The sequence below is a fragment of the Mya arenaria genome, chromosome 2 (genome assembly GCF_026914265.1).
Source record: "Mya arenaria isolate MELC-2E11 chromosome 2, ASM2691426v1".
Taxonomy (NCBI): domain Eukaryota; kingdom Metazoa; phylum Mollusca; class Bivalvia; order Myida; family Myidae; genus Mya; species Mya arenaria.
The window spans coordinates 65,597,223-65,669,311 of record NC_069123.1 but is presented as its reverse complement, the minus strand read 5'-3'; the positions used below and the strand labels follow the sequence as shown (position 1 = coordinate 65,669,311).

At 36.0% G+C, this 72,089-nt stretch overlaps 2 protein-coding genes across 2 annotated transcripts; one reads left to right on the top strand and one right to left on the bottom strand.

The window, feature by feature from the left end:
- Nucleotides 1-20,455: 20,455 nt before the first annotated feature.
- Nucleotides 20,456-24,192, top strand: LOC128219629 (uncharacterized). Its single transcript, XM_052927521.1, has 2 exons — nucleotides 20,456-20,624; nucleotides 21,080-24,192. The coding sequence occupies exons 1-2, from the start codon at nucleotides 20,546-20,548 to the stop codon at nucleotides 22,123-22,125; spliced, it is 1,125 nt and encodes a 374-aa protein (XP_052783481.1). The 5' UTR covers nucleotides 20,456-20,545; the 3' UTR covers nucleotides 22,126-24,192.
- Nucleotides 24,193-42,462: 18,270 nt separating this feature from the next.
- Nucleotides 42,463-55,791, bottom strand: LOC128223493 (uncharacterized). Its single transcript, XM_052932776.1, has 12 exons — nucleotides 55,670-55,791; nucleotides 55,105-55,187; nucleotides 54,745-54,816; nucleotides 54,268-54,412; nucleotides 53,441-53,538; nucleotides 53,048-53,125; nucleotides 51,692-51,977; nucleotides 51,253-51,432; nucleotides 50,762-51,028; nucleotides 45,418-45,512; nucleotides 44,777-44,897; nucleotides 42,463-42,786 (listed from the first exon to the last, which is right to left on the bottom strand). The coding sequence occupies exons 1-12, from the start codon at nucleotides 55,743-55,745 to the stop codon at nucleotides 42,554-42,556; spliced, it is 1,734 nt and encodes a 577-aa protein (XP_052788736.1). The 5' UTR covers nucleotides 55,746-55,791; the 3' UTR covers nucleotides 42,463-42,553.
- Nucleotides 55,792-72,089: the final 16,298 nt, after the last annotated feature.

Genomic DNA, 72,089 nt, shown 5'->3' with positions numbered 1-72,089 from the left:
GCTCAAGTCTAATGGCAACACTTGTGATCCTAAACTGCTCTAGAATAATGGCAACACTTGTGATCCTAAACTGCTCTAGTCTAATGGCAACACTTGTGATCCTAAACTGCTCTAGTCTAATGGCAAACTTTATGAACCTAACCTAAACTGCTCTAGTCTAATGGCAACCTTTATGAACCTAACCTAAACTGCTCTAGTCTAATGGCAACACTTGTGAACCTAACCTAAACTGCTCTAGTCTAATGGCAACACTTGTGATCCTAAACTGCTCTAGTCTAATGGCAACACTTGTGATCCTAAACTGCTCTAGAATAATGGCAACACTTGTGATCCTAAACTGCTCTAGTCTAATGGCAACACTTGTGATCCTAAACTGCTCTAGTCTAATGGCAAACTTTATGAACCTAACCTAAACTGCTCTAATCTAATGGCAACCTTTATGAACCTAACCTAAACTGCTCTAGTCTAATGGCAACACTTGTGAACCTAACCGAAACTGCTCTAGTCTAATGGCAACACTTGTGATCCTAAACTGCTCAAGTCTAATGGCAACACTTGTGATCCTAAACTGCTCTAGAATAATGGCAACACTTGTGATCCTAAACTGCTCTAGTCTAATGGCAACACTTGTGAACCTAACCTAAACTGCTCTAGTCTAATGGCAACACTTGTGATCCTAAACTGCTCTAGTCTAATGGCAACACTTGTGAACCTAACCTAAACAGCTCTAGTCTAATGGCAACACTTGTGATCCTAACCTAAACTGCTCTAGTCTAATGGCAACACTTGTGAACCTAATCTAAACTGCTCTAGTCTAATGGCAACACTTGTGATCCTAAACTACTCTAGTCTAATGGCAACACTTGTGATCCTAACCTAAACTGCTCTAGTCTAATGGCACCACTTGTGATCCTCACAAGAGTTGAGACAACTGGTTTAGCTGTACTAGTTTAATTTGAATATATTTGCACACCATGAACTATTTTACGATTGAAATTTTAAAGATGTCGTTATTCACGTTGCTAACTTTAACAAAGTTCTGAACAATCGCCCAATATTTAATATCAGCGCATATATTTCTTCATTCGATGTTCACAAAGGAAAGGTAGACATTAGTCGCTTAGAGGTCGCTATTACACTCGTGGTCACCATTCTGCTTGACGACGTAGTCCTGAAGCGCGTTGCTCACTTGTAGCGGTCGCGCATGCAACAGGTATCAGCTTCTATGGATGAGCCAACTCTTGAGTAACGATCGCGCATGCAACAGGTATGAGTTTCTACGAATGAGCCAACGCTTAAGTAACGGTCGCGCGTGCAACAAGTATTCGGTTCTATGGATGAGCCAACCCTGAGTAACAGTTGCGCATGCATCAGGTGTCAGCGTCTATTGATGATCCAACTCTGAGTAACAGTTGCGCATGCAACAGGTATCAGCTTCTATGGATGATCCAACTCTAGAGTAACGGTCACGCATGCAACAGGTATTCGCTTCAATGGATGATCCAACTCTAGGGTCATGGTTGTGCATGCAACAGGTATCAGCTTCTATGGTTGATCCAACTCTAGAGTAACGGTCACGCATGCGACATGTATCAGCTTCTATGGTTGATCCAACTCTAGAGTAACGGTCACGCATGCGACAGGTATCAGCTTCTATGGTTGATCCAACTCTAGAGTAACGGTCGCGCATGCGACAGGTATCAGCTTCTATGGATGATCCAACTCTAGAGTAACGGTCACGCATGCAACAGGTATCAGCTTCGATGGATGATCAAACTTTAGAGTAACGGTCGCGCATGCAACATGTATCAGCTTCGATGGATGATCAAACTTTAGAGTAACGGTCGCGCATGCAACAGGTATCAGCTTCTATGGTTGGTCCAACTCTAGAGTAACGGTTGCGCATGCGACATGTATCAGCTTCTATGGATGATCCTACTCTGAGTAACGGTTGCGCATGCAACATGTATCAGCTTCGATGGATGATCCTACTCTCAGTAACGGTTTCGCATGCAACATGTATCAGCTTCTATGGATGATCAGACTCTGAGTAACAGTTGCGCATGCAACAGGTGTCAGCGTCTATTGAAGATCCAACTCTGAGTAACAGTTGCGCATGCAACAGGTGTCAGCGTCTATTGAAGATCCAACTCTGAGTAATGGCCGCGCATGCAACAGGTGTCAGCGTCTATTGAAGATCCAACTCTGAGTAATGGCCGCGCATGCAACAGGTGTCAGCGTCTATTGAAGATCCAACTCCGAGTAATGGTCGCGCATGCAACAGGTATCAATTTATATGTATGATCAGACTCTGAGTAATGGTCATGCAATGATAGGAAAAAATAAAATTTACATGATTGCATACTCAACAATTCGCGTAAAAAACAAAATGTACTGTATTGAGAGGAATGTTTGAAGTACAACTGGGCCAGTTTTACAAAAGCATCTGAAGTAAATTTTAAATATTTTCAATTGATTATAAAAAAAGAGATATATTTCCAAAATCAAATTAGAACTTTAAGATGTTATAACTTATTTAGCATAAAAGTAGTAGTAATTTTTATTTGTTTATCTAAATTTAACCACAAATATCCTTTATGTGTAAAGTCCCAGTGTCTTTTAGTAATGCAAACTTATCGAATTGATTGTATTTCCAAATGACTTCTCTTAACCATTTTTACCATTTACCAGCTTGATAAAAATAACAAACATGCCATAAAACCGAAAACATAGACTTAATTTAGCGCACACACTGTCACTTCGACAATTTGCATAGCATGTGTTTTCTTTATGCATATACTACCATACTGCTTTGTATTCTAATTATTTTCACATTTAAACTAAAATTTATTTCGTTTGAATATTTTTTTAACATAATAATCATACTTACAGTTATATTCATAAACTATTTTAATTGATAGCTAAATTATACTAAAAGAAAGGGAGGTAATAAGAGAACTATACGACCATCCATATTGCATAGTTGGGTTACGTACAGTTCCTACATGCTATCATAAATACTAATACATGTAATGAATTGTCATTGCATTTTCAAGTTAACCTAATTATTAGAAATCAGATTATTTTAAATAAGAAAAACATACTCATAGTGTATGTAAGGCCTTGAACCTTTCTCTTGTGTAATGTGTGTTAGTCCTCGAGCCCTGTCCCTTGTATAATATATGCAAGGACTTGAACCTTTTCTCTTGTGTAGTGTATTTAAGGCCTTGAACCCTGTCCCCGGTTAAATGTATGTAAGATAGGCCTCGAACCCTGTACCTTGTGTAATGTATGTAAGGCCTTTAACCCTTTCACTTGTGTTATGTACGTAAGGCCTCGAGCCTTGTCCCATGTGTAATGTATGTAAGGCCTCGAGCCCTGTCCCTTGTGTAATGTATGTAAGGCCTCGAGCCCTGTCCCTTGTCTAATGTATGTAAGGCCTCGAGCCCTGTCCCTTGTGTAATGTATGTAAGGCCTCGAGCCCTGTCCCTTGTGTAATGTATGTAAGGCCTCGAGCCCTGTCCCTCGTGTAATGTATGATAGGCCTCGAGCCCTTTCTCTTGTGTAATGTATGATAGCCCCCGAGCCCCGTCTCTTGTGTAATGTATGTAAGGCCTCGAGCCCTGTCCCTCGTGCAATGTATGATAGGCCTCGAGCCCCGTCCCTTGTGTAATGTATGATAGGCCTCGAGCCCTGTCCCTTGTGTAATGTATGATAGGCCTCGAGCCCTGTCCCTCGTGTATTGTATGATAGGCCTCGAGCCCTGTCCCTTGTGTATTGTATGATAGGCCTCGAGCCCTGTCCATTGTGTATTGTATGATAGGCCTTGAGCCCCGTCCCTCGTGTAATGTATGATAGGCCTCGAGCCCCGTCCCTCGTGTATTGTATGATAGGCCTCGAGCCCCGTCCCTTGTGTATTGTATGATAGGCCTTGAGCCCTGTCCCTTGTGTATTGTATGATAGGCCCCGAGCCCCGTCCCTCGTGTAATGTATGATAGGCCTCGAGCCCTGTCCCTTGTGTATTGTATGATAGGCCTCGAGCCCCGTCCCTTGTGTATTGTATGATAGGCCTAGAGCCCCGTCCCTTGTGTAATGTATGTAAGGCCTCGAGTCCTGTCCCTTGTGTAATTGTGTAAGGCCTCGAGCCCTGTCCCTTGTGTAATGTATGTAAGGCCTCGAGCCCTGTCCCTTGTGTAATGTATATAAGACCTCGAGCCCTGTCCGTCGTGTAATGTATGATAGGCCTCGAGCCCCGTCCCTCGTGTAATGTATGATAGGCCTCGAGCCCCGTCCCTTGTGTAATGTATGTAAGGCCTCGATCCCTGTCCCTCGTGTAATGTATGATAGGCCTCGAGCCCTGTCCCTTGTGTAATGTATGATAGGCCTCGAGCCCCGTCCCACGTGTATTGTATGATAGGCCTCGAGCCCCGTCCCTTGTGTAATGTATGATAGGCCTCGAGCCCCGTCCCTCGTGTAATGTATGATAGGCCTCGAGCCCTGTCCCTTGTGTATTGTATGATAGGCCTCGAGCCCCGTCCCTTGTGTATTGTATGATAGGCCTTGAGCCCTGTCCCTTGTGTAATGTATGTAAGGCCTCGAGCCCTGTCCCTTGTGTATTGTATTATAGGCCTCGAGCCCTGTCCCTCGTGTAATGTATGATAGGCCTCGAGCCCTGTCCCTTGTGTATTGTATGATAGGCCTCGAGCCCTGTCCCTTGTGTATTGTATGATAGGCCTCGAGCCCCGTCCCTTATGTATTGTATGATAGGCCTCGAGCCATGTCCCTTGTGTATTATATGATAGGTCTCGAGCCCCGTCCCTTGTGTATTGTATGCCCTGTCCCTTGTGTATTGTATGATAGGCCTCGAGCCCTGTCCCTTGTGTATTGTATGATAGGCCTCGAGCCCCGTCCCTTGTGTAATGTATGTATGGCCTCGAGCCCCGTCCCTCGTGTAATGTATGATAGGCCTCGAGCCCCGTCCCTTGTGTATTGTATGATAGGCCTCGAGCCCTGTCCCTTGTGTATTGTATGATAGGCCTCGAGCCCTGTCCCTTGTGTTATGTATGATAGGCCTCGAGCCCTGTCCCTTGTGTATTGTATGATAGGCCTCGAGCCCCGTCCCTTGTGTAATGTATGTAAGGCCTCGAGCCCCGTCCCTTGTGTATTGTATGATAGGCCTCGAGCCCTGTCCCTTGTGTATTATATGATAGGCATCGAGCCCCGTTCCTTGTGTATTGTATGATAGGCCTCGAGCCCTGTCCCTTTTTTATGTATGTAAGGCTTTTAACCTTTCTCTTGTGTAATGTACGGAAGGCCTGGAACCCTGTCCCTTGTGTAATGTGTGTAAGGCCTTGAGCCCTATTTCAATGTATGCTACTTCTTGAATCATGTCCCTTGTTTATTGTATGTAAGGCATTGGACCATGTCCCTTGTTTAATTTATTAGGCTTTGTCCAATGTTTACTGTATATAAGGCATTGTCCCTTGTTTAGTGTATATTAGATCTTGACTCCTGCCCCATGGTTAACGTATGTATGGAATTGAACATTGTACCTTGTTTAGTGTATGTTGGACCTTGAACTCTGTCCCCTGTTTAATGTATGTAAGGCTATGTATCCTGTTTAATGTATGTAAGGCCTTGCCTCCTGTCCCTTGTTCAATGTATGTAAGGCATTAAACCCGGTTTCATGTTTAATGTTTATAAGGCCCTCTCCTTTGTTAAGTGACTGTCGGGTCTCGAACCCTTGCTTAATGTATGTAAGGTCTTGAAACCTTGCTTAATGTATGTAAGGTCTTGAACCCTTTCTCCTGTTTAATGAATGTTAGGCCTTGAACCCAGTCCATTGTTTAATGATGTAAGGTTTGAACCCTTGCTTAATGTATACATGGCCATGAACCCTGTCCCTTGTTTAATGAGTGTAAGGCCTTGGACCTTTGCTTAATGTATGTATGGCCTTGAACCCTTGCTTAATGTATGTAAGGTCTTGAAACCTTGCTTGATGTATGTAAGGTCTTGAACCCTTGCTCCTGTTTAATGAATGTTAGGCCTTGAACCTAGTGCATTGTTTAATGATGTAAGGTTTGAACCCTTGCTTAATGTATACATGGCCATGAACCATGTCCCTTGTTTAATGATGTAAGGTCTTGGACCTTTGCTTAATGTATGTATGGCCTTGAACCCTTGTTTAATGTATGTAAGGTCTTGAACCCTTGCTTAATGTATGTAAGGTCTTGAACCCTTTCTCCTGTTTAATGAATGTTAGGCCTTGAACCCAGTCCATTGTTTAATGATGTAAGGTTTGAACCCTTGCTTAATGTATACATGGCCATGAACCATGTCCCTTGTTTAATGATGTAAGGTCTTGGACCTTTGCTTAATGTATGTATGGCCTTGAACCCTTGCTTAATGTATGTAAGGTCTTGAACCCTTGCTTAATGTATGTAAGGTCTTGAACCCTTGCTCCTGTTTAATGAATGTTAGGCCTTGAACCCAGTCCATTGTTTAATGATGTAAGGTCTTGAACCCTTGCTTAATGTATACATGGCCATGAACCCTGTCCCTTGTTTAATGAGTGTAAGGCCTTGGACCTTTGCTTAATGTATGTATGGCCTTGAACCCTTGCTTAATGTATGTAAGGTCTTGAACCCTTTCTCCTGTTTAATGAATGTTAGGCCTTGAACCCAGTCCATTGTTTAATGATGTAAGGTTTGAACCCTTGCTTAATGTATACATGGCCATGAACCCTGTCCCTTGTTTAATGATGTAAGGTCTTGGACCTTTGCTTAATGTATGTATGACCTTGAACCCTTGCTTAATGTATGTAAGGTCTTGAACCCTTGCTTAATGTATGTAAGGTCTTGAACCCTTGCTCCTGTGTAATGAATGTTAGGCCTTGAACCCAGTCCATTGTTTAATGATGTAAGGTTTGAACCCTTGCTTAATGTATACATGGCCATGAACCCTGTCCCTTGTTTAATGATGTAAGGTCTTGAACCCTTGCTTAATGTATGTAAGGTCTTGAACCCTTGCTTAATGTATGTAAGGTCTTGAACCCTTTCTCCTGTTTAATGAATGTTAGGCCTTGAACCCAGTCCATTGTTTAATGATGTAAGGTTTGAACCCTTGCTTAATGTATGTAAGGTCTTGAACCCTTGCTCCTGTGTAATGAATGTTAGGCCTTGAACCCAGTCCATTGTTTAATGATGTAAGGTTTGAACCCTTGCTTAATGTATACATGGCCATGAACCCTGTCCCTTGTTTAATGATGTAAGGTCTTGAACCCTTGCTTAATGTATGTATGGCCTTGAACCCTTGTTTAATGAGTGTAAGGTCTTGGACCCTTGCTTAATGTATGTAAGGTCTTGAACCCTTTCTCCTGTTTAATGAATGTTAGGCCTTGAAACCAGTCCATTGTTTAATGATGTAAGGTTTGAACCCTTGCTTAATGTATACATGGCCATGAATCCTGTCCCTTGTTTAATGAGTGTAAGGTCTTGGACCCTTGCTTAATGTATGTAAGGTTTTGAACCCTTTCTCCTGTTTAATGAATGTTAGGCCTTGAAACCAGTCCATTGTTTAATGATGTAAGGTTTGACCCTTGCTTAATGTATACATGACCATGAACCCTGTCCCTTGTTTAATGAGTGTAAGGCCTTGGACCTTTGCTTAATGTATGTATGGCCTTGAACCCTGTCCATTGTGTAATGTATGAAAGGCCTGAACACTGTCCACTGTTTATTGAGTGAACGGCATTGAACCCTTTCCATTGTTTAATGTTTGCTATGCCTTGAACCCGACCCTTGTTTAATGTATGCAGGGTCTTGATTATTTTACATGTACCTTCTTTAAGGTATGTACAACCTCGAACTTTGTCCATTGATAAATGTATGTTTGGCCTATAACCATGTTCCTTGTTTAATGTATATATGGTCTTGAACTCCGTCCCTTGATTAATGTATATAACGTCTTTAACCATGCCCCTTGTTAAATGTATGTAGGGTTGTGAACCCTGTCCCTTTTTAATGTATGTTAGACCTTGAATCCTGTCACTTTCAAAAGTGAAAAGGCCTTAAACCATGTCCCTTGATTAATGTGAGTTTGTTTCTGTTGTCCATTGCAGTGTTATTACCACTATAGCCAGTTATTTGTTAAACACAATAACACAAGAGATGCAAACCATTTAAAGTACTTGAAGTAACAATATTATCGTGTTATTATATCCTAAACGATGTACGACAGTCTCATCAACAGTTTCGATCAGTAATGACTTCCGTCAATATCTTCCGGTGTCAAAGGATGGTATTGCGGATTGGATTTGTATGCGATTATTTTTAATATTAACAAATGGTATACTCAGGAAATAATTACTTATGGAAATACTAAGTACTTCTGCTGGCACTTTTCAATATTATTGAATTGAAATTAATTAAATTAATTAAATTATTAATCAAATCAATATTAATGGACAGCTGTCAAGCTAACAAGCTGTTTATATATTGTTATCAACAGAGATGTTGCAAAACACTACTTGTATAGGTACGAGTACGTGTGTACTTATTGTGCACCACGCCACACAGGTATGTGTACATTGCACAAGTCTAAATATCATGTACGATGGCACCAGGAAAATGATTAATGCCATAACAGCGAGCCTACAAGTACACTTTATAGAGAAATACCGCCAATAACCTTTAAACTCAGCAGCAACATTAAACTGTACGTGTAGGTACATGAATTACACGTTCACATGCACATTGGTTTTCACAACCTCTCAAATGTGTCATGTCATTCCGTTTTCACATTTATTATGAGGCGGTGAAGTGAAAATAATATTGATGGGCTGTTTATTATTGGCTCAAACCGGTGGCATTATTCGGCCATTAGGACATGAAGTTCGCACGAAGAAAGTTTCCTTCAGCAGCCAATTGTATAAACAATGGTAAATAATTACCTCGGTAAGTAAAACCACCGGTAAATTCAGTGGTAATATTACCATGGCGGTAAATACGTTGTATAAAAGAAATTACCAAGGCGGTAAATTTACCAGGGTAAATTTTACCAAAATGTCCCATAATGCAATAGAGTGACGTCATTTTCCCCCATACCTGTCAGATTGGAGGTATCTTTTTTATAAAAAAAATGAAAGTCCACACTCCATTTTTATAAAAAAAAACACATCTAAAAGGCAGGTTTAATGACAAGATTAATTAAATCGGTCCAAAAAGTTACATGGTAAATATTCAACAAAACAGTACAAAGTATTTATAAACTACTCCAACACATTAACAACTTGCTATAGAAATGATGCACTGAGTTTCATAGAATTGATTCTCATTAAAGTGATCAATAATTCATATCTTTAATCTTAAATGTACCATTGTTTCAGTTTTCCATGTATTTGTTAATTAAAGATAGGGGTCCATTGCTATATTTTAAACTGAAATATTGCTGAAATTAAGAAAATATGTAAGCAAACACCACTGATTCTTTTAGTGTCAATACAGACACATATTATAAGTGTACTTGATCTTTTCTATATCTCCTATGTGAAATGTCAATTCTTGAAGAATTTCATTAATTAAATGCTGCATCCAAGCACTTTGCAAATTCATAAGATTATTAAACTACAAGCGACATTTGTACAATATATCAGTTATGATTATTATTAATGACCAAATGATCTTAAATCCCTTTCTTTGATCTTGTTTGTAACACACACACACACATATATATATATATATATATATATATATATATATATATATATATATATATATATATATATATATATATATAATTATGTTCCTACCCTTAGGCTTGCAGTAACCTCAACTTGGCACTAAAAGTGCAATCATGTATAATTGACATAATGAAATTATTTTTAGTGTCTTCTTATTTATGTCATCATTGTTTCTGTTTAAAATAGAATAAAACATGATCTCTTCATTTTGTTGTCACCACTATTTAATTATAATTTTTAACAAATTAAAAAACTAAGCTGTCTCATTGTGGATGTCAAATCTAAGTGTTAGAAGTACTTACTCATATTGTCACCAAATTTCCATTTTACAGGAGCATAAAGTAAATATACAAGGAGTGTAACATTTATTTTCTATTTTCATTAAACTATAAATGGTTTTAAATTCAAAATCAAAGTCAATTCTTATGTCAATAACCAATAATGGTTGAATGATCGTTGAAATTGAAAACGTCACTTGTATGAAGGTTATTTATAAATGTATGGATGGAATCATTGTCAACTATATTATGTTATCAACTTTTTAACATTTATTTTCAAAACAATTTCGCCTAATATTCGTTACGCTCTACCCTTCTTTATACGTATCAAAACTACGATCACTCTGGTAAGGGTCGGATCCAGGACACGGCGTTAGAGGGTGCAACGTTCAACATATGAATTGTATAAATGGAGGCAGAAATATTGTGGTCCATTTCAACGAACAGTTTGTATATATTAAGTCTTAAAGCGGCGAAGTGAAGCTGTTGTCAAAAGTCGATTACCCTTTGACCTTCATATTTCACGAGCGAATGCCGGGGGTGGGGCGGACGCAACGCCCCCACCCCACCCCCCTAAAATCGTCTAGGTTAACTCTTCAGTTCAGTATAGGAGAAAAAAATGTTAAAATTTCTGGGAGGGGATACTCCCCCTATGTCAACACTGTATTTAAATTTTAAAAACTGATATTGCTTGCTTGAATGATCGTTGAAATTGTATATTTTCATGAAATTAATATGTTTAAACCAAATAAATATAAAATTCGGTTCAAAATGTCCCGCTCCTAAGAAACGCCCCCTCTAACGTCAAATTCTAGAACCGGCCCTTTGCTCACTGCAAGTATGTGTTTAATACTCACTAATCTATGTTAGGTTACATCAGTATCACATTGAACGTTTGATCTGGAACAAGATTTCCGAAAAACGCATAAACACTACCGAATGTATATGTCTTAAAGTAATAAAGACAGCAGTTTCGTAGTCAAGCACTGTATATAATAGAAAATCATATAAAACAGGTGCTGGGTAATATGATTTTAATTTTGATATCATTTATAAATGCCCAAATTGGATTCTTGGGAGTACTTTTCACATAAAATGTCAATGTTAAGCCAGGCAAATATAAAGACTTTGTTAGTTATTCATACATCGAATAAAAAAGCAATGGAATATTACAATCCTTGTTGTAGGATGAAAGGTTCAGACAGCTTGAATGTCGTGCATGATAAAATTGATTTTATCATGTGAAACATCCGACTTGAAGCAATGAATACACCAAGGACTAAAAATGACATAAATATGTACAAGCAACAAATGTAGCAACAATCCGGTAGATATTTTTTTGAAAAAAACAATCATAACAATTAACAGAATGTACTAAACCTGCATGATAATTATTATTTTTGCAATGGAATTTAACTTTTAAAACTAAGATTGTCATTTCTATCAGAGGTAGAGTAAATCATAATACGTTTTCTTTATGTAATGTTATATTGTTACCGAATATACAACTTTATGTGTTATTTATTCTAAAAGTGTTTTGTTTTGTAAATCAAATACTATTGCAATATTGCAAAACAGGCAATGTTTAGTCTTCTAAAAAGACAAAATACTTATGTTTATCTATTGATTTACGAATAGATTTGTACAACAAAATTACTAAACCTATTTTACTATACGGTTGTGAATGTTAAGGATTTGGTAACAATTATATGCTCGGACAATGAGAACAGTTTAATATCTTCGACATTTAGAACATATAAGGAAAACACTCAGTGACTTAGACATAAAGATCTTACCAAATATGCTGTAAACATATTGAAAACATAACCATTATGGCATATTGAGTAAATAGTGTACACAGATTTCTATATTGGTTACAGTTAACCAAGTGTTTCTTATGATGACCTCCACTTTTTAAATGTACGCCATGTGATAGTGTCGTTGGCTGAATATTGACACCACATTACAGCTAGTTTAGCAGTGTGACAACAAGTTAAACCCCATTTAAAATACAAGCCTTATTTTCAGCCTATTTGCAATAATTTGAAGTACTACGCTTAATCAGGCCTCGAGCCCCGTCTCTTGTGTATTGTATGATAGCCCTCGAGCCCCGTCCCTCGTGTAATGTATGATAGGCCTCGAGCCCCGTCCCTTGTGTATTGTATGATAGGCCTCGAGCCTGTCCCTTGTGTATTGTATGATAGGCCTCGAGCCCCGTCCCTTGTGTAATGTATGTAAGGCCTCGAGCCCTGTCCCTTGTGTATTGTATGATAGGCCTCGAGCCCTGTCCCTTGTTTATTATATGATAGGCATCGAGCCCCGTCCCTTGTGTATTGTATGATAGGCCTCGAGCCCTGTCCCTTTTTTATGTATGTAAGGCCTTTAACCCTTTCTCTTGTGTAATGTACGGAAGGCCTGGAACCCTGTCCCTTGTGTAATGTGTGTAAGGCCTTGAGCCCTAGTTCAATGTATGCTACTTCTTGAATCATGTCCCTTGTTTATTGTATGTAAGGCATTGGACCATGTCCCTTGTTTAATGTATTAGGCTTTGTCCAATGTTTACTGTATATAAGGCATTGTCCCTTGTTTAGTGTATATTAGATCTTGACTCCTGCCCCATGTTTAATGTATGTATGGTATTGAACATTGTACCTTGTTTAGTGTATGTTGGACCTTGAACTCTGTCCCCTGTTAATGTATGTAAGGCTATGTATCCTGTTTAATGTATGTAAGGCCTTGACTCCTGTCCCTTGTTCAATGTATGTAAGGCATTAAACCCGGTTTCATGTTTAATGTTTATAAGGCCCTCTCCTTTGTTAAGTGACTGTCGGGTCTCGAACCCTTGCTTAATGTATGTAAGGTCTCGAACCCTTGCTTAATGTATGTAAGGCCTTGAACCCTTGCTTAATGTATGTAAGGTCTCGAACCCTTGCTTAATGTATGTAAGGTCTTGAACCCTTGCTTAATGCATGTAAGGTCTTGAACCCTTTCCCCTGTTTAATAAATGTTAGGCCTTGAACCCAGTCCATTGTTTAATGATGTAAGGTTTGAACCCTTGCCTAATGTATACATGGCCATGAACCCTGCCCCTTGTTTAACGAGTGTAAGGCCTTGGACCCTTGCTTAATGTATGTAAGGTCTTGAACCCTTTCCCCTGTTTAATAAATGTTAAGCCTTGAACCCAGTCCATTGTTTAATGATGTAAGGTTTGAACCCTTGCTTAATGTATACATGGCCATGAACCCTGTCCCTTGTTTAATGAGTGTAAGGCCTTGGACCTTTGCTTAATGTATGTATGGCCTTGAATCCTGTCCATTGTGTAATGTATGAAAGGCCTGAACACTGTCCACTGTTTATTGAGTGAACGGCATTGAACCCTTTCCATTGTTTAATGTTTGCTATGCCTTGAACCCGACCCTTGTTTAATGTATGCAGGGTCTTGATTATTGTACATGTACCTTATTTAAGGTATGTACAACCTCGAACTCTGTCCATTGATAAATGTATGTTGGGCCTATAACCATGTTCCTTGTTTAATGTATGTAAGGTCTTGAACTCCGTCCCTTGATTAATGTATATAACGTCTTGAACCATGCCCCTCGTTAAATGTATGTAGGGTTGTGAACCCTGTCCCTTTTTAATGTATGTTAGACCTTGAATCCTGTCACTTTCAAAAGTGAAAAGGCCTTAAACCATGTCCCTTGATTAATGTGAGTTTGTTTCTGTTGTCCATTGCAGTATTATTACCACTATAGCCAGTTATTTGTTAAACACAATAACACAAGAGATGCAAACCATTTAAAGTACTTGAAGTAACAATATTATCGTGTTATTATATCCTAAACGATGTACGACAGTCGCATCAACAGTTTCGATCAGTAATGACTTCCGTCAATATCTTCCGGTGTCAAAGGATGGTATTGCGGATTGGATTTGTATGCGATTATTTTTAATATTAACAATGGTATACTCAGGAAATAATTACTTATGGAAATACTAAGTACTTCTGCTGGCACTTTTCAATATTATTGAATTGAAATTAATTAAATTATTAATCAAATCAATATTAATGGACAGCTTTCAAGCTAACAAGCTGTTTATATATTGTTATCAACAGAGATGTTGCAAAACACTACTTGTATAGGTACGAGTACGTGTGTACTTATTGTGCACCACGCCGCACAGGTATGTGTACATTGCACAAGTCTAAATATCATGTACGATGGCACCAGGAAAATGATTAATGCCATAACAGCGAGCCTACAAGTACACTTTATAGAGAAATACCGCCAATAACCTTTAAACTCAGCAGCAACATTAAACTGTACGTGTAGGTACATGAATTACACGTTCACATGCACATCGGTTTTCACAACCTCTCAAATGTGTCATGTCATTCCGTTTTCACATTTATTATGAGGCGGTGAAGTGAAAATAATATTGATGGGCTGTTTATTATTGGCTCAAACCGGTGGCATTATTCGGCCATTAGGACCTGAAGTTCGCACGAAGAAAGTTTCCTTCTGCAGCCAATTGTATAAACAATGGTAAATAATTACCACGGTAAGTAAAACCACCGGTAAATTCCGTGGTAATATCACCATGGCGGTAAATACATTGTATAAAAGAAATTACCAAGGCAGTAAATTTACCAGGGTAAATTTTACCAAAATGTCCCATAATGCAATAGAGTGACGTCATTTTCCCCCATACCTGTCAGATTGGAGGTATCTTTTTTTATAAAAAAATGAAAGTCCACACTCCATTTTTATAAAAAAAACAACATCTAAAAGGCAGGTTTAATTACAAGATTAATTAAATCGGTCCAAAAAGTTACATGGTAAATATTCAACAAAACGGTACAAAGTATTTATAAACTACTCCGTGCGTATCAATAAAACACATGCAACACATTAACAACTTGCTATAGAAATGTTGCACTGAGTTTCATAGAATCGATTCTCATTAAAGTGATAAATAATTCATATCTTTAATCTTAAATGTACCATTGTTTCAGTTTTCCATGTATTTGTTAATTAAAGCTAGGGGTCCATTGTTATATTTTAAACTGAAATATTGCTGAAATTAAGAAAATATGTAAGCAAACACCACTGATTCTTTTAGTGTCAATACAGACACATATTATAAGTGCACTTGATCTTTTCTATATCTCCTATGTGAAATGTCAATTCTTGAAGAATTTCATTTATTAAATGCTGCATCCAAGCACTTTGCAAATTCATAAGATTATTAAACTACAAGCGACATTTGTACAATATATCAGTTATGATTATTATTAATGACCAAATGATCTTAAATCCCTTTCTTTGATCTTGTTTGTAACATATATATATATATATATATATATATATATATATATATATATATATATATATATATGTTAGTATAATTATGTTCCTACCCTTAGGCTTGCAGTAACCTCAACTTGGCACTAAAAGTGCAATCATGTATAATTGACATAATGAAATTATTTTTAGTGTCTTCTTATTTATGTCATCATTGTTTCTGTTTAAAATAGAATAAAACATGATCTCTTCATGTTGTTGTCACCACTATTTAATTATAATTTTTAACAAATTAAAAAACTAAGCTGTCTCATTGTGGATGTCAAATTTAAGTGTTAGAAGTACTTACTCATATTGTCACCAAATTTCCATTTTACAGGAGCATAAAGTAAATATACAAGGAGTGTAACATTTATTTTCTATTTTCATTAAACTATAAATGGTTTTAAATTCAAAATCAAAGTCAATTCTTATGTAGATACCAATAACCAGAACCAGCAATGTTAAACAACATATAAAACACTAGCAGCTCCATGAAGTTCATTTTTGATGTTATCTTGACGGCACATTTGTCATATAACCTTGGTCCTCCACTGGTGGCAATCTAAAGAAAAGTAACATTATTTAGTAATCGTTAAAATTAAATGTTGTCTGTGAAAATCAGCTTCATATCTTAAATTGCTGATTAATGAATACCATTTGGCGCGGATATTGAAATATGGGGGGGGGGGTGACGGCGTTCCGGAGAGGCCAATGTTTCTTTAAATTTGAAAGATAAGTTAACAAGAGCGTCGGTAAGAAATGATGTCTTTAACAATAAACAAACCAGTTATTAATATTTTGCTTTCACTCAAAAACTGATAATTTACAGAAGAAGAAAAAAACATCTTATTATTACCTCACTGCTTTTGGTGTCTTTAATCATGTTTCTGTTATATGTTCTAACATCACACTGGCTCTGCTGGCTTCCGCTGAAAAGCCTAAAATGATTATTCATATTCATTATCACAAAATTTTATGAAATAGTTGTGTACAATTGTATTGAACATAAATGTGTTAATCACAGAACTGTACAGTATATGTAACAGTATAATTTATATACATTTTAACAAACTCAAAAAAATCATACTTCGGTATGTTGTCATACCACAGCTGTTGTTTTTATCAAATATACAGTTAACTTTTATATTATCAATGGACTCTATACAGTATTTGGTTTTGTGCGTCTATATAAAAGAAAACTGTAGAAATAGACTATAGACTGAGGGTATTTTTCATAGAAAATGACGTCATAGCTGTCATTTATTCAATGTTTACAGGCGGTTCAATTTGATTGTAAATATTAATTTGCAATATACTCAAAATATGTGCAAAGTGGGATACATTTCAACAAAGTAAGGTCGAGACCTGCAATCAAGTGTTGGTCTCGAACCATTGCATTGAAGATTTTGGAATTATTTAAAGGTACAGTAAATACATTCTTAAGCTTCCGATTTCTTGTGTCACTGTTTTTGTACATGAACTGTTTTCGTTGGAATATTTTTAATGCAGTTATTTGTTCACACGGTGGTTATTGGCGATTTCTTACCTCTGTCTTCTATTGATATGGATGTAATGGAACAGTATTTTATTCACGAAGTTTCAATTTGTCTTTAAAATCGACAAAATGAGTTGTGAATCGAGCGTTTGTTTATGTCTGATCAGCCATCTTGAATCTGGTAACTGAGACGGTAAATCAATATACCCACCTCTTGGAGGAGGGTAAATATTACCGCGGTAAATAGCTTGGTAAAATCTTAATTTTGTTTTATACAATTGATTACCGCCAATTTACCAGAAAAATTACCGCCGGTAAAATATTACCCTGGGTAAATCTGTTTATACAATTGGCTGCTGGTGACCTTTACGTCAGTCATTCAGAAGCCCAATTGCGATTAGTGGTAAATCGTGATGTTTGAACTTAACCCATTATTCGCTGGAATTCCAAAATTGGTTCGAAGATTTACTTTTAAATATTTGTTCAAACCTTTCCGCCATTTTGTCCATAAACCGGAATTGCTCAGTAAGTAGAGAACAAATGCACCTCTGCGTTGGTTCAAGTCAATAAGGTCAAGTTTTGGCGAGATAATTAATAGATCAAGCTGGCAATTGAACTGTATTCGATAGAAATATTCACATAAACACTGTCACGAAGATGTGTAAAAAAAAGATAAACATGAGACCGTTTTTTAACATGTAAACTGATATGCCTTGCTTGAATGATCGTTGAAATTGAAAACGAAACATGTATGTACGTTATCTATTAACATATGAATGGGATCATTCTTAATTATCTTAATTTTGCACAAACGTAGGCTTTAACAATGTTTTTTAAAAACAATTTCGCCTAATATTCGTTTCGTTCTACCCTTCTTTAGTAGTAGTATTAACATAACACTGTCACGAAGATGTCTAACAAACAAAAAAACAAAACCAAGATAAACATGCGACCGTTTTCACATGTAATCTGATATGGCTTACTTGAATGATCGTTGAAATTGAAAACGTCACTTGTATGAAGGTTATTTATAAATGTATGGATGGGATCATTGTCAACTATATTATGTTATCAACTTTTTAACATTTATTTTCAAAACAATTTCGCCTAATATTCGTTACGCTCTACCCTTCTTTATACGTATCAAAACTACGATCACTCTGGTAAGGGTCGGATCCAGGACACGGCGTTAGAGGGGGCAACGTTCAACATATGAATTGTATAAATGGAGGCAGAACTATTGTGGTCCATTTCAACGAACAGTTTGTATATATTAAGTCTTAAAGCGGCGAAGTGAAGCTGTTGTCAAAAGTCGATTACCCTTTGACCTTCATATTTCACGAGCGAATGCCGGGGGTGGGGCGGACGCAACGCCCCCACCCACCCCCCTAATATCGTCTAGGTTAACTCTTCAGTTCAGTATAGGAGAAAAAAATGTTAACATTTCTGGGAGGGGATACTCCCCCTATGTCAACACTGTATTTAAATTTTAAAAACTGATATTGCTTGCTTGAATGATCGTTGAAATTGTATATTTTCATGAAATTAATATGTTTAAACCAAATAAATATAAAATTCGGTTCAAAATGTCCCGCTCCTAAGAAACGCCCCCTCTAACGTCAAATTCTAGAACCGGCCCTTTGCTCACTGCAAGTATGTGTTTAATACTCACTAATCTATGTTAGGTTACATCAGTATCACATTGAACGTTTGATCTGGAACAAGATTTCCGAAAAACGCATAAACACTACCGAATGTATAGGTTTTAAAGTAATAAAGACTGGCAGTTTCGTAGTCAAGCACTGTATATAATAGAAAATCATATAAAACAGGTGCTTGGTAATATGATTTTAATTTTGATATCATTTATAAATGCCCAAATTGGATTCTTGGGAGTACTTTTCACATAAAATGTCAATGTTAAGCCAGGCAAATATAAAGACTTTGTTAGTTATTCATACATCGAATAAAAAAGCAATGGAATATTACAATCCTTGTTGTCGGATGAAAGGTTCAGACAGCTTGAATGTCGTGCATGAAAAAATTGATTTTATCATGTGAAACATCCGACTTGAAGCAATGAATACACCAAGGACTAAAAATGACATAAATATGTACAAGCAACAAATGTAGCAACAATCCGGTAGATATTCTTTTGAAAAAAACAATCATAACAATTAACAGAATGTACTAAACCTGCATGATAATTATTATTTTTGCAATGGAATTTAACTTTTAAAACTAAGATTGTCATTTCTATCAGAGGTAGAGTAAATCATAATACGTGTTCTTCATGTAATGTTACTGTAGATATTGTTACCGAATATACAACTTTATGTGTTATTTATGCTAAAAGTGTTTTGTTTTGTAAATCAAATACTATTGCAATATTGCAAAACAGGCAATGTTTAGTCTTCTAAAAAGACAAAATACTTATGTTTATCTATTGATTTACGAATTGATTTTGTACAAAATTACTAAACCTATTTTACTATACGGTTGTGAATGTTAAGGATTTGGTAACAATTATATGCTCGGACAATGAGAACAGTTTAATATCTTCGACATTTAGAACATATAAGGAAAACACTCAGTGACTTAGACATAAAGATCTTACCAAATATGCTGTAAACATATTGCAAACATAACCATTATGGCATATTGAGTAAATAGTGTACACAGATTTCTATATTGGTTACAGTTAACCAAGTGTTTCTTATGATGACCTCCACTTTTTAAATGCACGCCATGTGATAGTGTCGTTGGCTGAATATTGACACCACATTACAGCTAGTTTAGCAGTGTGATAACAAGTTAAACCCCATTTAAAATACAAGCCTTATTTTCAGCCTATATGCAATAATTTGAAGTACTACGCTTAATCATTAAGAGTTTCAACTTCACGTCATCTTACTGTTTCATAATTTTAATTTGGCAACCTAAACATTATCAATAAAGGTATTTGGATTAATTATTTATTTACCTTTTATCAGCATTTTGCCAAGTGCTGAGTGCTGCCTTTCGTAAACTGCTGGTCATCAGTTTTGAACTGATTTTCATAACAAAATAATTCCAAAAAAGTCCTTTGTATTCAACTCATTAAATCAGAAAATAAACCGTTTCCGGTTGAAATGGATGCCAAATTCAGCGATGAAATGTGTCTGCCAATTAGGTTGTATTCTAAGCCAGTTAGATGACCTAAAGTAACATCTTTATACGCTCACTCCGCCCATTCTTAATCATTACATTTTTTTTCATGTCAACTAACTATTACATAATACATGATAACAACAGAACATTTAGCTCAATCGATTATTTTCAAATACTGATGGGTACGGAGATGGGGTATATTGCCGCGATATTACATTTATTGCTAGCTTAACATATATTATTAGGATGAATGGGTAAATTTCCCGCTATATTACATTTATTGTCAGCTTTACATACATTATTAGGTTGAGTGGGAATGTTTGCCGCGATATTACATTCATTGTCAGTTTTACATATATATTTAAGTTGAGTGTGTATATTTGCCGCGATATTACATTTATTGTTAGTTTAACATATAACATTAGGTTGACTGGGTATATTTGCAGCGATATTACATTTATTGTCAGCTTTACATATATTATTAGGTTAAGTGTTTTGCATACAACTTGTAACTTGGATTTCATCTGTGTTAATTATGGGAGCGTTAAGGCGGAAAACTGCTCTCTTTGGTTTTTTATTGGTTGTTAGTTCTGTGACAGTGCTTAAGTTGACAGGTTGGTCAATATAAAATACTTGATATACGTATTTCTTTGATATGTTTTCCTATAAAAATGTTTTTAAAAATGATAATACTATGAACAAGCTTGCATAACATCGTATTTCATTACGATATACAGTACACTTAAATGGAACTCTCTTGGAGTTATTTGTACTGCGCCGGTTTAAAGTCATTAATAGCGAAACAAGGCTTAGCTCATTATTGCGTTCGTATAGAATATGTTTTAAACTCCTTTCAAAGGATTATGAGATTTAAACAAAATCAGTTCAATTTTCATAATGACAAACAACCTTTAATTTGTAAAATCAAATATGTGTTATAGATATGGCAAACTGATCTAAGATAATAACATATTTAAGGGTTAATATACTTTACACTTAATATATACTTAGCGACATTAATACATGGGGATTGTACGAAAGCAATTCGATTTGTTCTATATATCTTCAGATATGAATAGACGTGTGATTCAAACAATGCAAACGTTTTCACCAAGTACACAAAGCGCTCCGGAAATCATTTTATTTGTTGAACTGAACATGTCTGTTTTCCAAACAACATATTCTGTTGTTGCTGAAGATTTTCTTGCACCCACTGATGCGATAAGACCACTCATTCCACACATCATACACCAGACGTTTGAGACGGTCATGATTCCCTCTAAATTGGAGAGTCATATTCGCACAGTTGTCAACATGAACGCCAACTGGACATACCATTTTTGGACAGATAACGCAGGAAGAAATCTAGTGAAGGAGAGACATCCAAATTTACTTCCCATTTGGGATAAATACAAGAGAAACATAATGCGTGCTGACGCGTTACGCTACGTTGTGTTGTATGAATTTGGTGGTGCGTATTTGGACCTTGACGTCGTGGCATACCGCTCGTTTAACCGGATAACATACAAGTACGGATGTATTATCCCACCAGAGCCAATAGAACACAGTGCATTGTTGTACAACATGACCGTGCTGTTGAACAATGCAATTATGTTTTGTCAAGCAAAACATCCGATAATGAGGGCACTATTGAATGGACTAGAAGGTACAATGAACCATAAAGATGTAATGTATGCAACAGGTCCGATATTTCTGACTAGCAACTTTAAGTCTTACGTGAAAGAATGTTTATTGAATAAATCTGTCATCATTAACAATGACAACAGCGGGACTACCGTGTCATATGTATCAGGGGAAGCCTATATACACGACATACACGTCGCAAATGTTGCATTCTTTAATGATGAAATTGACTACAATTCGCAGGAAAAGAAATTTCATACAACTTGTAAAAATGTCTCCGATTCCTCGGATATTGTTCGACAAGCTTGTGGCCATTTTCTCAACAAGGCGGTGAAAAGACAAATTAGCCCTCTGGCATTTACAGGACATAAATGGGTTCATTTGTGGCTCCGGAGTAAAGCGGAAATTCAAAAGAAATTAAACAAGAATATTTCTGAAATACTCTCAGGAAAAACAATTACGATATTTTAAAGCCTGTACAACTTTGAAATTTGACCTTTTTTGTCGCTTTGATGTTCTGTTTTGAAATCGAAACTAATGTATTTTAAACGTTAATGCCTTTTTAGCATCGATTCAGATTTCAAAATATAGCATTAACTTGAAAAACGGTGAAAATTCATGTATGTCCTCAGTGTCAGAAAGACTCAAAAGCGCAAGATATAAAATAAAAACTAATATTGATCAAGAACGGTTTCAACCGTAAAAACCCAGCATATTAAATTTAACTAATTTTGAGAAAATTTAATAATTATCAAGGGAGGGAACTCTTTCTCAGCGCCGAATGTTTAATTGTCCGCCCTTCTTTATTTTGGCGCCTTTCTCACTTGTTCTCTAGTTTTAATCTGGTTCGGACGTGTGTTTTCTTAACGACTCAAATTCGCTCATTTCTGTTATTTTGTGTATTTTATTCATTGCAAGACTGTCCTGTAAATATTGAAACACTTTGTTTATATGCCCATTTTTTAAGCCGTAGCATGAAATCTCTCCAAAGTATTAAAAACTTTATTAACGGGGCTCGTATTTACCATGTCTTGCGAGGAGAAGTTTTCCCTGATATTTCCAACATTTCTTTGCAACTCACTTACAGAGGGCTAGGAAAGTTACTATTTCATTCCCCAAAGCAGGCTCCGCCCATAACGCCAGATATATTGAAGCAAATTTATGTTGTTCTAGATTTTGCTATTCCATTTCATGCTACGATATGGTGCTTATTTTTGTTTGCATTTTACATGATGTGCAGGAAATCAAGCATAGTTCCTGATTCTAGTGTTATGTTTGATAAGTCTAAATACCTGTGTAGAAACGATGTGTCAGTGACAGATTTTGGCATTGTTGTTTTACTTAAGTATGCTAAAACTAATCAATTCGGGGACAAAAACGTAGTTATTCCGTTGTGTAAAAATGACTCTTCTTCTTTATGTCCAGTAAAAGCGTTTCAAAACATGTGTAGGTTAGTTCCCTTGGCACCCTCAGAACCGTTGTTTGGTACAGTTTCCGTTGGGGAGGTGATCCCACTTGACGCGAGCTGCGTTGATCGTATGTTTCGACGTATTATGACGCAACTTCCGATTGCTCACGCTCACGAATACACCATGCACTCCTTCAGACGCGGAGGAGCTTCCTTCTATTTTAAATGCGGTGTGCCGGGGGAACTTATTCAATTGTTTGGTAACTGGAAATACGACTGTTACCTACGCTACCTTAGATTTTCATTTTCTAGCATGACTGACGCGGCACGGCTTGTCGCTTTGGCTTCCTAATTTAGATTCTGGTATTTAAGTTCAGGTTTTGGCCGTTTTTGGGAGGATTTTTGGGTGTGTTGACAAAACTTTATATCTATGTTATTTTCATTTACAATCTAGCAGCCCATTACTTCGGCCAACTTAAATTTATATTTTACATTTGTCTTTGTTTTTCCTGAGCGCAATAATTTAACTAATTTTGAGAAAATTTAATAATTATCAAGGGATGGAACTCTTTCTCAGCGCCGAATGTTTAATTGTCCGCCCTTCTTTATTTTGGCGCCTTTCTCACTTGTTCTCTAGTTTTAATCCGGTTCGGACGTGTGTTTTCTGCCTCCCTCCCGCCCGATTCTTTTATTTCTTTTTGTCGAACAAGTTCTCAATTTTATCTTTGCTTACATAGTTACCCCTTTTCTTCCCTCTTTTATTTAAGGACATTGAATATTATATTATGTTTTTTTCACTTTATTATGCTTTCTGATGTAGTGTATCCTTGCATTGAGGATTTTTGGCTGCTTTTGACAAATTTTTATATCTATGTTAATTTCATTTACAATCTAGCAGCCCATTATTTCGGCCAAATTAAATTTATATTTTACATTTGTCTTTGTTTTTCCTGAGCGCAATAATTATATTAAAAGAAATGTTTTACTATATTGTACATACTTTTTTATAGTTTCTAACATACAAAAGTTATATGACAATGACTGGGGCTGAATCTCAAACATTGACGACGTATGGCTTGTAAGTAATATGTTCATGTATTTTAAGCTTTATTAATAAACGTCCAAGGATATGACTTGACTAATTATTTAAAGAAAAGTTGTTATCAACATGAACACTAAAGGAATATTGTAAATAGCATACTCACTCGTTGTTGTTTGCTACGTTATCCTACGGTGATAAAGAACTGTTTAAATTGCACAACCGTTTGTTTGTTATCTACCACTTTTGTCTTTATGTTCAGTTTCGATTCCAGTCGATTTAATTATCCAGTCGATTTAATTTTCATTCTTTTTCAATTTAAACATATTTACTTTAAAAACTGACATGTTCTTTAAGAATATGTTTTTCATTAAGTTGAGGATTGAACACTTTGGTTATCATATGGTTACTATCATACATGTATTTTCGAAATTAGATAAACTTATAATTAAAAATCTGTTATAACAATCATTAAGTTTTGATCATTTTGTTTTTATTAATATAAATTAGGAACATGGCAACATTCGAATAACCAAAATCTGAAAAACAGTTTTATAATAACAAGAGCTGTCACAGAGACAGCGCGCTCGACTATTCCGCCGCTTTTCAGTGTAAGGATTGAAAAACATGCATGTATCACTGTTAGATAAGATTTCAATGCAATACATGATGTGCTGAGATATTAACATAAATGTGGTTACATGCAAAATTTTAAGTGTAATAATAAAGGGCCATTATTTGCAAAATACAGTTATCTAACTGGTTATTCAATTAGGTTAGGTGGTTGAATACCATTGTTTAAAGTCTCAATGCAATACATCAAGTAGTTGCTGAGATAGTGTCCTATGTGTGCTAGCATGCAAGACCTTAACCAGAATTTCAAAGTCGCATAATAAAGGGGCAACAATTATATAATATGAAAGATAGAGTTATCTTACTTGATTAAATACGAAGGTAAAATGGTTGGGAGCCTGTGTGTAAAGTTTCAATGCAATACATGATGTATTCGCTGAGGTATTGACCTAAATGTGGTAACATACAAAACCTTAACCAAATCTTCTATGTCGAATAAAAAAGGGGCCATTATTTGAATTTAAAGCAAACTAGAGTTATCTTACTTGGTTATTTAAGTAGATTGGATGGTTGAGTACCATTTTATAAAGTCTCAATGCAATACATCCAGTAGTTGCTGAGATATTAACCTATATGTGCTTACATACAAAACCTTAACCAGAATTTCTAAGTCAAATAATAAAGGCCCATAATTTGCATCATATTCAAAAAAAGTTATCTGACTTCATTACTTTAGTAGATTATATAGTTGGGAATACATATCTAAAGTTTCAATGCAATACATGATATACTTGCTGAGATATTGACTTAAATGTGGTTACATGCAAAACCGTAACCAGAATTTCTAAGCTGAATAATAAAGGGCAATTATTTTGCATTATATGCAGAGTAGAGTTATCTAACTTGATTAATTAGGTAGGTTGGATGGTTGAGTACCATTGTATCGAGTCTCAATGCAATACCTCAAGTAGTTGCTGAGATATTAACCAATGTGTGCTTACATGCAAAACCTTAACCAGAATTTCTAAGTCGAATAATAAAGGGCACTTATTTGTATTAAATGCAAACAAGAGTTATCTAACTTGATTAATTAAGTAGGTTGGATGGTTGAGTGCCATTGTATCGAGTCTCAATGCAATACCTCAAGTAGTTGCTGAGATATTAACCAATGTGTGCTTACACGCAAAACCTTAACCAGAACTTCTAAGTCGAATAATAAAGGGCACTTATTTGTATTAAATGCAAACTAGAGTTATCTAACTTGATTAATTAAGTAGGTTGGATGGTTGAGAACCATTGTATCAAGTCTCAATGCAATACGTCAAGTAGTTGCTGAGATATTAACCTATGTGTGCTTGCACGCAAAACCTTAACCAAGGGGTGACACCGACGCCGACGCCGACGCAGACGCCGACACAGACGCTTTGGTGAGTAGTATAGCTCTCCTTATTCTTCGAATAGTCGAGCTAAAACTTATGCAGATATGTAGGCTGTTACTAAAACCCGCATAGGCTTACACAGTTCAGTATACTTATAGAAGCGACTTATTTAACTAAATTAAAATGTTATGTAAATGCGTTTTGGCTATTGCGGTTACAAGTTGCTTCATCAATTTGTTGCACACTTTTAAGACACCACTCGATTATCAATTGGCGACGGCCACAAGTCGGGGATCAGTCTTGCTAAGTTGTGAAAAAGGGCATATATTGAATGTAACCATATATATGTTTATATTCAAAATACAAGATTCAAACATATTCATTAAGTGTCGCATCCGAATGATTGTTTCTTGTTATATGCATATACATCAATCATATACCATGTGCCATACAATAGTAGTTAAAGAGACAAGCTGAGGTCGGACTGGTTTGTAGTACATCTAACTATAATAATTTATATTTATTGATAGTAACAACATATTGTTGACATGTTTAAACGCATAACAAGAGGTTCATGAATATATTTACATACGCGCCCAAGAACACTAATGTTCATTGTTTGCAAATGTTCGATAACTTCTGCAATACTTCGTCTAACAAAGTACAAATTTTAAGATTTCTGTTTTCGAACAGTATCGTAATTTGTACAAATACATACAAAATGATACACACACATCTTCTAAATCACCGAGCTACATATAAGATACTATCTTTGATTATGGTCAATTATACCGTTGCCGTATCAGCCTGTTCAATGCGTACCGGGTTTGAAAGCAATGGGATAAGTTTTCAGAACTTTGTCTAAATGCAATGAAAATTCTAATATACTTAAAACTCTATCAACAGTCAGATCCTATGTTAAATTGTCCATAATAGGAAAAATAAATTTATGAGAATACGTCATGAGGTGTACTAAAGAAGTGTTGTTAGTGTCGAGAATTAGATTTTATTTTCAGCTCTCTCAGTCGCTATATTTAAGAGTCTTAAAATGAAGAAACAAAAGTTAGTTTGTAAAGTTAATAGGTAATTCCCGAAAGTTAATGTTCAAATGGGCTCGTTCTTATGTATATAAGACAAGAGTGAGTCTGAATGTGCAAACACCGACCGATTGCTTAGTGGTAGAGTGTTCGCCTCAAGTGCGAAAGGCCAAGGGTTCAAACCCTAGCCGCATCTATCTGAAAGGAGTAACATAATGATACCAGTAGCTCAATTTCCTAGCGCTCGACATTAGAAGGAAAGTACTTGGAAAATGGTGTACTCAGTACTGGTTCAGATCGTGCAGTTCAGTCAGATTGTATTAGTTACTAGCTGCGTCAATTGGTTACAAAAACATATCAATAATTTCATGTATCAAACTATTTTAAGTGTTGAACGAGTATGATAAGTGTAAAACGTTGTGTTTGGCGAAGTTTCAAATTCATTGATGATGTCAAATAGTAACAAAAATCGATCGGTGACCTTGGGCTGAGCATTGCATGAAAATCATAGAGCATTCCTCGAGATATTCGACAAAAATGTCACTAAGCTTGAAGTATTGGCCCGTACAGTGTATATCAAATTTCAACACTTGGCCAGCTAGATCTTAACATAGACAATTGTCACCCTGAATGCTGAAAATGGGGCGTAGAGGGAGGTTTTACTGCCTTTTGATACATATTGACAGTAGCGGACACTAATTCTTAAATAGCAAGGTCGTTGTTAATTGTGAACACTATATATCACATTTTATAGAAATATAGTTAAAACAATATTTATTCAATTTTAGTATTATCTGCTCAAATGCTTAATCTGCTCTTTTCAGGTTTTCATTCCTTTTTATAACCGATCGCCATGTACGAGTATATATGCAGAATATTCAATTATTCAATGATCAAGGGTCGTCTTCATATTGTATGAACTGATTGTTACGAAATAAGTTTTGTTCTATTCTGTTCTGTTCTGTTATCTGGTTTACAACTGATGTTTTTAATAATGTAACTATAACCTTTTCTACATGTATCCAATTGTTATTGCAGTTATATCCATCAGTTTTTCTGTATATCTGATATTAAAAACAGGACGACAAACAATATATTACTAAGGGTTTAATCCAAAATAGTTTCTTCTCGCAAGCACATTGATTCTGAGGCGGTGAAAAGAAACTAATACTGATGGGCTGGTAATTATTGAATCGATGCGGTTGGCATTATTCTGTAAAAAGGACCTGAAGCTCACAGGAAGAAAGTTTCCTTCTGCTGACCTTTCCGTCGGCCATTTTGAAGCCCAATTGCGATAAGTGGTAAACAGCGATATTTGAATTTAACCCAGTCTTAGCTGGAATTCCAGAAATGGTTCAACCTTAAACTTTAAATATGTATTCAAACCTTTCCTCCATGTTGTCTATAAACCGGAATTGCTCAGTAAGTAGAGAATAATTGAACCACTGCGTTTGTTCAATGTCAATTAGGTCAAGTTTTGGCAAAATGGAAATAACAATCGATCAAGCTGGCAATTGAGCTGTAGTCGATAGAAGTATTCACATAAACACTGTCACGAAGATATGTAAAAAAATATGAGCCCGTTTTTAACATGTAAGCTTCTATGCCTTGCTTGAATGATCGTTGAAATTGAAAACGAAACGTGTCTGTACGTTATCTATTGAAATATGAATGGGATCATTCTTAACTATCTTATATTTGCACAAACGTAAGTTTTAACAATGTATTTTTTCAAAACAATTTCACCTAATATTCGTTACGCTCTACCCTTCTTTATACGTATCAAAACTACGATCACTCTGGTAAGGGTCGGATCCAGGACACGGCGTTAGAGGGTGCAACGTTCAACATATGGATTGTATAAATGGAGGGTATTGGTCCATCCCCAAGAACAGTGTGTCGATATTTAGTCTAAAGAAGCAGAGTCAAGGGGTTGTCAAAAGTTGAGTACCCTTTGACCTTTATATTTCACTAGCGGATGTGGAGGGTGGAGGGGTTGGTGGAGCGCAGCTAGCGCCCCCCCCCCTCATCTCCCCCTAAAATCGTCCAAGTTTACTCTTCATTTCAATAAAGGAGAAAAAAGTAATAATCGTAAATGAAATTATATGGGTACTCCCACCCAACACCCTATCAACACTTTAAATAAATATAAGAATATGATCATTACAAGCTCTTAGGTTTCGACCAAATTCAAAATATTTTGAATGTAATATATGTTGTCACTTGTTTATTTTCATGAAATTTATATCTTTAAACCAAATAAATATATAATTCGGTTCAAAATGTTCCGCCCGTACTCACTGCACGTATGTGGTCACTACTTACTAAGCTATGTTAGGCTAACAACAGTATCTAATTGAACGTTTGAACCGCAACATGTCTTCATGTAAATGTGTAAATTATAGATTTTTCAGAGAACGATTTGAACTAAATCATTTTCTAGTTAAGTGGTTAGTTGGCGGAATATAAACATAAATGACAGATATTATTATCTTCAGTTTGTGATTCTAATCGTATTGGTGGTGAATTTCATTATTTGTTAGAGTTGTTGTTATTTGTTGTTATTTCATTTACAAAAGACTACGTTTCATTGATGACTTTAATTTTAGAACCCCAAATATAATGTCATTTAATGTCGGGTTATGAAATTAAATTCAGATAGTATTAAATTCTTAAAGTTGTGTAAAATCATTTGAATGAAATATATCGTTAGCAAAATAAACTTTAGAATATAATGCACTCCTCTGATTTCCATGATGTGGAATACTATATTACGGCTAAAGCTCCTTTATATGTATAATATGTGAACTGCAATGATTATTTTGTCACGCATGTATGACATTAGTTTACTGAATAAACTTGACACCAAACTTGATGTATGATTAGATTACACTGATTACCAGGTTACGTCATTAAAAAAGGTTTATAATTGAGCACACTGAAGATGAAAATATTCAAATTAGTGTTTCAATTATCAACTAGTCCCATACATCAATTAAATGTTTCCTTTTTTAAAATAGAACAGAACAGAACAGAAGTTTATTTCGACTTATGCAAAAAAGCATCTCGTCAAACTAATATATACAATTAAACAAACTATTAATGCGTGTGGTCATCGTTACAAGGTAGCCAATATCAATAACAATTCAAAAATAGTTCTAGAAATATGGAGAATGTTCACGTATAACAATATTGTGAATAATAAAAAATATAAGAAGCTGTTTATCTAGTTATTTAGATACATTATGGAAATGCAGATGATTAGTGGTCAAAACAGTGATTATACGGTTACGACTTAAACAATATCATTGATTAATAGGTTTCTTCTATTATTTGCCTGTACTAAAAATTTACATAAATATACAATATATATATATAGTTGTTTTGTTATTACTACTTACTAGTTGAGTAAATTTTAACATGCTGGGTTTTACATAAAAATACTTTTTAATGAAAATTGAACGTAGGTCATCGAAACAATTACATCTTGTAACAAAATGAAATTCATCCTCAATTTCCTATGTATGGCATAATAAACATAATCTTTCATTTATGGCAGTCTGTTTTGTCCGTACCTGCCAGTTTCAATACGTAACCTGTGCGCTGATACACGTAATTGAGTGAGGTATTTTCTATTAGTTTTGTTATATAATAAATTAAGATATTCAGCCATGCCAAACGTACTGTGCAGATGCAAGTATAGAAGTTTGGCACTGTTGGCAATATTAGCACGCCACTTTTGTAGTAAACTATCGATTATACGTTGTTTAAAGACTGGAGCAAAGAGTTTGACATTATAATTCCCAGGATTAACCCAGACGTCTAAAAATCCATTCTCCTCAAGTAGACATTTAACGTTAGATGCCCAAGTTGTGAGGCCTTCCTCGCTTAAATCAACTGATTTACGGTATAACAAATTTAATAAAATATTATTAGACTGTTGTACTTTGAACCAATATTTAATAATTAGCACGTATCTGTTAATATGTAGTTTGCTTAACTCCTAGAAGCGATTTGCAAAATTTTCGGTGGATCCTTTCTATATTTTTCGATTTTGAAACCCCCCAGACAGAACTCGCATAGTTAAGGTTCGAACATAAAAATGAGTCAGTCAATTGAAGTGCAATTTTCGGAGGAACGTCATATTTGTTAATATTTTTGTTTAATACGTCCATAGCCTTTAGAGCCTTACGACTACTTATTGGTTATTTAAAACAAAAGTGCCCCTGTAGTTAAATACTGTGCCTAGATAGTTAAAGTTGTCAACTACTTCAAGTGGTACGCCACTATAGACCCAAGTTTCATTAGCCCCAACCGGTCCTTTTTTACGGAATACTACAAACTTAGTTTTTCTTATATGTACTTCTAAGCCCCACGTTTGGCAATAATCGTAAAGATGGTCTAAACTTCTTTATAAGTCTTCTACTGAGTTTCCAATTATTACCATATCGTCTGCAAAAAAGTAAAATTATAATACATAAATCGTATAAGCTAATACCACAGTCAACTTTCTGTTGTAGAAACAGTTTTAGATCTTCTAGGAATAATGCAAACGATACCGGCGAATTATTTTGTCTTTGGCGTAAACCAAAAGAAATATCAAAGCAATCGGAGACGGAATTGCAATGTTTGACACACGATTTTACCACAGAATAAATTGCTCTAAATATTTTAGGTAGTTTCCCATCCAGCCCCATTTTAAAAAGTTTGTACCACAGAGCATTCCTATAAACAGAGTCAAATGCCTTGTTGAGGTCTACAAATGCGCATGGTAATCGTAACTTATTGAAAATGGCATTTTCGATAACATGATGTAAAACAAATATTGCATCTTCTGTGCTAGATATAAAATAAAATATAACCAACATTTCTAGCAAAATCAAATCGCCTATCGGCCGGTGTTTATTATTGACTTTGAAGTTTTATATCTGAATAAACCAAGGGTGGTATGCAGTATGCAACTTCAGTCAATCATATGCTCATGCATCCGTGACTTTTTATTCTGTTTGCTTATTTATACAGTTCGGTATATATCAGATAACCAACATCAATCTTAGATCCAGTCTAGACCTACACTGAATAGCACCACAAACTTCATAAATTAGCTCAGCGCCCAATGAGAACTGTTTAATATCTTAGACATTTAGAACATATAAGGAAAACACTCAGTGACTTAGACATAAAGATCTTACCGAATAATCTCTAAATATATTCCAAACATCACCATTGTGGCATTTTGAGTTAATAGCCTGCAATAAATTCTATATTTGATATAGTTAACCGAAATATTTCGAATAATGACCTCATTTTAAATGTACTCCATGTGAGTGTGGGCTATCGTAGCGTGAATATTGTCATCATATCAGTAGGTTGAGTGGCTATATTTGCCACAATATTACATTTACTGTCAGCTTTACGTAAATCATTACGTTTAGTGGATATATTTGCCGCGATATTTCATTCATTGTGGGTAAATTTGCCGCAATATTACATTTATTGTCAGCTTCGCATATATCATTAGGTTGATTGGGTATATTTGCCACGATATTACATTTATTGTCAGCGTCACATTTATCATTAGGTCGAGTAGTTTAATTTTCTGCGGTATTACATTTAATGTCAGCTTTACATATATCATTAAGTTAACTAGCTATATTCACCGTGTTATTACATACATTGTCAGACTTACATTATATAATTAGATTGAGTGGGTATATTTGTCGCGAAATAACATTTATTGTCAGTTTTACATATTTCATTTGGTTAAATGAGTATATTTTCCGCGATATTACATTTGTTGTCAGTTTTACATCTATTATTAGGTCGACTGGGCATATTTGCCCCGATACTACATTTTATGTCAGCTTAAAATATGCCATAAGGGTGAGTGTTTTGCATGCTGCATGTAACTTGTATTTCATCTGTGTTCATTATGCGAGCTTTAAGCCGGAACGCGGTTCTCTTTGGATTTTTATTTGTTGTCAGTTCTGTGACAGTGTTTAGGCTTACAGGTTCGTCAATATAAAGATATTTTATAGAAGTATTTCTTTAAAAAATAAGTATTTTTCTTTTATTTTTTCCAAGAGATATAATACGATGAACAAGCAACTATAAATCGTGTTCGGTATACGCTTTAATGAATCTTTATTGGAGTTATTCGTACTGTGCAGGTTTAAATTTCTTTAAAGTCGCTTTAAGCGGAATCAGGCTAAGCTCAATTATAACATTCAAATTGTATTGGTACAAATTGTGTTTTAAACTCCTAAAAATACTTATGAGACTTGAAGGAAGTCATTTCAAGTTTTATAATTACAAACTATCTTTAATATGTAAAATTAAATTTGTGTTATAAATATGGCTAACTGGACTAAGATATAAACATAACATATTTAAGGGCTATTTTACATTACACTTAAGATGTTTCAAAACATTGGTGCTTGGGGATTGTACGAAAACAAATCGATTAGTTATTTATTTTTTCAGATATACCTAGAGGTGTGATTAAAACCATGCAAACATTTTCACTAGGGACACAAACCGCTCTAGAAATCGTTTTACCTGTTGAACTCAACATTTCTGTTTTCCAAACGACATATTCTGCTGTTGCTGAAGATTTTCTTGCATCCACTGATGCAATAAAACCACGTATTCCACACATAATACACCAGACGTTTGAGACGGTCATGATTCCCTCTAAATTGGAGAGTTACATTCGCACAGTTGTCAAATGAACGCCAACTGGACATACCATTTTTGGACAGATAACGCAGGAAGAAATCTAGTGAAGGAGAGACATCCAAATTTACTTCCCATTTGGGATAAATACAAGAGAAACATAATGCGAGCTGACGCTTTACGCTACGTTGTGTTGTATGAATTCGGTGGTGCGTATTTGGACCTTGACGTCGTGGCATACCGCTCGTTTAACCGGATAACATACAAGTACGGATGTATTATCCCACCAGAGCCAATAGAGCACACTGTATTTTTTATACAAAACGCCCTTGCTGTTAAAAATGCAATTATGTTTTGTCAAGCAAAACAGCCGATAATGAGGGCACTATTGAATGGACTAGAAGGTACAATGAACCATAAAGATGTAATGTATGCAACAGGTCCGATATTTCTGACTAGCATCTTTAAGTCCTATCTGAAAGAATGTTTATTGAACAAATCTATCATCGTTAACAATGACAACAGCGGGACAACCGTGTCATATGTATCAGGGGAAGCCTATATACACGACATTCACGTCGCAAATGTTGCATTCTTTAATGATGAAATTGACTACAATTCGCAGAAGACATTTCATCAATTCTGTAAAATGGTCTCTGATTCCTCGTATCTTGCGAGACAAGCTTGTGGCCACTTTATAAACAAAGCGATGAAAAGACAAATTAGCCCTCTGGCATTTACAGGACATAAATGGTTTCACCTGTGGCAACGAAGTAAAGAGGATCTTCAAAAGATGTTAAACAAGAATATTTCAGAAATACTCTCAGGAAAATCAATTACGATAGTGTAAAGCCCATACAATTATGAAATATATTATGTCTTGTTTATGTTATATTTGTAATCAAAATCGATATATTTCAAACGTTAATGTTTCTTTTTAATCCATTCTAATTTCAAAACATAATATGTACTTGACGAAACAGGGAAAACAAACAATGTTAGTCCTCAGTGTCAGAAAGACTCAAAAGCGCAAGATATAAAATAAAAGATATATCATGATAAAAACAACTGTTACAGTCATAAAACCCGGCATATTGAAGATGCACTCTTATAACTCCCAAAAAAGATGTACCACAATTAATACAATTGTTTAAATAAACGCAAAAGGAAGAAAAAAAAATGCCAAAACAAAGGTTCTTATGAAGGAAACCAAGTTTAATTCGTATGAAAGGTGCAGAAAACATGGTATTTCTACCTTATGAGACGAAAGTAGATCACAGTAAATTATTTAGCACTCACCAATCATTGAATATTTTGCGTTTTCAGCTATTAAATACACGGTTACAATCTTTTTATCAGTAAAAGTTTTTTTTCCATAAATGCATTATTTAGTAAGTAGTTAAATGTTTATCACTCAAAAATTATGTTTGTTATTCATGTATATGTATTGATTTTAAATAAGAGTGTAACTTAAAATTTTGTTAAGAGAAACTTGTTTAAATATACTGTGCGTGCATGTTTTATAAAAAATGACTTAGTTTTATTGTTTGTGACATATAAAAAATCAACTACTGGATCTGAATCTCAATAATATTATTCTGTATTTTAAGCTTGATTAAGAAACGTCCAATGATACTACTTGACTCATTATTTAAAGTAAAGTTGTTACCACCCTGAACACTAAAAGTAATAGTGTAAATAACATACTTACTCGTTGTTGTTTGCTACGTTATACTACGGTGATAAAGAACTCTTTAAATTGAACAACCGTATGTTTGTTATCTACCACCTTTGTCTTTACGTTCGGTTTCGATTCCAATCGAATTAATTTTCATTCTTTTTCAATTTAAACATATTTACTTTAAAAACTGACATGTTCTTTAAGAATATGTTTTCATTAAGTTGAGGATTGAACACTTTGGTTAATATTATACATGTATTTTCGAAATGAGATAAAAATATAATTTAAAAAATCTGTTATAAAAATCATTAAGTTATTTTTTGTTTTTATTGATATAAATGAGGAACATGGCAACATTTGAAAAATCAAAATTCGAAAAAAGAACTTATGCAGACATACAGGCTGTTACTAAAACCCGGATAGCCTTAAACAGTTCATTATACTTTTTAGAAGGGACTTACAGAATTATTAAACTGAACTAAAAAATAGAAACATACATGGTTAGGTTTATGCGAGGTTTGTTGTTTGAAGTTACAAGTTGCTTCAGTTGCACACTTTTAAGACACCACTCGATTTTCAATTGGCGACGGCCACAAGTCGGGTATTAGTCTTGATAAGTTGTGTAGTATAGAGCATATACTGAATGTAACCCGAAATATTTATTATTTAAGATTTAAACATATTCAATAAGTGTCGCAGCCGAATAAATGTTTTTCTTGTTACATGCTAAATTATCATAGTTGATCACGTGCCATGTCAAATATTTCTATTTTTTTAAAGAACTCCTTTATGTATATCAGTAAAAGTGGAAAAAAAGTTAAGAAATATAATAATTAGTAAGTTATCATATGCTTCATCAATAAAAAAATGCTTGTATCACATACCATGTTACAGAGACAATCGGAGGTCGGACTGGTTTGTAGTACATCTAACTATAATAATTTCTATTTATTGATAGGAACACTATATTGTTGACGACGTTTAAACGCTTAACAAGATTTTCATAAATATATTTTCATCACCGCTCAAGATCTCTAATGCTCATGGTTTGTAAAAGTTCAATAACTTCTGCATAATTGGTCTAACAAAGAACACTTTTTAAGATTTCTTTTTAGAACAATTTTGTAATTTACAAACACATACAAAATGATACACATCGTCTGAATCACCGATCGACATATAAGATACTATCTTTGATTATGATCAATTACACCGTTGCCGTATCAACCTGTTTCAATGCTTACCGGGTGTGAAGATAGCCTTAAGTTTGTCAAGTCAATGAGATAAGTTTTTTTGGAACTTGCTCAAAATGCAATGAAACTTTTAATACACTTAAAACTCTATAAATAGTATACCTTCCAACTCTGCTTACCTGATATTTTTATGACGAAATTATTAGTTGTGTGTAAACTCCGAAACGAACCGTTGCCGAAAGTGCTTTCCACGACGATATTGTAGTTGGTAGAAATAAATGAGTTATACGAGTAATATTATGACGAAGGTTAACAGAATTGCGAATAATGTAGAAGGTTGTATCAATAACTCGGGTCGGAATAAGTTAAGTGAGATGGGCTGGTGTAAAGAGATGAAACATCTTGTAAAAGAGTGTGAGTTATGTTCCCTTCTTCTCTCCTTCATAGGGTCAAGTCCTGTTTCAATATAAAGATTAGAAATGGAAACGAGTCGTGTTGCCCGGATATGATTTGCGCTGCCTCATGCTGAACTTTCTCTAGATCTTTTTCATCATGTTGCGTAAGATGGTCCCAAACAACATCGGCATATTCTGGCCAAATAAATGTTTTATATAGTACTTTTAGCGATTTGCGATCAAGGACATATTTGAATGATCGCATGAGGTAGATACGTTGCCAGGCCTTGTTTTTTACGGACTAAATATGTCCATGCCATGAACAGTTATTTGATAGTTTGACGCAAATATGTTTATTGGAAGTAACAGTCACTATTTGAACATCATCCATAAAGATGGGTGAATGTGCCCGTCTGTTTATTTTTTGAGAGTTAAGAAGTGATTCAGTTTTCGCCGTATTGAATGAAACAAGCCACCTTTCTGCCTACGTATGGATCTTTTCCATGTCACCATTTAATTGCTGAGAAGCAAACAAGGGGTCATCGTGGAATCCTTAGAAACAAAACCTGACTGAAATGGTGTAAGGAAATCGCCTTGACGGAGAAATTGAACATGCATTTATGCAAAATTCTTTCTAGAACCTTACTTATAACACTCAAAAGGGATATTGGACGGTAATTACAGACGTCTTAACGTTTGACTTCTTAAAATTCGCTTAAACACGAGAGGTTTCCATTTGCTAGGTACCTTACCAGAACAAAGAGAGTAATTAAAAAGGTCTCGAAGGGGCTGTGATGTTTCGGTTGCTATCTCCCTTAGAACATAGCTGTTTATAGAGTCCGGTCCTGTTGCTTTACCAGTCTTCAGAACCTTTATTTAGTCATGCAAACCTTGATTGGAAATATCGAAATCTTGCATGGAATTGGTATAAGAGACAGTGGGAAGAAATGTGTAATAAATAGTAAGATCGGTCTGTGACTGAAAGAAGTTTTTCAGGCCCCAATTTCTCGAAACTTCATAAGCTTAACAGGCTTAAGTCGCTTATTGCAATCAGCCAAAATACATACAAATAATGGACTTTGATAAATGAAAAATGGTTTGCTAATGAGCATACAGATTTTTCTTATATGATTTATAAAAACTCTTAAAGAAGTAAATATAACGCAAATTATAGAACAACAAAACTAGTGAGTTTAGCTTATTCCTGTTATAAGGCACTTAAGAAAGTTCGAGAAATTTGGGCCAGAAGATTTGCATTGTCAATGTTTGATTCGTAGACGGTGCCGTTGTGGACGAGAGGGGAAATGTGCTGTGATGTCGAAGTAGGACTAGTAATTTTTAATGATTTTCCAAAAGTCCAAGAGGGAATTATCTCGTAATATCGAAGCAAGTTTTTATAATCTGTTTGCTTGGCAGTTCTTATAATATGGTTGGCATGATTGCGTATCATCCTATAAGCCCGCCAGTTGTGTTCATTATTCGATAATCTGGCTCTTCTATATGCTCTTTGTCTTTGACGGATTAACTTACGAATTTCATTATGAAACCAGGAAGGCTCCTGAGTGCGAATCGTGATAAACTTTGACGGGATAAATATTTCACAAAATGTCATAAGTTGATTAGTGATATTATTAGCGGACATATCAATATCTGTGTGGAAACATGAACTCCAGTCAAAAGAGGACACAAGTGATCGAAGTTCGACATAAATCAATAATATGTTATATGCTATAAGTAGAAATTATTAAACTGCTAGATTGTACTGCACGAGCTTATTTATATATGAAAGCATGTCATGGTCCCAATTAGTTATGCTTGTAGGTATCCCAAACAAACCTGAGACAAGTGCTTGATTAACTTTATATGTTCGTCAAAGTTATGAGAATTCATTTAATGGATTTGAATTTTGCTGTTTCGGCTTTACGTTCTTATGTGCGGAAATCATGAGAAAATAGAAACACAGGTAAGTATTTGTTTTAAAGAAATCTGTTTTAAAGTAAGTATTTGAATCGTCACATTTTTAGCAATATTCAGTGTGACTTTGCAATTATATGACCCTTTTCTCGCAGATAACATGATAGGGAACATAAAATGAATCATCGTGCCGAATGAAATGATCTTTTTCAAAAAGGGCAACATATTTCTGACTAGCACCAGCTTTGTCGAGCTCCTCATTTCGATGTACCTCCTCTTGCCAATCCCAGTAGTGTATTGTTGATTATGTGCGTTTGGCAATCGGAACGTTCTGTGACCAGATCCAGACGCATAAGCTCAAATCCAGTAATCCAGACGCCTTTTAAATAGAACTGTTATAATGCAATAAATATCTCGTCGTGGATAAGATAAACCAAACCTTGGCGTAAATACAGTAAAACGCCGGGATAATAACTCGAATTTGTTTAATATTGATATTTATTCTAAGTATTTTAAAACCAATTTAACAGATGATCATGTTTAATTATCAGTAAATGGGGGACTCTGTTGAAACGTCGGGTATTTGACAATTTAAAATAACACTGGATTAAAGGATTAAACCTCCGTCTTTTCAAATATTGGAAATATTTGAAGACAATAATTCAGAAATCGGAATTTAATGTCTTTTTATAGCAAAAATGTGTATCATTTATTCCCGATTTTATCACGAAGATAATTTATAAATACGATATAATTTGTATTTTTTATTTCCACTTCAGGTTGTAACAAAAGCAGAAAATGGGCGAAACACCCAGAGGGCAAACCGTGCTGGTGTCGTGCGGTTGTCTATAACGTTTGGGCTATGTTGTTCCTCTGTCCAAAATGTTGAACAAAATTGGCAGGCAGCCAATATGGCGTATTATTGAATCGATGAATTTGAAAATGTTAACACTATTCCTAATTTTGACGCATAATAAACATGAATTAAGGTGAAGATGAAAAACTATGTCTACTGCATTGAATAATTCCATAATTCGAGTATAAGAAATGCGATAATATTTAAATGACAACACAACCACTGAACAACTAGGGTCAAATTCTAGTAGAAAAATACTCTCACGGTTTCAATATATTGGGCGACGAAGAAAACTCGGAACTGAAGTGAAAACGGTGGCTTCATCATATCTTATTTTCACTTAATATTGCTTAGTATTGTACCATTACAATTATGGGATATTTTTACGTGGTCGACTAAGAATATTACACATTGGTACGTTCAAAAATAAACGATAGGCCTCGGTACACCCGTCCAAGACAAATTGGTCGAGATTCACGGGTATAAAAATCATATGTCTATTCCATCACCATGGATGTGCAAATGTTCTGCATTTGATTGGACGAGCATTTAGTCAGAATGTTTGAATTTATATCTACCAAGCCAGATATCGGAAGTGTGCCGATGTGTGTAGAAAGTAACGGACCAAAACATGAACACAGAATTCCTTAAATCTTTTCTATATGCAATATATCTTGATGCGCTCACCGTTTATATATTTAAAAAGTCTTTGTTTGTATCTGAGGGAAGTAAGGGGTCTTAAAAATGTTCAGTCAACATACCATATCATTTAAACCGTTAAGGCATTTAACTTATTGATATTGTAGAAATTATTTGTAACAGGATATACGATTTCTTTTTGTCCAAGAAGTAACGTATCAATGTCTTATTGAAAAAAAGAAAACGTTTTGGTTATGCTCACCAATACATTTTTGTGAAATGTACGTCCGAATTAGTAATGACATGCAACCTTTGTACAAGAATAATGTATATCACGGTTTCTCATAAAGATAGAACATGATAACTACATTTAAACACCGTTAATCTTAAATCGTCGGGAATGATGACGTCCTTGATGTGCCTAATTATCACCTAAATATTTATGCGAAAAACCAATATCCGAGTTCGAAATAAGGGTTGATAAGAAGGTGTGAAATACCAAATTGGGACCGTAACTTTTACTTCGAATAAGCGATTGTTTTTGAAACGGCGATTTCGAATTATTGATTTAATATTTAGTTAAACAAAAAAGAAATAAAATCAGGACCGAAAAATAATTGTGCAAAAGCTATAATTTAGCCATATTTACATACGGTTGAATGTGTTCGATAATCGGTTATCTTTCTCGTTCATATTCGTCCTGAACGGGTCGACTCCGGCACTCGAAAAGAATCTGTTATTAACTATAGGGTATTTTTAAAGAAAGTGTCATAAGTTCAGTTGCAAATACAACATTGCTTATTTTGCAATAGATAGGATGATATATAAATGTATATTATTACGCATCATCAAACTCATCATAACAGGCCTGTATTATAATTGTTCTAACATCCGGAACCTAGATATTAGGTTATTTTACTTGTGGAAGAAGATCTTGCAATATCCCGTCGGTAAAGATAAAACACCTGAATTATAACGATCCTTATGAAATGCGGTCTAAATAACTTATGGCTTAGTCAAAAGATTATAAATCCTACGTGGTTAAGAAACAATGTAAAGCAAAAGTCAAATGATCTAGTTTTAAATTGTTAGGTCTTGATCATATGAGTCATGATGGCTAAGTTGGTCGCACAATAAGATATTTAAACAATGTAATTTTCTCTTTAATGTGATTTTGGTGTCGGGCCTAAAACAAAGGACTGAACATTGAAATATTTCCACTCGATAAAAATGATAGTGTTTACCTTCCATGATTTTTGATTAAGGCTTGGGTTCAAAGTAAACGGATGTTTTGTCTATATAAACCAAACATGGACCAATTGTTCAGAACCATGTTAAATTTAACAACTCTAACTTCAATGGCGAATACTTTCAAATCTTCTGGCTCTTTAATATAAACACACACAAGCGATTTGCAGTGCTTCTTTACAAGAGGTTAAACAACGGTTTCAGCTGTGCGTGTTAGTTTGAATATATAAGCACATCATTATATATTTCACCTTCAAAATTTTACAACGATGTGTATCACGTTTTTAAATTAAACAAAGACTGAACAATTGGCTCATTAATAATATATAATATATATTTTAATGTACCAGGGCATTTATTTCTGTATTCGATGTTCACATAGGAAAGGTAAGGACTTGTGTCAGTGGTTTTCCTTCCACCCATGGAACGGCACAGTCCTTGACCATGTTTCTAGTCATACCAGAAACCGACTTCTTAGTCCATTCTTGTCATGTCGACACTGCATGGTCGTTGTTGAATTTAAGCGGCTTATTATTTATATGTTTAAGAATGTACGATATAATTTTTCCAAACTCCAGGGACCCAGTAGCAAAACCGTAAAGTATTTTGTCAAACCAGCAATCCTGTAATCATATGCGCTATTATTGTTTTTGTAGTTTCTTGACAACTGTTTATTAGTTTTATTTCTTATTTTTGCAATTTAAGATAAATTTTGTAAAACAAAAAGCTGAAAACGATTGAAATATTTCTTTTAAAAATAATTCAAAAAGCTGTTTGAATATACTTTTATTTCGATTTTATCGTCTTCGAATACACACCGATACTTGATAAGTACCGGCAAACAAAATCAGAACATGTCGTTCTACATTTGACGTTCACATATGAAAGGCAAAGATTTGTCACAGTGGTCGTCATGCCACCCATGGCCTTCATTCAACATCGCAACGCAGTCCTGCTCCGTGTGGCCGTCAATGTTGTTTGGCTGCTCGGGCCCCCAGAAACCGTTGTTAAGGTTAATGATGGTCAGGTCGACCCATTTAAAAGTGTTCGTCTTATCGAAGTCATTTCCTCCAATCCAATAGCTGTGCTGGTGATCTGTCAAAAAAGAGTATAAATTATTTTTCAAGGGAAAACAGGAATTTGTTTTGCTGACAGGTATCGGCTTATATCCAGCCATGATTTCAATAAACTCTAACGGTCGTTCTCGATAGGTAATTGTTTTAATCGTTTTCCCGTTGCATCAAAGCCACTGTAAGCGAGGAATCAAATTTCAAACGTGAGCTACAAACATGTTTAGTACCTAGGCTGGTGTATGCAATAAATAAAATACGATGCTGTATAACTGTCGTAAACGGTAACAAGTTATACAACACAAACAAGAACACTAACTCAGATACCTTCTATGTAGAACATGAGCGTTCTTTTAAATATTTATAATTCGGAACTAATACATTCATTGTCAATGCAGTTATCGCATCTTTTCAATGATAGGCTCACAGAGTCTTAGACATGATTAAAGTCGCATTCATGCGATTTTGTCGTATAAAACTTTTAAAATTGCTTTTAATGATTACACCTCAACTTACGAAAATCTTTTTCATAGAGTTCAATTGCCAACATTACATTCTAGCAGGGTAAGATACATTGCTTTTGAAACTTACAAATTTCTGAGTGGTAGCTCACTTAAATATGTTCAAAACCTAAATTCATTTAAGACATGTTATATTTATCCAAGATACGAAAACTGTGGAGATGTTCCATGAGTAAGAACAACTTAATATGGGAAAAACTTTTTTCGCTTTGATGTCAGTCAAGTCTGGAAGAGACTCACAAGGAAATAAGGTGCTCCCAAAACTACGCGAAATTTCGAAGGCTGGTCTGCATCTGGACAGGTCCCTCTTGTTATTGTTCAATGTGTATATAATACCTTTTTTGCTTTCAAATTAGACGAAATCGAGAATAATAAGATGTTTCACTGAATATCTCTTATCCTTTGTCTTAAAGGCAAAGGAGGTTTGTTTTCAGTGGGATGGCTTAAAATCACTGGAAATGATATGGCATTCAAATATCATTTTTTTTTATTTCACCGGACTTTCAGAATAAAATAATAACTTAAATTTCAATAACTTCGGCTAATATCTATTTAAGATTGTTTTAAATTTAAATACCATCTGTAGAACACATACAACTAATTGTGTTTTTCTTTCGGCAAGTATTGTGTTTAGGTGTTGCGACTTTACTTTTTCAGTTTACATCCTTTTACAGTGATAGGTGTAATATCATAATAACATGATAAATATCATACCTTCTAAGCAATGCTTTTCAAAGATCTTTCCTATCAAGCTAGATTAATAATTAAGTTTTTTACCAACTACACATCGATATACAAAGCTGTTATTCCATTGTATATTTTGTTACTTACAATTTTGCTATTTCAATGTATATTATTATATACGTTATTCTTTTGAAAGAACTTACCATTTGACAGTTGTAAATCAACTAGTGGAACAGTGCGCGTGTGGACTGGCCGTACAGCCATGAAAACTTGTTGATGAAATCACTGTTTTTGATGCTCTAATCCAATTTTATTATTTTCATTTGTATGCATGAATATGATAACTAACGGCTGTTGTAAATCCTTGCTCCAAAATGTCTTCATTTTAACATACATTCTTATGTTTCCTGGTCACAAGCTCATTGTTATTGTTTTGATATGTAGTGCAAGTCGATTATTCATGTCGGAAAATAGCTCTCTGAGCTTATGTTTCTTGTTTACACAAACCCGACTTTAAATAAAGATTCTTGTATCTTGTATCTTGTATAGACTTGCGTAAAGATGCATTCATGCGAACTGATATATTTGTTTCGTTTCTGTAATCATTATTATTTTTAAGTCGAAAAACCAACAAGATTGGATTTGAATCTGTACCTGAAATTAACCGTGCTGTTTTACGACAGCAAAAACATAAGGACATATGTTTATCGACCACGTTGTGTTGACAATGATTATCACTTGGGAATGAAAGTGTAATGTAGTAAATGTTTACGTAGTATAAGTTAAGGGTGGCCACGTGGGCCTACATACTATGAAGTACTTTGTTCTTCATAATCGATGCCTTGTTGTCTGTATCCATGACGAGTAAATCACCACCCTCATGTTTACACGCATCCCGAGCTTGAGGCCACGCCTTGGCCTGATTGTGGAACTAGATAACCGTGAAAAGAGTTTTAATTTCAAATATATCAACAACAGTGTAAGCTAATAATTTCACAATGTATCATCATTTGCTTATTTTTAGTCTTGACTATAATGAATTGTACCTTAAATATTATAATGCATTTAATAAACACTACTGTGCCAATATATCAAGATACCTTAAGCGTATCAATACCTTATTTGATTGAGCTAAATTTGTAATTTGTTCATCGTGATTATCTTTGATGCAACTTGTTTAATGTTTCAAAACTCTTTCAAATGAACATATCATATACATTAAACTAGGAATAATGAGTGCCTTAGATTGATCCTGCTGCAAGGGACTTAATTTCGTTCCATGAATCGGGGCATGGATAGTAAGAATATATGAACCTAGCCTTACATTACCTGGGATATTTTTTCAAATAATTTGTAAAATAAAAACAACAATTATTGTTTACAGTACACTTTTTTGTAACGACCCTTTGTAAAATACGCAAATAACGGTAAGACCACCTAAAATATATGACCTTAATGCAAAGCTGATTCTGCAGCAACTCATAACCGTCTTGTGTATCACATACATGATGTCCAGTTGTCGTTGAAATCACAGTGGTTGCTGAAACTTGAAAACAGAATCATTGGATATGCCTGGAAAAGTGTTTATATAACATGTATATCAAAATGACAACACTTAGATTGTACTTTTATTAAAAATCAAGAACAACAGGACACAATACATAATAAGAGTAGTCACTATCAGCCATATGCCCACCCCCTTTAATATTATGTTCCGGACAAATACAAAGGTCTGAAAATTAACAAAGGGCAATGACTATAAAACACGTACCCTACAGGTATGGTTCCTTTACACTTTAAGTTATGCTCCGGAAAATACAAATATGCACATTAACAAAGGGAAATAACTGAGAACATACTCGACAGGTGCAGTCCGAATTCAATACTTTGAAGTTATGCTCCGGCCAAAAATATGTTTAAAAATTAACAACAGGCAATTACTAACCATTATGGCAATCTCACGAATCTAACGAAAACATTGATAGTGTCCATACCAGACTTAAAAGGCTTGGTTAATACTGCGACTTTTCAAAAACAGATATATGAAGTAAACCACAAATCATACAAGGATGTAGGTCCACAGGACTTAGGCGCAAGGCGCTAATATCAGAAACTTCTGAAATTGGCATATACAACTCGTTGGACACGAGTTCACTGTCGTAACAGATCGAAAAAACGCTTGAAAACATATACAAAACTCGAAATCCAACTGCCAGCAAGATTAGAACGCTGGCGAACAAAGCTGCAAGCCAATAAATTTGATGCCATATACAAGGCAGGTGAATGAAACTTGTCCGACTACCTAAATAGGCCCCTTGATGTCACATAGACTAAACCAAGCAACGCAGGCAAAATCGCAGAAGAATATGCCATTCATTACAGACCATGATGTTCCAAAGAACATGATCAATGAGACAAACCGTGACAACGACCTGCAACATTTGATGCAGAACGTCAGATAAAAAAATCAATAGGGAACTAGATGGACTTGAACGTTTGAAGAATGAGCTGACAGTTTTGATGTTCTAATTCGGCCGAGTTTTGTTTTATGGAAACAGAATGGTGTTACATAACCAGCTAAAAACAAAGGCCACTTAAATAGCACACTAAGGACACCCAGAAATTTGTTAGACAAAACAGGTATTGCGCGATAAGGTGTTTCTTCCCTCAATTAAACGAAATGTTTGAGGACTTCTGTAAAAGTTGCGATCCCTGTCTCGAAGAAATTGATTAAAATACCAGGGAACCATTTCAAATGCCGAAAATTGAAAACAGGCACCGAATTCAATCAGCATTGGTTTCTGTAGACCCTTCCCTGATAGAAAATATCTTCTTGTCTTGATTGATGCCTTTTCGAGATGCCTTTTGTTAATACACGAAGATTTTTTAATACAAAATCTTTTATTGAGAAGCTTGAATATCAGAATACCTGACCTTTTGAGGACTGAAAATGGAACGCTGATGAATAGTATAGACTTTAAGAAACAATTTGGTTTTAAACACAGTGTAAACGTACACAAAGCGAGATGCAAAGCTGGCAATTTACGTTTGGAGCGCTGTACTAGTCAAACAATACGAAACTAACAAGTTCTTAACATCTTCCGGCAGTGAGCAATATAAAATTACCAAACAAAATGGTTCAATTATAACAGCGAAAAGGGATGACAAATCAATTACCCGCAATTCGTCCTTTTTGCTAGCTGATAAGGCTACATGATACCGACAACGAAGACCACTTCGTGGACTTGTACCGTCCTGGCACTGTTCATACGGGTGAACAAGAGCTTTAACAGCCGAGACGTTCATCGCACATTCGCCCCCCCCCCCCTTTAGCAATTTTACCACTTATGTACTTTTATATTCTTGTGACCGGTGTAAGTTTACTGAACAGATTCATCTTTCCTTCAAAAACTGATTGATATGGAAATTTATAGAATTTACAATCCTCCCAAGGACATTTTGTTAATTTCAGAAATTGACCATTGTTATTACAAGCAGATACTTTGATTTCAAAGACAATGTGTGGTGAATCAAGCAATTAATGCTCGCCGCTGCGTTAAATCTGACATTGCTAGACATTTGCTCTATCTGACACTGTATAATACCACTGTTCGCAATCTGTCAGAACACTAGGTTCTCCTAATGATGTGACTATCATGTGGTTAAAAATAAATGATTGATGAATTTTAAGATCAAACTAATCTTTAAAAGTTTTAATCTGAGAAAAGAAGGAATGCGCTGTTGCACTCTATATGCAAATCATTAACCGCCATGCCAAGGCACAAAGGTAGATCCCCTAGAAGTATTAGAGAGGCAGTGTAGTAAACATGTAGCATAAATGAAGTAAATCTTTAAGTGTCTTTATTACAAACCTAAATTGGAGCACAACACTTAAATCAGTTATCGCCCTTTTGGAAACAGTTAGATAACAGTTTGATATCAGTAAATTTTGTTCCGTTAACGCACTAGAAACTTAGAATAGGAATTACGTCATACGTTTAAATGACGTGTCTTCAATTTATTTGGCGCGATGTATAGCTTACATGAAATTTAATTTATTCCAAATGATAAAACTTTAACTTGTTTGTCTGAGTATGATATCAGACATTCATGTCAATATTGTTTGCAGAACATTATGTCGTTAATATTGTATTATATTAACAAATAGCTTTTATATCTTGAAGACCGACAGTTTTAAGATTGACTCATGATTGAAAACATGACTTTCAGTATTCACTGGAAGACAGTAAATCAATATCTTACTCAAACAAACAGTACATTTCTAAAGTGGATTGGGTTCCCTACAAGTACAGGAACTACTATGTTTGGAAAGGCTTTCAGATTAGAAGGGAATAGTATTTGTAATGAACGGCAAGAAGAAATAGCGGACCCTTTGTGCCATGTGTCCTGTTTCTATCTTATTTGCTGGATTTGATAATTTGATGAAACGACAATATAATCAAAATACCAGTATTGACAGCCTGGCAAAAGAAAAGGTTTTTAATATGAAAGGTTGTTTTCAAACATTAAAGAACAGATTATGATGCGCTTTATTATGTTACAATTATTCTACAAACAAAAGTTTATTGTCATACAAATAATGTATCTATGTATATATTATATCCTTTATTTGAATGCCATTGTATCATGGCGATGAATGGTGTAAATGCCATACTGGGTGAGTACCTTAATCGGAACCCTTTCGGCACTATTTTTGAAATATTTTTTTGTAAGACTTGCACCACAACTACAAAATTTCCATCATTATACTAGTATTCAAGACCAATTGGTTGATATATATGACATTTTTCAAGATACCACCAATCTACATTAAAGCGACAGTCCGCAAATCGGGCAAATTAGCCATGAAAAAAAAAAATTCATCTATGTGTTGATAAGCATTCCTGACTGACGAATCCAAATTTTTTTTGGTTCAAATCGACCTAGAAATGAGTTTTTCGTGTCATTTTCAATATCTCTTCTTAACTATCGGCCCCCGAGAGTTAACGGTTATATAAATAGAAAAAACAGTGGGATTCCAAAGTTCTTGCGCATGCGCAGGACGATACTATTTCCCGGTCTCTCCTCGTAAAATCCGGTCTCATCCGGTCTCATAATTCCCGGTTCATAACTTATGGCCCCAGGCAACGGATTGTGTTGCTGATGTTTATAACACGATTTTGACAATCTTATTTGTTTTTATATGTAACAAAATGGTATAAAATATATAAACATTATGTCTTAATTTATGCAATTTGTTATAGGTATACACTATTTATGCAATTCGTGTTAAAGGTGTAGAGAAAGATGCGATGCAGTACAAATGCTCATGTTTTTTGCATAAAAGATTGAGGACGGCTAGAGTATGAAGTAACTTAGAATTGCACCTTTTAAATTATGTTATGTTATGTTATTGCTCTTCCTTTTATGTTTACCCCCCCCCCCCCCGACATAAAATTTTTTAAGCATAAATGATTACAATTGAAAAATTCCATGTTTGCATATCCAACTCATATCTGATTTACATGTAGTCAAGCATTGTTATTTTTTGTATTACTATTATCAATAGTATACTTATAACTGAATTTAATATGAAAAAAACAAACACTCAATGTGTTTGTTATTCATGACATTAATTTCAGTACATGTGCATATTTCATGTTTTTATCTTTGCCTAAATTTATTTTATGTTTTATTGATATAAAATTTGAAATAAATAGTGACATAATTATCATCAAATATCTAATGTTTTAATCAACTGTAATCTTTTGTAATCCTATTACCCCCCGCGGTCATTAACACCTTTTTGATCACGCCCGATAGCTACTATAAAACAGAGACCGGAGGAGACCGGGACCGGATGAGACCGGGACCGGGAAATAGTATCGCCCCCAAGAGTAGTCGGAAAAACCGTAGACCTACTTTCTCTTTTGCCGTCTAAAAATAGCAACTTTCGGCAATTTTCAATTTGTTAAATCTAAGTTATTAAAGCGATTTTTTAAAAAATAATTGCGGTTCAGTCGGTCTGAAACAATGTGGAACTTATTAAAAACTTTTGAAATACGGTTACTTTTGCGGACTGTCGCTTTAAAAGTACTTTACTAACCGCACAGTCAAGGACTGCCATTTTTGCCCTCGGAGTACCTAAATATGGAACAGTTTTAATTCGTTATTTATTTGTATGTATTCTTTAAACATTATTGCTACATGTTTTGTTTTAGTAAATTGATAATTTATGTCATTTTCAGCTTGCTTTTTTGTAATTTTTGTCAGTAAAATTTGACAATTTAAATAAAAACAATACAGGCTGTACCAGTATGCTGTGATTGTGGCAAGCATGAAGTCATTCCCCCGCGTGCCATGTATTGACATTTGAACATGAAATACTTTGAATGATAGCAGTATTTGAAATACTTACCGGAGAATCGTGTTCTTTGGAACTTGTATCTAAGGCAAGCGTCCTTACTGATTAAAATCATTAATAAACTGATCGAAATCGGAAAAAGGCTTTTATAATGGGTGTTCCATATACAGGTACTGTTCCGATTTAGGTACTCACCCAGTTGACATTATTTGTATTGGAACATACAATTGGAAACGGGGGGAAGGCAGCGAACGCCGGGAATCCAACGATCATTAAACCTCACCATGGACACTAAGAATGTTACTTACGACGGTTGTTCGTAAAGTTTGTCGACAGACGATACTTTATGCTATTATAAGATAAAGCTTCTTTTGTTCCGGTTAATCCGTTTAGAGATTTAATACACTGAAAGTACCATGGACTAAGCTTACCGGTGCCATCCGTAGGTATCGCCATTTTCTCGCAGATTACACGATAGTTACTATCACAGGTATCATCATGCCACATGAAATGGTCTTTCTCAATAATGGCAACACATCTCTGATTCTCGTTTCTGTCGGGCTGCTCATTTTGGTAGACTTCATCGTGCCCACCCCAGTATGTGTATTGTAGATTCTGTCCGTTTGGCCATTGAAATGTTTTGTCACCAGATCCAGGAGCATAAGCTCCAATCCAATAACGAAGACTTTCCGAAGGATCTGTTAAAGAAGCATTAATCACACATATGCTTGGTGGATAAAACATTTCAATCTGCTCGAAGAGTTGTGACACAGTTGAGAGGAATATATCCAGAAATCATTATATTAATTAAATTGCAATAATACGTCCATAGAACTAATTGAGAATACTATTTCAAGGCGAATTCAAAGACACATAAAATGTATAAATCAGTGGATAAACTAATTGATGTTTACACTCATACCGTAGAAGTGATGCAATAGGGTTGTTTCAATAAACACCATCTTTAGGTGGCTGTCAATGGTCACAAGTTCATCACCTTCTCCCCTGCAATAAACCTGTGCGTCGTGGTAGTTACTTGATACGTCAACGACTTTGACACAAATTGCAGACAATTCGTCATAGTAGTAATCGTTGGGACAGTCTGTAAAACATAGCAGTAGCAACACCTTTAATACTGACTAATGAAATATAGAAACTGGCAACATCATTTTTGTAAGAGCATCAGGTAAGGGGTATTTATTGATTAAATACTAATATGACTATGACGGTTTTTCTAACATATCGCCTAAAACATTTAATTAAAACTTGAATAAATAGTTCTATTGCGTACTATTTTTATATCAAGATTTGCTTTTAAAAAGAACACCCTACTGTCGCATAGATATGTTAGTGCGTTTTACAGGATGGATGTGTTGCAAGTGTTGGCTGTGTGGCAGTTGCTGCTACTGCAGCTGAAGTAGTTGGCACAACGTTGGTGACGGTATTTGTAGTAGATGGCGGTTCTGTTGTCGTTGTATGTACAACGGCAGTGGGGGACATGGTGCTTAGGTGGATTGTAGACTGCTGGGCTGGTGTTGTAAGTGATCCGTTTGTCTGGCTTCCACATTTGATATTACAAAAGTCATCGGAGCAACAATATGGAGGACAATGGCTGTTCTTGACTGTTGTTGTTAATACGTGACATGCCTTTAATACAAGCACAACTGACAAATATCTCTAATAAACGTCTGGGTTCCGATTATAATTCTGAACATAAAATTTATAATGATATTTTTGCTAATAATATTTTAACATGTTTTTCAGAATATTGGCCAATTTGAAAATACTGTGTGGGTTTAACCCATATCAGGGTCGGTTGGTGGGCAAGTTTTGTTTCAATTTATATATAGATGGATGTTGTAAGATATATAATAAAAGTTAAAAATGTATGATGAAAAATTCAGAAAGTGTTTGTTATTTTCCAACTGTATTGATATTTGAGTACGATAGCAGCATATAATACTTATCACTCTGTGGAATGGCTCAAATAAAATTTAAGATGCTTTCAAAACAGAAACAGACAGAGAATGCAGAGGAGTTTGGGGTAATGCCACATGTTTGTAGATATTGAGGATTTACTCACGCACAAAGTAGGGTTAAGTGATTTAATGCCCGAATCATTATACTCCAATGCTCCCATATTTCTAATTAATACTTAAAAAAACATTTCTTTTTTATATCTAGTTACATTTTTACGTCCGAAATTACCCGGACGCAAACTGACCGTTCCATGATACAAAGTCAATACCTCGACACAACGGAAATTTCAGAAAGTTTGCTGTTCGTTTATCATGCAGCCTAAGCACGTTTTACAAATCGTCATTTGTGCTTAAATGTTATAATGCTTTGATACACAATAATATGATAAAAAATACAGGGACAAGCCCCGTATTCGGGATTCAAAAGTAACCCTGTCTAGGGGCACAAGGCAAGGGCCCAAACGACAATAAACTAGAGACACAACCGTATTAACATCACATACACAATACTCATTATTATAGTCTTTCTTCTGCTTCTTTTTTAAACATAAAATTCAAATCAGCTTTAAAAGCTGCACTCTAACTCCCCAAAAGGATGTACCACAATTAATACAATTATTTGAATTTACCAAAAATGATGAATTGATATCTCAAACAATGGCGATTATAATTTTTCTAACTGGTTAAAGTTCGATACTTTCGTAGACATGACGGTGGAAAGCGTAATTTTTTTCTTACCGCGGTGTTTTCACAAGTACCTCTGTAGACTGCGTCTGGGTGGTTCATGTATTCAACTGGTCCGAACATCAGACATTGCTGTTAATAAAATTGGACCATAAGTCGTTATTATAGTCTGTTGTCGAATCTGCTACAAATGTTGATTCTTAATGATACAGCTAAATACGATGATATTTGGCTGATACGGTACGAAAATCAAGCGAAGGACAGAGAGGTAATTACGACTTGTGTTAGTTCAAGGAATTGATGATATCACTTAACATGAATCAATGCATTGATCTTTGCGTTATCGTCAAATTGATACATATAGGCTCGTGGATCTGGTGGATTTACATTCTAATGATATTCCAAAACATGCGATAGTCTAATAATGAGAGTATTTGGAAGCTGTACCTCGTTATCGGCACACACAGTCGCAATCTCGCACTGCAGTGGATCGTTCAGTTCTTTGCAGGTAAAGCAGTATGGTCCTCTCGTATTGCGTGGAATAGCTTACAAAAAAATGAAGATTTGGTTTCAATAAACATAAACACTCACCTTCAATCAAACCAAAATGTTGATTGTCAAACTTTAGATGAAGTTTGTGCTTCCGAAGGACCTTTCTACCAGATTTATATACTAAACATGCCCTGATAAATACATAACTCATTGTAAGCAATCAATGCAATATACACTGTCTGAAAAGATGTGCGCCCTATCTTAACAAATTTGTACGCTATATCTGAACCGATATCAGTTCTATCTTAAAAATTGTAGGCCCAATCTGATCCAAAGGATCATTCAGCAGTTCTAGATTTAAAGATTGAATGCTCTATAGCTCTTTGTCATAAGGCCACATCATATTTTTGTTACAGTCTTTAACTAAAACTATAGCCTTGGAGCCATTTAATATATTTATTATTTCGTTCATATAAACGAGTGGGTGAAGACGAAGCCATTTATATAATAGTACTGCATTTTAATCCGGGAGGTTGTATACGACTTGAGTGGATTTTTGCAGATTCGGATTCCATGAGGCGCAAGCAGAGTAAAATTCATCTCTGCAAAATTCACTCAAGTTGGAGAGAGAGAGAGAGAGAGAGAGAGAGAGAGAGAGAGAGAGAGAGAGTACTTTAACTCCGGAAAATCCGTAGAACTGAACATGGATGTGGGGAAAATGCCGTTTGTTTTATCACAATCAATCACTATTTTATAGAAAACAACAATCTAGGATGTATCACCATCTGCACCGCATCCTGCATTGTTACAGTACGAGTCGGTGCAGCATTCGAGACAGGTGATGATGTCGGTGCTCCTGCTAGGCAGAGAGAGGGCCTTGTCTAGAGCCCCACCACGCTTTTTGTGGATGAGGAAATTCTGGCATCTCTAGAAATGATGTATGTTTTCATTATTGGAAAAATAGCTTTCACGACTTGTAAATTAAATCTATTTTTTATTGATTTTAACATTGACATTTTGTTATCAAACAGTTTTTGTTATTCGATTTAGTGATAGAACATACATCAATTGTTTTCCTACTAAACATTTAAGGGGTATTAAATATTCCTTTATGGTAAACATACTTATTTCCCAATTCAACTAACAGCAAATAGGTTACACCTTGAATTTAGCAAATGTATTTTGTTTGTGCAAGAATAAAAACAACAACAAAAAATCTTTTATTCATATTCCTTTTCTTAACACTGTGAATGACTTACGGACTGCGACAAGCACCCGCTGTTGTACACAATGAGTCCACTAGTCGTCACCACTTGCTCAACAGAACAAAACTTAAACAGAACATTAATGAAATAAACATCCGGTTCGAACCAATCAGGAATTCGAGCCAAGCGAGTTCGAGCCAACGGGGTTCGACAGTAGTAGCAGAGTTATAATCATTGTTAATAATTGTGAAAGTGCATGGATTATTCTGTTTTTGGCATCTGTAAAAAAGATAAAAAAAACCTTTTTTTTCATCAAATGCAAATATGATTCCAATAATTATAATTTCACTCAGAAGTGAACAACGTGTAACAAAATGTTTATTTTTGCATATTTCAAATACTTATTCACCAGACCTCGTCAGGGCCGCACGTAACTACTTTTGCACAATCTCGCGGGAAAGGTGTGCCCTTGCATTCAAAACATCGTACAGCATAAACTGAAACAGTAGAACATTACTGGATTTCCTTATCAGGAGAAAAGTATGAACTTTTTTACTAATTTCGATTTGCTTTGTAGCAGACCTAGTCTCATCGTACATAAAAGAGGGTTTCTCTACGACCAAGGGTATAATTTAAGAACGTTTCCGGTATATCAACTGTAAATGAAGGAGAAAAGCTTCATGTTGTACTGGTAATTACATATTTGGTACGCCAACATAATGATATTCATGCGATAGAAAAGTGGTTGAAGGTATTCGTTCTTTTCTGAATTATGATTATGATTTACTGCCTAAGACTTTAATGCTGCAAACTCCAAAGAAAAAGGGTATGTACTTAAACCGCATCGAACGCGAAAATACACTTAAATAACAAACATTATTATAACCGGTTTGGATAATTTAAATCTTTAACGTATTAAATAAGCTATAGTGAAAAAAACCCCATCAGTTATCGAATGTTTACAAACGTAAATGCTTACCTGTTTTTACAATGGCCATGAACAATACACATTTTAAAAATATAATGTTGACTGTGTTCCATTGTTTTGCCGTCATGATGTTTCTTTGAAATGGTTATCTATAAATCTGTATGCATATATATTGCACTCTGCTATCTTTTATCTTACTTACAGGGACATATTTAGACACAATAAAATGATTTAAAAGTCTGGGGTTTATCATCGTGACTTTAAAATGTGCATGAAGACGTACGGTAAACTTAGCACTAAGAAAGCCGGTGAACTTAGCAGACACTATCTATGTCAACTATCAAATGAGAACAAACGCGTAGCTGCCTAGATTCAGACAACTTTGGGGTAACGCACTTGTCGCTTCTTCTTGAAATCTGAAGAATCGCGAATTGATTTAAATTAAACTTTGCTTATGGTCAGGATTTTTGCTCCAATTACCAAAGAGTGTATATATTTTTATAATAAAAATGTGGCGAGTCTAAATTCATGGTCACATTCGTAACGAAATATGCGTGATTATTGGTAATTCTTAGGTGATCGTAGTGAATTTGGAACAAACACGGCTTGTTTACCCTGTTGTGATGCTGATAGATTTTTAATCGAGCATCATATAGGTCACACTAGACCTTTGTCTGCAGGACCTAACGGTCACTCTCAAACAAGACATATCTACGCTGGAACTCCCTGTCGCTCTCGCACCAGACCTATGTACGCTGGAACTCCCTGACGCTCTCGCACTAGACCTATGTACGCTGGAACTCCCTGTCGCTCTCGCAACAGACCTATATATCCCTGTGGCTGTAATACTAGACCTATGTACGCTGGAACTCCCTGATGCTCTCGCAACAGACCTATATATCCCTGTGGCTGTAATACTAGACCTATGTACGCTGGAACTCCCTGTCGCTCTCGCAACAGACCTATATATCCCTGTGGCTGTAATACTAGACCTATATACGCTGGAACTCCCTGTCGCTCTCGCAACAGACCTATATATTCCTGTGGCTGTAATACTAGACCTATATACGCTGGAACTCCCTGTCGCTCTCGCAACAGACCTATATATCCCTGTGGCTGTAATACTAGACCTATGTACGCTGGAACTCCCTGTCGCTCTCGCAACAGACCTATATATCCCTGTGGCTGTAATACTAGACCTATGTACGCTGGAACTCCCTGTCGCTCTCGCAACAGACCTATATATTCCTGTGGCTGTAATACTAGACCTATGTACGCTGGAACTCCCTGTCGCTCTCGCAACAGACCTATATATCCCTGTGACTGTAATACTAGACCTATGTACGCTGGAACTCCCTGTCGCTCTCGCACCAGACATATATATCCCTACGGCTATCATACTAGACATATGTACGCTGGACTCACAATCTCACTCGCATAAATGCATGTACGTAAGTACGTACGGTTGCTCTCACACTAGACCTATGTACCTGACCCTTACACTTACACTTATGCAATACCTATGTACACAGGACCTCACTGTCGCCCTTAAATAAGACACTTGTACACAACACATCACAGTCGCTCTCATTCTAGACAAATGTACACTGTTATTCATGGTCAATCTTATACTAGCCCTATAAACGATGGAATTCACAGTCGCTTCAATGCTAGACCTATGTACGGTTGACCTCACAGTCGCACTCACACTAGACCTTTGTACACCTGTAATAGTCGCTCCCACGCTAGACCTATGTACGCTTGACCTCACACACGCTGGGTACAGTCCCACACACAAGACCTATGAACTTTCAGCAACACACAAGCCGTTAAAGTTGCACTCTCCCTATATCTAGGCATGATTGGCCTCACAGTCGTTCCCATGTCCTAAATGACGCAATCACGCTTGACCTTTGTATGCTGGAAGATAAAGTCGCTGTCATACTAGACCTTTGTACGTTAGTCACAGTCGCAACCACACTGAACCTATGTTCGCTGTAACTCCCAGTCGCTCTCAATCTGAAACCCTGTTCACTGTACCTCACAGTCGCTCACACTAAGGACCCATGTAAGCCGGGCCACAAGTAGCTCTCGCTTCTTACGCAAGAACACAGGACCTCACATTTTTACTGATTCTCATATACGCTGGGCTTCACACTCTCTCACCCACAAGACCTATGTACAATGGAACTTCCAGTCGCTCTCACGCTCGATCTATATACGCTGCAACGACCAGTTGCTCTTACACAAAACCCATCTGTGCTGGTACTCACAGTCCCTCTTTCGTTAGACATATCTATGCTAGACCTCACAACGCTCTTACAGTAGACCAATGTACGCTTGGAGGCACAGTTGTTCCAACACTAGATTATGTTCACATGAAGCAGCAATTACACTAGACTTATGCACGCTGAAAGTCACAGTCGTTTTCTCACTTGACCTAGGAACTCTTGACCTTAGAGAACCATTTACACTAGACATATGTATGCTATAACTCACAGTCGGATTCGCACTATACATATGTACGCTGGACCTCACAATTGCTCTCACGCTAGACCAGTGTGCCGGACCTCAGAGTCGCTTTCACGCTAGAAATAGGTATATGGAACTCACAGTTGCTTTCACGCTAGAAATATGTAGATGGACCTTACAGTTGCATTCACCCTAGACCTTTTTTCGTTGGAAGTCAAAGTCGCTCTCACGCTTGACTTATGAACACTGGACCTCGAAGGCGCTTTAAAACATGACCTTTGTATGCTTAATAGTCGCACCCACTGGACCTCACAGTCGCTTTCGCGCTAGATCATTGTACGCTGGATCTCACAATTGCATTTGCGCTAGACCAATGTACGCTGGACCTCACAGTCGTTCTCACACTAGACCTATAGAAACTGGACCTCACAGTCGCTTTCCCGCCAGACCTATGTACGCTGGACCACACAGTCGCATTTGCGCTAGACCATTGTACGCTGGACCCCACTGTCGCTTTCACACGGGACCTATGAACACTTGACCTCACAGTTGCTCTCATGCTAGAAAAATGCGCTGGAACTCAGAGTCGCTCTCACGCTAGAAACATGGACGTTGGACCTCACGGTCGCTCTCACGCTAGAAATATGTACGCTGGACCTCACAGTCGCTCTCACGCTAGAAACATGTACGTTGGACCTCACAGTCGCTCTCATGCTAGAAATATGTACGCTGGACCTCACGGTCGCTCTCACGCTAGAAACATGTACGGTGGACCTCACGGTCGCTCTCACGCTACAAATATGTACGCTGGACCTCACGGTCGCTCTCACGTTAGAAACATGTACGGTGGACCTCACGGTCGCTCTCACGCTACAAATATGTACGCTGGACCTCACGGTCGCTCTCACGCTAGAAACATGTACGGTGGACCTCACGGTCGCTCTCACGCTACAAATACGTACGCTGGACCTCACGGTCGCTCTCACGCTAGAAACATGAACGGTGGACCTCACGGTCCCTCTCACGCTAGAAATATGTACGCTGGACCTCACGGTCGCTCTCACGCTAGAAACATGTACGCTGGACCTTACAGTCCCTCTCACGCTAGAAATATGTACGGTGGACCTCACGGTCGCTCTCACGCTAGAAATATGTACTGTGGACCTCACAGTCGCTCTAACGCTAGAAATATGTACGGTGGACCTCACAGTCGCTTTAACGCTAGAAATATGTACGGTGGACCTCACGGTCGCTCTAACGCTAGAAATATGTACGGTGGACCTCACAGTCGCTCTAACGCTAGAAATATGTACGGTGGACCTCACAGTCGCTCTAACGCTAGAAATATGTACGGTGGACCTCACAGTCGCTCTAACGCTAGAAATATGTACGGTGGACCTCACAGTCGCTCTAACGCTAGAAATATGTACGTTGGACTTTACAGTCGATCTCACGCTAGAAATGAGCGTTGGACCTCACAGTCGTACTCACGCTAGAAATATGTACGGTGGACCTCACAGTCGCTCTAACGCTAGAAATATGTACGCTGGACCTCACAGTCGCTTTCACGCTAGTAATATGTACGATGGATCTCACGGTCGCTCTAACGCTAGAAATATGTACGATGGACCTCACAGTCGCTCTAACGCTAGAAATATGTACGGTGGACCTCACAATCGCTCTAACGCTAGAAATATGTACGGTGGACCTCACAGTCGCTCTAACGCTAGAAATATGTACGGTGGACCTCACAGTCGCTCTAACGCTAGAAATATGTACGCTGGACCTCACAGTCCCTTTCACGCTAGTAATATGTACGATGGACTTTACAGTCGATCTCACGCTAGAAATGAGCGTTGGACCTCACGGTCGCTCTCACGCTAGAAATATGTACTGTGGACCTCACAGTCGCTCTCACGCTAGAAATATGTACGCTGGACCTCACGGTCGCTTTCACGCTAGAAACATGTACGGTGGACCTCACGGTCGCTTTCACGCTAGTAATATGTACGGTGGATCTCACGGTCGCTCTCACGCTAGAAAATATGTAGATTACATGTTTGATTTGTAAGCTTGACCTCACGGTCCCTCTCACGCTAGAAATATGTACGCTGGACCTCACAGTCGCTCTTACGCTAGAAATATGTACGCTGGACCTTACAGTCCCTCTCACGCTAGAAATATGTACGTTGGACTTTACAGTCGATCTCACGCTAGAAATGAGCGTTGGACCTCACAGTCGTACTCACGCTAGAAATATGTACGGTGGACCTCACAGTCGCTCTAACGCTAGAAATATGTACGCTGGACCTCACAGTCGCTTTCACGCTAGTAATATGTACGATGGATCTCACGGTCGCTCTCACGCTAGAAATATGTACTGTGGACCTCACAGTCGCTCTAACGCTAGAAATATGTATGGTGGACCTCACAATCGCTCTAACGCTAGAAATATGTACGGTGGACCTCACAGTCGCTCTAACGCTAGAAATATATACGGTGGACCTCACATTCGCTCTAACGCTAGAAATATGTACGCTGGACCTCACAGTCGCTTTCACGCTAGTAATATGTACGATGGACTTTACAGTCGATCTCACGCTAGAAATATGTACGATGGACCTCACGGTCGCTCTAACGCTAGAAATATGTACGATGGACCTCACAGTCGTTCTCACGCTAGAAATATGTACGGTGGATCTCACGGTCGCTCTAACGCTAGAAATATGTACGATGGACTTTACAGTCGTACTCACGCTAGAAATATGTACGGTGGACCTCACAGTCGCTCTAACGCTAGAAATATGTACGATGGACCTCACAGTCGCTCTCACGCTAGAAATATGTACGCTGGACCTCACGGTCGCTCTCACGCTAGAAATATGTACGCTGGACCTCACGGTCGCTCTCACGCTAGAAATATGTACTGTGGACCTCACAGTCGCTCTCACGCTAGAAATATGTACGCTGGACCTCACGGTCGCTTTCACGCTAGAAACATGTACGGTGGACCTCACGGTCGCTTTCACGCTAGTAATATGTACGGTGGATCTCACGGTCGCTCTCACGCTAGAAAATATGTAGATTAGATGTTTGATTTGTAAGCTTGACCTCACAGTCTCTCTCACGCTAGACATATGTACGCTGGATTTCACAGTCGCACTCACATTATAAGTATATACGCTGGGTCTAAAAATTGCACCCCATAAGACCTTTAAACAATGAAACATCCAGTTTCTCTCATGCTGGACCTATGTTAGCTCTAACTCCAAGTCGCTCTCAAACTAGACATGTGTACGCTGGAACTTACAGTCGCACTTACGCTAGACCTATCTAAGCTGAATCTCAAATCGCTCACACAGTAGACCTATATACGTTGGATGCCTTAACCGCTTACACAATAGATGTATGTACACGTGATTTCACAGCTGCGAAAAATATAGAAATACGCTGGAAGTCACAGTCGCTCTCAACCTGGACATATGAATGCATGAACTTATACTCGCTCTCACACTCATAATGGCTCTCATACTTACTCTGTACGCCGTTACTCTGACCTATGTACCCTGGACCTCACAGTCACTTTCAGACTTTACCTTTGTACCCTGGACCTCACAGTCACTTTCAGACTTTACCTATGTACCCTGGACCTCACAGTCACTTTCAGGCTTTACCTTTGTACCCTGGACCTCACAGTCACTTTCAGACTTTACCTATGTACCCTGGACCTCACAGTCACTTTCAGACTTTACCTATGTACCCTGGACCTCACAGTCACTTTCAGACTTTACCTATGTACCCTGGACCTCACAGTCACTTTCAGACTTTACCTATGTACTCTGGACCTCACAGTCACTTTCAGACTTTACCTATGTACCCTGGACCTCACAGTCCCACTTAAACTTGATCTATGTACGCTAGAACTCACAGTCGTAGTTAGACTTGACCTATTTACACTGGAACTCACAGTCTCACTTAAATTTGGTATATGAACGCTGAAACTCACAGTCGCACTTAGACTTCACCTTTGTACGCTGGAACTCACAGTCGTAGTTAGACTTGACCTTTCTACGCTAGAAGTCAAAGTCGCTTTCTCACTAGGCCTATGGACGTTGGAACTCGCACTTAGACTTAACCAAGGAAAGTTGAAAAACACCGTCGCAATCAGTCTTCACCTATGTACGCTAGGGAATACACCTCCTTCCTATACATTGCAGTTTCCTTGGTTTCAACTGAGCTTTGAGAGGGACAATTTATGCGGCTGCAATGAATTCACAGTGACGGTTAGGCCACACTAAATTGATTATACGTTTAGCCTGTAGTCTTCCCTGGCTTGCAGAGAATTACACACGGGTGTCATAGATAAAACGGATGTTCTCTTTTTAGCATATACACCTGATAGCAGATATCTCCAATAAACTGTAACTAAACGTCATTTAACATTGGATGTGAAAACATCTCGACAACTTAATCTCTTCATGTATATGATATAGAGGATATTTGTTTATTTCAGTGTAAGATCGTATTTTATTTCACGAGTGTCATAGAAAAACATATTTTCACGAGTGGCGAAGCCACGAGTGAAAATGTAGTTTTTTTATGATCACGAGTGAAATTAAATACGATCTTACACTGAAATAAACAAATTTTCTGTTTCTTTTATGCTTATTTTCGGAGTTTTATTTGTTTTTTTTTAATTTATTTCTGAATTACCCCCTTTTTGAAAAGGGTGGGCTTTACGCCGCTACCCGTGGGGCGCCCCTCATGTATAATTATAGCTGTCAACTTTTTTACTTTCGGTTTGCTGAGAAATAGTTCTCTGCTATTCATTCTTATAGCTTAATATTCGCTCGTTTTTTATTGCAAAGCTTTATGAACAGTAAAAAATGAAGTATTATTAGTGCACAAATGTTCCAAAAAATAATGAAAACACTTTTTATTTTAACCAAATTACTACGCCGCTATTTATAGAATGAAAATATGGAAGGTCAAATGTGTTAGCAAAACAAATGTGGATACTCATTGGATTTTAACCATTCTTCTTAGTTTAAGACTGCATATACGCGTGTTTTTATAGTAAGTTAATATACAGTCATCTTACTGTCAGAGACCAGTCTGTTTCGCTTTAAAATGTTTGTTTTCCAGAAGAGTAAATGCCACGCTAGTTTGTTGACACATTTTGAGATGTGGGTGGGGTAAAAAATATCGGATCTATCTGTAAATTGTTGTGTGAATTCTCCAGGAAGCTCATTTTACGTACTACAACGGTTAACAGTTCAAAATACATTTGATCGATGCTATAAAATTTCATTTATGTTCGAACAGTTGTTTTTGTCTGTAATTTGTTTGGAATGAAAGCAAATGTTCGAACATTCAGCTTCAAAGATCAGTAAAATGTTTGATAAACGGGATAACCGGTAATAAACGGTAAGTTGTTAATTTCCAATTATATATTTATTTAAATTTATAAAATATTTCTTCATTTTTTTTAACCTTTTTTGACATAATTTACTGAAGTCCAGTGTTCTGTTTTGACCATGTAACAACAAAGGATTTTAAAAGTAGTTCTGAAAATTGATATTTTCACTCCTTTTTTTGCAGTGAAAATATCAAATTGATATTTTCACTGTTGTTATTTCACTGTTAAAACCCCATATTTCATCGTAAAGCATGAAAGAAATGATGGATATTTCTATATAACATTTTTTCCAATAAATTATAGGATATTGCTGTCCGACATTGTTAGGTCTTTCCAACTATGTATATGGTGTTGTTCGCTTCGACCGGCTAGCTCACGTATACAATTGTTCATATAGGTTACAATTGTTATAATTTAGGACTGCTGTCAATGTGCATAAAACCATTGATTGCAATGAATACATTATAGATGAAATAAAACAAACCTTCCACAAAAACACTTAATGTAAATACTCAGCCAGGACTAAAGTTTCGTTTCTGATCGATCGCTTGGTTGACAGATTGTAGTGTCTTTAAACATGTTATAGTCAGTAATTGACCCATGTTGATTTCAGGGTCGATAGAAAGACAAAGGTCCAAGTCAGTATCTGGTCATTCAGATGTGAATAACTTGATATTGAGTCCTCAAACTTTGTATGCACATTGGTCACACCAAATTCGATGATATTATTGATTTTGATGTCAGTAGGTCAAAGGTCATGGTCATTAAAACAAAACTCGGTATTTGATTTGTAACTTATCATTCAGGACAATTTGTTTAGTGTCATTAAGGGATAAGCAAGAAAGAGATATTTGCCATTGACTTTCGTATTGTTATGATTGCTATTTTTATTCAATAAATTATTATCAAGAGCAAAACTAGGAAACTACTTGATGCTTTTAAGCTTGAGACACGTTGATACAAAGTAACCTCACCTTCATCAAATGTTTTTCAACAACATTTGTCTATGACATTACTCATAGACTACACAAAGAATAAAAATTAAAACTAAAATTGCCGATTTGAATCAGGCACAACGCGTGGCCCATTGTTGCACAATTTATTCCATGGTTCTTGAAATGTCTTAAAGTTGTTCGTCCAAAACAAACATAGGCAACTAATAAAAATAAATTAAATGGAACATTTCAATAGCAATGTAAAGTTGTGCACAGCGCAGGAAGTGTAACTACTTGGCAGTTTGTTAAAGTATTAACCCTTGTAATCCTTGATGTTGCCTGTATCAGTTTGTCTAAAGAATGTTTCCAAAATTTCTACGAGGAATTAAATGAAGCTTTTAAACACTGATTAACTGTAATGTGAATGTGTGCATATGGCACATATGGCAAATGCTGGGTACTCTTTTGTACTTATCTCAAATAGTAATATGGTTTTCTTCAGATAAAGTCTCCCGGAATCATAACACAGTAAGTACTGAAACAATGACGGATAACAATGAAGTCACCATGAACTGCACTTTTAGTTAATCAAAATTTATTTTAAGCCCTACTCGGAAACTACAGAAGGGTTTTCAAGGAAACTATGTACGCTTAATCAGAGTCGCAATCGCACTAGATGAGTGTTCGCTGGAAACTTACAACATAGACTTACTTAATAGATGCCCATGTTCAAGAAACATAACCATTGCGCGTATTATTGCAAGATATTTATCATTTTGCTTTAGATATTGTCGTACATATCACTCTGAAACTACTTAATGACCTTATATAAAGGAAACAACAGTTTGTTGTATTGTTATCATCTTTTTGTTGATTTCTAAAGCTTACAATATAGCTGAACACTTCTTGTATTATCTAACGGGAAGTCCTTCTCATAACCGGACACATCAATTTTCTATTGCGGTTCTTCGAAAACATAATTTATAGTTCTTTAAGCATATACTTAAAATTGCATTGTTCCTCCTCCCTGATGAAGGAGTTTTCAACAAAATGTCACAATACCCAAATATCAATAATTAATATTGAAAAAATATTCGATCGCGTGCTCTGTGTGTGTGTGTGTGTGTGTGTGTGTGTGCGTGCGTGCGTGCCTGCGTGCGTGCATGCGTGCGCTTGCATATGTGAAACGCACCACTAACAAATTGTGAAAACTAGGTGTTTCATGTTTATTCATTATTTAAAAGAACTAGAACTTATTGTGTGCTAAGTGGCAAAAGTGTCTCATTATGACCCGAGACGTAGTTGAGGGACGTAATGAGCACGATGGGATTTTTTCAGTTTGTATCTAAAGTATGATTTAATAATAAGGCGATGAAAATATGTAAGTGTTTCTGTCACAAATGTCATTAGCATTGTAACACACTTAAATAGTAATCGCGCAAAAAAAACCCATTTCCAGATGACTTTAAACTTAAAATTTATCAAATGTTTGTAAAGATAGTTTCTCTCAACCAATATGTTCCACTCTCAATATATTCCTACAGAAATCATTACTATTTAATTAAGTGTCCAAATGCGCGGATTATTATTTGTGTTATGCGTAAAATCAATCATGTAATGAACAATATCTTAAAATTGCATTTTCATTAAATGAAAACATAAAACAGATATATTCAATGCTTTTCGATGAGATCTGGAATTTTATCAGTGAAATAACAACAATGAAAATATCAATTTGATATTTCACTGCTAACTAAGGAGTGAAAATATCAAATTTTAGGACTACTTTTAAAATCCACATTAGAACTTTATTTCCCCTCAAGAAAACAAAACACTTCACTTTTGAACGACTAAATGTTGCCAAAAACTTTAATTGAATTTTAAAGAAGTTTGAATTAGTTTAATTAATATATATTTGGATATAAACATCTTACCGTTAAATAGAAAAGTTGTAATCCTGTTTTTTTCAAACGTTTTCTTCAACTTTAAAGCTGAATGTTCGAAATTTTACTTTTATACAAAACAATAAAAGCCGAAAACAAGTGCTCCAACATAAAAAAAACGTTGTTATATCAGCGTTCACATGTCGTTTTGAACTGTTTGTCTTTGTAATACGTAATATAAACTTGAAAATTAAGACAACACTATACATATTTACTGATGATATTTTTTACCCCACCCAGGCCTCAATATTCATTTTTTACTTGCAAAACGACACGTTTTCAACCGAACCAGACTGGTGTCTGACATGTTATGGTAGAAAATGAACCAACATTAGACCTGCACGAAATCCTCGTATATGAAACTTATTCTTATAATACTGTACCGCATAAGACAATATTTTCTTCGCTATTCTACCAAACGCTTGAAAATTCAATACATACCCTGTTTATTTTTAAAGTGATTTCTTGCATTTACTGTTATTATTTGGAACATTGAGGCATTAATAAAAGTTCATTGCTTCGCTACTCGTGAAAATATGTATTTTTTATGATCCTCGTTAAATAAAATACGAGCTTACACTGAAATCAACAAATATCGTCGACATATCTAGTTTCAGTAGTTCAACGACAAACGTTTACTTTCACGTATGTAAACTCTCTTTTTTCACCAGATCTCGTCAGGGCCGCACGTAGCTATTTTTGCACTATCTCGTTGAAAAAGGGGTGACCCTGCATTCAAAGCATCGTACATCATAATATTCTGAAGCAGTAAAATATATAACTGGATGTCCTTAGTAAGAGAAATGTTGAAAGCATTTTTATTATTTTGCTTTGCAGCTGATATTTTGTATACAACTAGAGCGCATAATGAAGTGCTATATTACATGACTAGGGGGACAAGATATCCGGTATATCCAACGAGTATTACCTCGCAAGGTTATTCTTAATTCATTGTTGTAATACAGACTTTTCATAATTATAACATGTCTGACAGAGATAGGTTTTATCGTAAATATGATGCAAGTGAGTACGTGACTTCATGGTTTGTTTTCGCGGCAAACAAAATGACACGTTTAGAATGTCAAAGATAGTTTGAACATTTATTACCGTACGCCATTACGCTTGAGTGTTGGTAAATTCCATAAGTGACACGGGATATAAGTGACTACGATTTCCAGGCACATCTTTATATTATACCAAACAGAGTGAGACATAGAAATGCCCAAGCTTTTTTCGAAGACACATAAGCTCGGTCGGAGATTTAACCGCGACTTTCCGCACCGAAGCGAACCCGCAACCGAAATGTTATCAGTGCGGTCATCTGCTCTGGATATAAGACAGAAAGTTTGTATAACGCTTTTCACATTGTTTTCTACTTACGTTCACATGTTCAATGAATTCCATTAACTCCGGACACGTGTGGCTAGAAACATTTCCCAAGGGGGGTAATTGCAGTTAAGTGACAGAGTTTTAAACTTATAAAGTCCGCAACCTGTTTTTTTCCATATGTGCATGTTCCAAGTTGTATTTAATTTGTTCAAGTAGAAAAATGCTCATGAAATTTGTTTGAAGAAAACAGAATTATAAAGGCATAGTAGTGATATTCAAACAAAAAAATAATTGATAAAAACTGCGACAAATAGAAAAAAACGTAAAACAGTTTACATTCCGAAATGTGAAAATTTGTCATTTGGCGAAACACAGATTTAACACGAAAGAGAACTGAAACATTTAAGATTGAAATGACACACAATATACCACATGATTTGTATCTCCATTTTATTTACAGTCACAGTTCAGAAACTGCGAATCCATGTTCGATTTATACGTCATATTTACTATTTCCCCGAAGACTTTTGATTGCTTGTTGTTTTCTCGACCGTAAAGAGAAGCGAATGCATAATTGCTATAGAGGCAAATCCCAATGGAGTGAGCTTTCTTGTTTAAGAAATGATAATCCTGTGTAAATAGTAATTCGCGCCAATGTTGCCCGCGGTGTCTATTTTATTTGATTTATGTGAGAAGACTAGAAGGGAGTTAGAAGATACTGTATACTGTAAAGAAAGATTAAACATTGATAAAGAAAGAATATGTGTATTCTTCATTTGGTCCTATTTACAGTTTGAGCATGCATATCGCAGTACACTCCAGTTCTTGATATTTTGACTAGACCCTTGGCTGGCCACTGTGATGTGCTCGGTGAATGGTGGAGCTATAGGCACCGTTGGTTTCTCGCTTAGGCAGAAATCACCGATCTACTGCAACGATATTCGCGGCAGCCAGTCATGTATTTTGATAAAGTAGAATGACAATATTCTGCAAAGTCGACCGTTAAGATAATGTGTTCAATTAGTACAAAACCGATGCTCATTGCAAAACAGGTTCAAAGTGGGCTCATTGCAAGATGGAGAGAGGTCGGCAATTGTTCTTAAAAAACTGCTTTTCGTCATAACCAAATAGGTTTTGCTTTTCGTCATAACAAAATACAAACATTTGATATTTCTATATACTGTATGCCTTATTTGTAGGTATGTATATATCCTGAGGATAGAACATGCATTCCGAGACTTCCGTTTTAAGGCAAACATGGTGAATATATATATAAACATCTTTTTGGACCAGAAACGTAATTTGCTTCTCGTCATAACAAACAATATTTCGTCCATTTTCAGCGTTTGCCCACGATTTTTGAAAAAACTATAAATTACTCACCATGTCGCTTAGTAACCGAGTGTAGTGTACATTTTTCCGCTTAGCCTCCGCTAGGTTTTATAAAAATTGATATAAAAATAACGCACTTACAGCGATAATCCTTTTTGAGTCGAGCGGTATTATACTTCACGTTATAACTAAATGTGACGTCACAAACCACGTGGTATGTCCACACTGAACGATGGTACTCGCCTTAGGTAGTAACAGAGAGTAGAAGCATATATTCATTCATAATTGTAAGGCGAACAAACATAAGTGGGTCAAGTTACTGTTCAAAAGAATAGTTAAAAACATGAAAATAAATAGACTGACCAATAGCATTTCGATGGAAAAAACTATTTTCTGAACGGATTTAAAGCTGCACCCTCACAAATTTACAGTGTCATCACTGCCTTCATTTTAGTCATATACGATAAAGTGTAACAAACGGAGGGTGGTTTGGTGCACTTCTTTATTCCGTAACCTAGAAGCATGAAATAAAAAGCCGAGTGAGGCATGGTAATTGTAAAGCCGAATGCGCGTCATGATATTTTTGAAATATATACTTTATACCACTTACCAGGCGAAAACAGATTCCAAAAATCCTATTTCGCCATGGTTTCGCCGCCATCTTGCATATCAAGCTCCAAAACCTCACTTAAACCCTTGCAGATTCGTGTACCCCCCTGTATAGATTTCTATTCTCCTTTGTCTGTTACATTTTCAACGTTCGAAGTTCATGAACATGTTGGTTGTGTATTAAACAAGAGCTGACATTTTTATACTCGGGTATTCCAAACACGTAAATATTGTTATATGAATATGCAAGTGAATATGGAACGTTCTTATATTGATACAAAAATCTATGAATTTGTAGTACAGGACGTTGTCCACAGTTCAGTGAAGTTTAAAGTGTGTGACGTCGTTGAAGATTCACAATATACTATACAATGATTAAACATTACAAACAAGAAAATGAACTGGCACTGATCCCTTTTTGCAGAAAGTTGGTTTTCTACTCAAAGAAAACAATGGTCATGTGATTGGTAGCCGGGAATATTGCGGTAGAATAGAATGTACAAGAAATACAATTGATGCAATCTATCAAAGGGCGCCACGAATTAGTTTGTAAACCTAACGTATTCGTATGGAAAAAATGCCAAACGAAATTTTACATATATCTTTTAAAATATTTTATCGGTTACAGTTAAACAGTTCATGGCGGCTCTCGTCCAGTCAATGCGTACAATTAGTGTTGAAAGATAAACTAAAAACGAAGCGTAAATACGTATGTTTATTGGTATAATGCAAAAATTCTATTGATTTTTTTTTTTAAATCTCTAAGACCCATGTAAATATTACATATTAAAGACTTTTCATTAACATATCATAATTGTTCACTTATTATCTGTTATCATATTTCTGAAATTTGTATGACTGTTGCATGTTTATTAAACAAGTTTATGATTTATATTTTGCAAGCGGTGAAACGATATCAGAGTTATTCATAAAATGATATATTGTTGACCATTGTTTTTGGTCGATAATTGCCCCAGTGGGAAGATAAGTAGCGGTGCTTGGAAATTACAAATTCATAAAGTTGACCCGTATAAACGAAGTGTCATTAACACCATCAATCCTAACGGGAAAAGTCATTTTCGTATGCGATGTTATAAACCAGATTATATACATATAGTTAAAGGATCGGCAGCGATGCGAAAGTCGATTGAGGGACCAACATTTTAAATGTTTAAATAAATCAGCTTCTATTAAGTTTTGAGGTTCAATATTTAACAAGCATGACTCATATATCCACATAACATAAAAAGCTGTAATTAGGAGTTGAGCACATTTTACGAAAGAATATTTTATCAGATTTGCAATCAAAAAGCATTTACGTTTTTCCGGAAATATCTTAAAACAATATGAATATGTTTGTGAATCAAATTTATCAGAACTGCTCAATCAACAATGTCTTGTTGCTTTGTGTTGATTGCAGCTATTCAAAAAAAAGATATATGCACTTTTATAACCCGAAAATGAATTTCATCCACGGAATTTCACTATTTTTCTAAATAACTTTCTTATTTGACAATATATCATCAAGATCTTTCAAGACATTGTTGAATAGGTAGTCTGGGGCATTTTGAAATAAAAACGAAGTACTAATGCCGACAGACTTTTCCGTAATAATGTGAATACTTTTTGATCCAAGGTCTGTAAAAATCTTCTTTTTTTAAATTTGTTTAACTCCTAAATAACCAAAAACATCGCCAAGAATAAATGTTTCACTCCCTAAATGATCGATCCTCAAAGCTAAATAGAACATGTACTTTTTAAACGTTTTAGTTTTTGACCTTCTCCACCAACGATTGCATCGCTTAATACGAACTATTTTTTTACCTTACAACGATTGTGAAACACGTCATTAAAACAATATATAAGTTACTCTCGTTGGCACGATTTTACGCGAGAGGGTGGTCTTGTGTTGTTGGGGAAACCGAAGTACCCGGAGGAAATTCACTTGTCCGGCTTGGTGATAACAAACCAAACTTGCAAGCGCCTAATCGAACCCAGGACGACTGGGTGAGAAGCGAGTGCGCTAACCACTGCGCTAACCGGACAAGCAATATACATTTAAATATCAAATTAACAAACTACAAAGGTGCACTAACCGGAACATGTATATGCTTGTGTTTGCAAATGGTGTTTTATTTCTTCAAAATTTTAAAAAAGATGAAAACAGATATGTCACCATGAAGCTATTACATTACAATACAAAAAAGAATTAACAAACGACATAGATGTGTACGCATCTTATCATAGATTCTATTAAATTTCAACCTTATACTTTTCTCAGCTCGCTGTACAAACACGCAAATAAAATCATTGTTTTTCTCCTATATCTGATCATTTTAGATAATTACTACGAACATGTAATAACCTTTTAGTACTTATTTTGCTCGGAGAAGACAAACTTAAGGGGCTTGTGTATTTAAATGAAAGAAAAC

Coding starts and splice junctions, on each gene's coding strand:
- LOC128219629 (XM_052927521.1), top strand. CDS start 20,546: ATGGGAGCGTTAAGGCGGAAAACTGCTCTCTTTGGTTTTTTATTGGTT. Junction 20,625..21,079: donor GACAGTGCTTAAGTTGACAG/GTTGGTCAATAT, acceptor ATATATCTTCAG/ATATGAATAGACGTGTGATT.
- LOC128223493 (XM_052932776.1), bottom strand. CDS start 55,745: ATGACGGCAAAACAATGGAACACAGTCAACATTATATTTTTAAAATGT. Junction 54,413..54,744: donor GCGGGTGCTTGTCGCAGTCC/GTAAGTCATTCA, acceptor CATCATTTCTAG/AGATGCCAGAATTTCCTCAT. Junction 53,539..54,267: donor TGCAGGATGCGGTGCAGATG/GTGATACATCCT, acceptor TTTTTTTGTAAG/CTATTCCACGCAATACGAGA.